This window comes from Eretmochelys imbricata, chromosome 22 (assembly GCF_965152235.1).
Source record: "Eretmochelys imbricata isolate rEreImb1 chromosome 22, rEreImb1.hap1, whole genome shotgun sequence".
Classification (NCBI taxonomy): domain Eukaryota; kingdom Metazoa; phylum Chordata; order Testudines; family Cheloniidae; genus Eretmochelys; species Eretmochelys imbricata.
This window is the reverse complement of record NC_135593.1, coordinates 1,197,226-1,267,222: the sequence shown is the minus strand read 5'-3', so window position 1 is coordinate 1,267,222 and position 69,997 is coordinate 1,197,226. Positions and strand designations below refer to the sequence as shown.

Sequence of the window (69,997 nt, the reverse complement as noted above, 5' to 3'; positions counted from 1 at the left end):
TACCCCGGGATTGAAGGGTCAAAGGGGGACAATGTAGACCTGATAAATGAAATTGTTTGTAATTGTTCAATTTATTCCTATAACTTCATAAGTAAAGTTTTATTAATGAAACTTCATTCATTCATAAAACTGGGTACCCCAATAACTGACTGACAATTAAGCTGCTTGTTAAGAGCCACAGCTGTTCAGGCCACTGCCTTTGTAAATTTCACTTTCAATCCAATTGCTGCTTAAATCCCTGAAATTTACACTGTTTCAACATTGTAACTTCTGCTCACTGTTTGTCATTCATTATACTTGTCAATAATGTAACGTTTGTTCACTGTTTGCCATTCCTTACACTTGTCCATATTGTAACTCAAACTCCATTTTAACTTGTCCCAAACTCCATTTTAAAATGTTCACTCCATTTTGAAAAAGCTTGCTGTGACCTTCATTTTTGCAAAACCGTGCTGCAATCTTATTAGTGTAGTTTAGATGTGTGAATGAGGTATGGATGGATGATGGATCAACCTCCAGCCCCAGCCTGTCCTGATGAAATAAAGTTCAAATACCAAGGGCTGAAGATGCAGGGAACAGCCCTAACAAAGTAAAAAGAGCCCACCCTACAAAGAAAAGAACAAAGGTACAATAGAAGGAAGATCAAAGCCAGGTCCTAGGCTGAAAGTCACATCTGCAATTGACAGGTGATCAATCACACCGAACCCAGAGGCAGCGTGATAAAGCAAGACCTATAGATTCTGGATTCAAACTAAAAAATGATTAAAAGGATGGGTGAGATGGAAGACTTTGGGTAACGTTCTGCTGCCAACATTGAGGGGCATCGGTGCGTGCCCGACAGAGACCCAGCTCTTCCTCGTGCCCGGCTTTCCTGGCTAGTTAGCCACCATGAGCTACGATCCCAAGCTGTGAAATCAAGCCACGAGCTCAAGCTATGTTCAGGACTGGTAACTATCTACCAGCTGCAGAACATTTGATGTGTGTGTGTGTGTGTATACATAGGTATTAGATATTAGTTATTGGTCATAAATCAAATTGTGTTATAATAAACGTGACAACTTGTCTTGTTCCCTGAAACGATCCTGTGTAGTTTTGTCTGTATAACATCAGCACAGGCTAATGTTCTACTGTTCTGCTGCCCTTTACTCGTACAGTAATAACAACAACATTTCATTACCCCCTGCTCCCCTGCATTCAAGTGGTTTGTAACCCAACCCCAGCCAAAATCTATCACTTGGGCAATGCAGCTCTGTTTGCTGGATACCTAGCTAGATTAGGTGTGAATGTAAATACAATCTGGTCCTGAAGCCTTTCCCCACAGCCCCCAGCTCATCACTAGCTGTCTGGGAGAGCTCATTTAGACTTTGCTTACAAATCATCATTTGAAATTATTAGGTTGGCCAACATCACTGACATGAATGCACTGACATGGTCATAAAAAACAACAGCTCTATAAGGAAGCTAGTCTATGTTCATACTTTCCAAATCTATTATACTTTTTCAAATACACCTATTTTATCATACACTTTATATGCCTTTAAAGTGTGTATTAATATTTCAATTTCAATTCAAAAGTCCAAACAATCACTACATTGGCAATACTCTATGTAATGAGTTCACAAACCTGGACAGGGAGGTGGGGTTGGGGAAATTCAGGAGAGGTGTAGGGAAATCCTTGCCTGCACCCCTCTCCAACTGGGGAGCCTGAACCTTGCCATCCTCACCGCTCCCTCGAAGGGAAGCCAAGTGCTGGGTGAGCACCTAACGCTGGCGGGGCAATGCTTTCAGGCTCTCCAGGGAGCTCTCAATATGAAGCAAAACCTCCAAACATTCCCCACCATAGCCAGATCAGCACAGACACATGAAGGCAGAAACAGAGGCAAGGTGACAGAGCTTTCACCTCCACCACGTAAGATGCAGCCAGCCATCTGGGAGGAACCTGCTATATGCCCAGAGGCCTTTATTCCTCCAGCATGCGAGGACAGAAGGGATGTCAGGAAGTTTCCCCTTCAATCTCACACACAAAAGGCTCTTCTTAGGAAAGGCAAAATTCTGAAGAGCAAAAGAGAAAAAAACATCAAGAAGGATGCCAGAGAGAGAGACTTTTCTGATCTTGGGGAATAGCTCAACACCTGACCAGGGACTTGAACCCTCAACCCTCAGATTAAAAGTCTGACGCTTTACCAACTGAGCTCGCCAGGCTTATGAAGAAAAAGAGCAAGTTCATACAGAGGAGAAACTGTCAAGAAAAGAGAGCAGGAAACAATAGAGGAAACCTGCTACTCTCTCTATATCTGCCCAGCCCTAGCCCTGGTCTCCTCCTCCCTCCAGCACCCTGAGGCATTTTGCCAGCACAATGCCCAAGTCAACTCCACCCTCCCCAAACTCTAGAAGGCCCAGCTCATCAACCTGGCCACTCTTACAGCCTCCTCTCCAGCCCTGACCATTAGGGAGGAGGATTGAGTCTCCCTCCCTCAGGCCCACCCTTCAGCATTCCTGGGTAAAGACCAACACCGCCAAAGTGACTTTGGGCCAGCAGGTCAACCAAGAGAGCTGCCTCCTAGGCCTTGCTGCAGCCCAGCTGCAGGACTCAGAGTAAATCCAGCTCACATCCCTCCCTCTCTCTTCTCCTCTCCCCCTCCCCTTGGCTTTCTCAACACCTGGCCCCACAGCAAACCAGAGACTGGTGTTTTCTGGGCCTGCTCCTGCAGATGTGGGCTTCTATCCTGCTTCTCAAGGACTCAGCAGGAGAAAGGGACCTTTCCAGGAAATGGCCACAGCTTCTGGGAATCCCTGTCTGGCTCTGGACACCACAAGGAACCATTTGGCTCCTGGCACACAAGGCAACTTAAAAGCTGAGTGCCTGGACAGGGGCTTGAATCCTGGACCCTCAGATTAAGAGCCTGATGCTCTACCACCTGAGCTATCCAGGCTTGCTGACAGGGTTGATCCCTTTCACCACAAGAAGTAAGCCAGCAGGCAAAAGGGAGGCAAAAAAATGTCCCAGGAACCCCTCCTCTTTTTTTCCACAGCCACTGCCTTTCAGCAGGATTCCTCCTCCTCCTCCCTCCTGTGCCTCAGTGCGACTAAATCTCTGCACCTAGACAGCCAGCCCGCCCATCCGCTGCATCCCAATCCCCCCAGGCCTAAGCCTCCCAACCCAAGTCCTGCACGTGGCTCCATAGAATTAAGTCTCACATCTCGCTGGGAACTTACTGACGGGAGCATTGAAGTATCTGCACATGGCCCGGGTGCCTGTTAAGTACCGAGACCTGTGGTGGCTCATCATTCATGGGAAACTGTCCGTCCATGCCAATGTGCACGGCCGGCATGTGCAGAGCAAAGGTTGCCCCCAGGTGCTGTGTCAGTTTCTGGCACCACTTGAAACTATAGACCACTTTCTGGTGGCTTGTTTTTTTACCCAGGAGGTGTGGGGACTTCTGGCTACGTGATGGCGGATGCCAGACTTGGTTGGACAGGATTATTTGCAGTTCGCCTGAGGCTTGTTCCTGGATCAAGGAGGGCAAGCCACAGGGTGCCAGCAGAACCAGCTGCAGCAAGGACAAGCTCAGCAGGGGCCGCCGTATAGTGGGCGGGTGTCACGGGACACACTGCGCCTGATCGATGCCATAGCAATGTACCACCTTTGGCAGAGCCGCTGTCAGGAGCATCTTCAGCGATGAAGGCAGTTCCCTGCAGCAGTGGCTAACCGGATTTATGTGGCTGTTAACTGGCTGACTGTGGGTGGAAAAAAACATTAGTGACTAGCAGAGTGGAGGCGGGTGTGGAGTGGGCTCTGGGACCAGGACGAGCCTTGATTCCCTCCTGCTGGTCTTTCTCTCTAGGCAGGATGGGGCTTTCCAGCAGCAACTGGGAGCAGTTGAGTTTCATGTTCAGGCCCGGTATCAGTTCCTCCGGGTTTCTGCTAAGCACCCAGGGCCCTTAGTGGGTGCTCAGTGCACAGGACTGGCCTGGAAACCCTGCGTTACTCGCGACTGCATTATTCCTTTTTTGGTATTTCCAATGGCTTTGTGTCGGTGATTTCATTTTGCTTTGTATAACGGGGTTTTCTGCTGGATCCGATATTTTAATTAACAAAAAGACAAAAGACACAGGCTCTCCTGTCACAGGAGTTACAGCCGAGGCAACCTCCTTGCTAACGTATTTGCCTTTTCATCAGCTCCAGGCTGGTGATTTGATTCTTTCCAACTTTCCTCTGAAAAGAAGCCTTTTCCTTATCAAGTAATTTCTTGGATTGCTGACACAGGTCTCTTCCGTTTCCTAGAAAGACATTGCAAACTCTGAGCAGAGGAGACAAAAGATATGCAGTAAGGCACCACTGGGAGTTGAACCCAGGATCTCCTGTTTACTAGACAGGCGCGTTAGCCAGCTTAGCCATGGTGCCTGCCACTGGAAGCAATAGGCAACTGCTCCACTTGATGCTCCAAGGCAACACATCCAAATTCCAAATAGTTTTCTGCAAGGCCTGCCGACATCAAGCTGCCTGGCTCTCTGCGCACAGAAAGCCACATCTGAGGGGAGAGAGGGTTTCTAAGGCACTCTTTTCCTGCTAGCAGCTGTGTTCGTATAGTGCTGCATTGTGGTCATAGCAACCTCGGCTTGACTCTGAGTGACAGTAACCTTTTCATCAGCTCCAGACTTGTCATTTGCCGCATTCCAAGACTTAGCCACAAGGAAGCCTCTCTCTGTCTTGAACAAGCATTTAAAGGAATGCCCAGGAAGGTCTTTACTGGTTAGAAGAAAGAGATACCAAAAAGGCAGCCCGACAGATACAGTCATCTCAGCAAGGAAAGTCTGACAGGTCAAGCCAGGAGCTCCTGGTTCCTAGAAAGGCTCTTCAGTGAGCTCTTCTGAAAGGTCACTCTCTGGAGGCCTTTCAAGAGCCACTGCTGATGCTCACTGAGAAAGAGATGCCAAACCAGAGTTCTCCACTGCCTCCAGACATGCAGCTATTAGGAGCTCTGGGCACAGAGAGGTCCCTGCTAGCGGAAAAAGGCTTTGGCAGAATGTGACGCTCTGGACTTCAAAGTAGCACCCTGGACCCCCATATTCACAGCTGTGCTATGATTATGATATGTTTTGAAGAAAGCATGCTTTGTTAGGTATGGTTTAAAAAGTCTTGGTCCATTGAACATCACTATCCTGTTGGATTGTATGTGCTATTATTGTATGTGATACAATGTATGTAAACACCCATTTTTTCATGGTTTGTATGTACAAAAACATCTTCTGTATTTTCTACAGTATGCATCCGATGAAGTGAGCTGTAGCTCATGAAAGCTTATGCTCAAATAAATTGGTTAGTCTCTAAGGTGCCACAAGTACTCCTTTTTTTTTATTGTATGTGAAGTTATCATGTATTGCTATCTGTTCATTCCTGAAATGTGGGGTAAATGGCAAAGGCCCGCATCTAGCTTTTCAGTATCAACAAAGGAGCTGCCGACATCAGGACCAACAAGACGTGTGTTGGTGGCCCATCAAGAAGAATCCATGCTCCCAGAGACTTCTCAGCGAGGGCACGGTACACAATGGGGGCTACCTAACCTCCATGTCCCAGCAAGGGTCTTTCTAGCATCTGAAGAGAAAATATAAATGAGGGTTGATGATACCACCAAATGGCCTCTTATCTCTGGTAACAATGCTGGTTCTCCTGATCCCAAAGGACCAAGCCCCAGATCCAGGTCAATATACAAATCAGATCATACCCACAAATCACGCTGTTGCCAATCCTTTAGAATCTAAAATCTAAAGGTTTATTCATAAAAGGAAAAAAGATACAGACGAGAGCTAGAAGTGGTTAAATGGAATCAATGACACACAGTCATGGCAGAGTTCTTCCTTCAGACTTACAGCAGTGATAGAACAAATTGCAGGTTCAAATCAAGTCTCTGGAGAACATCCCCAGCTGGGATGTGGAGGGCTCCCGTTTGTAGCAAAGTCCCTCCAGAGGCAGGGAGCAGGATTGAAGACAAGATGGAGATGAGGCATCAGCCTTTTATATTCTTTTCCAGGTGTAAGATCCCCGCTTTGTTCTCACTGTGGAAAATTACAGCAAAATAGAGTTTGGCGTCACATGGGCAAGTCCCTGCATACTTTGCTGAGTCACAAGATGTATTTGCCTTCTCTCAATGGGTCAGTTGTGTAGCTGATGGTCCTTAATAGGCCATCCAGCAGCCTACGCACAGCTGACACCAACTTGTCTGGGGTGTCACTCAGAAGCATAGCACAATAGTTTGAAATACAGACAGTATAGAGCCAATATTGATAACTTCAAATACAAAAATGATACACATATACAGATAGCATAATTATAACCAGCAAACCATAACCTTGTCTTAGACACCTTATTAGACCCCCTTTATACAAGATTTGGTGCCACTACAGGACTTTGGTTGCAACAATGATCTATACAATCCCAGTTCATGTCAATAACGTCACACCTCCCCCATCTCAACACCTGGAAGATCGTCCAGAAGACAAAGACATTGAACTGGGGAGATTGGTCCGAGGCTGAGAGGGAATTCAGCCTGTGTAAGAACTCAAAACTGCCTGGAACATCCAGTGGGGTGACAAAAGTTATTTGATATAATTCTTGCTTAGTCTGTTCAAGTTAGAATTTAGACTTTGATCCCATTTTTATTTGTTATGTAACCAACTTTGACCTCTGCGCCTAAAACCTCTAATCACTTCAAATCTATCTTTCTGTAGTTAATAGACTTACTTTAATGTTTTATATTTACTAGTGAAAAGAAAAGGAGTACTTGTGGCACCTTAGAGACTAACCAATTTATTTGAGCATAAGCTTTCGTGAGCTACAGCTCACTGCATCGGATGCATACTGTGGAAAGTGTAGAAGATCTTTTATACACACAAAGCATGAAAAAATACCTCCCCCCACCCCACTCTCCTGCTGGTAATAGCTTATCTAAAGTGACCACTCTCCTTACAATGTGTATGATAATCAAGGTGGGCCATTTCCAGCACAAATCCAGGGTTTAACAAGAACGTCGGGGGGGGGGGGCGGGAGTTAGGAAAAACAAGGGGAAATAGGTTACCTTGCATAATGACTTAGCCACTCCCAACTTGATTATCATACACATTGTAAGGAGAGTGATCACTTTAGATAAGCTATTGCCAGCAGGAGAGTGGGGTGGGGGGAGGTATTTTTTCATGCTTTGTGTGTATAAAAGATCTTCTACACTTTCCACAGTATGCATCCGATGAAGTGAGCTGTAGCTCACGAAAGCTTATGCTCAAATAAATTGGTTAGTCTCTAAGGTGCCACAAGTCCTCCTTTTCTTTTTGCGAATACAGACTAACACGGCTGTTACTCTGAAACCTGTCATTATGCAATTTACTAGTGAGTGTCCAAAGAGCTTGGGAGAGTTGCTCAGATTATAAAGTCTGGCATATGGCCACTTTCTTTGGAGGAAGTGGTGAACTAATTAATGAGCTTGCACAGTTCAAGAGACTTTCTTGAGCAGTGGAAGACAGTACATTTCTGAGGTGCAAGGCTGAGGGCTGGGGAGATATGCTGGTGTCTCTCTCCATGTAATTCATGAGTGGCTTACAGAACATTCATGCAACTAGGTTGGGTGTATCACTGCATGTTGTTGGCTGAGTGATCGCAGCTCCTGGAGGAGTTTTGCTGCTTGTCACTAGCACAGCATCGTAAGAGACAGCCCAGGCTGGAGAGTTAAAGGGACAATTTTCACTGAATAACAGAACTCCCATAGCGGATCAGACCAATAGTTTGTGTAGTCCAGTATCCTGTCTTCTGGCAGCAGCCAGTGCCAGGTGCTTCTGAGAAAATGAGCAGAACTCAATCAGTGAGTGAACCATCCCATTGTCCACTCCCAGCATCTGGTGGTCAGAGGTTTAGGGACACAGAGAACATGGGGAAGCATCCCTGATTATCTTGCTAATAGCTGATGCACTTATCTGGAGGAACTGATCTAATTCTTTGTTGAACTCATTTATTGCTTTGACCTTCAAAACATAACAAACACATATTTACAACCCCAAGAGGGCTTGACAACCACAAGAATCTAAAAACAGGAATTATACACCCGGAAGTCAAGAAATGTGAATAAAGTCATGATATTTCGTTCTTATGGGCCTCTTTGTTCCTGAGCCTTTAGGGTGCAGTAAGACCACTTCCACAAAAGCTGGAGCCTAAACACCTGAATGGATCTTGGTCTCCCCTCATCCTTTTCCTGTTACCTCACCCAAACATTTCATAGACCTAAGGCCATAGCTACACTACAAGCCTATGTTAACTCTCGTTACGTCAGCATAGACTCGCAACGGTCACTGTGTCACTTGTGTGACTGACTTCCTTGTACTATTGTAATAAATAAAGAGATTGCACCCTCCTTACAGTATGTTGAAGGGAAACCCTAAGGAAATTAAGAGTTTAAATTATCCTCCACGTGTCCCGCGTCCCACTAAACTGAATCCAACCCACAGGTCACTTGGGCAGAAGTATCAGTGTCAGGATGCTCCATTGTTAGCACAGTAAATGAAGCTGCAAAATAAATGATGTTTAAATGACCTCACTCTATATTTTGCAACCCTGTATGAAGAGGTAATAGATACAGACGTACACCAGGCAGGGTCGTTTGGAGGCCGAAGACTTTATGCTTCCATACCATGCCACTGTCAAGTTTTAGCAAATTAGGACAAGTCAGCAAATAAGAACAATGTCAGGTATCAGAAACTGCTACAGGTAGCAAATTCCTATAGGTAGCAGTTTTTGGCACTACTCCTGTGCACCTCTGCTCCCCGGCTCTTCTTGGGCTCCTGCTCCCACCTTAGCTCGGCCCCACTCTCGCCCAGGTAGTTCCAGCTCACATGGAGGATGGGACCCCCTGGCCTGGTGACTCCCTCATTAGACTGCCTGGCCTGTCAGTCTGGCTAACTTGGAGCTTTGGCCTCTCTGCATTGCCTCTGGTGACTGTCAGTCTCAGGGTCCTGATTTCCCATTGACCGTTCCCCCTTCTATTGGTACTGGGAACTAGCCTACCAAAAAAACCTCACTAAGATTTAATATGGGGCCAACAGCCCCCTTATACAAGCCAGCCCCATGAGGGTCACCGACCTCCAGCAAAAGCAGTATAAACTGGTCCCATGGTGTAATGGTCAGCACTCAGGACTCTGAATCCTAAAATCTGAGTTCAAATCTCAGTAGGACCTCGTGTTGGTTTCGGGTAAAGCCCTGGAGCTTGCACTGCTCACCTTCCCTGTCTCCACTTGTACAAGAGCGAGTTGTTTCTCTCCTGCTGGGTGACTCATGCCCACTTGGTCCAGGTCTTTGGTCGGGATGGCTGCAGTTGGTTGGGGATCTTGAACTAGCTGCCAATGCCTGAAGTCCTGCTGTTTGACCTGGTAGTTGGGATTCTTGCTGCTTCACCTAATGCCTACAAGTTTAGCCCTTGTGCTTGCTGCCACACGTTTCCTCTTGCCCACATGGAGCTTGAAGAAAGGAGTGGCAGGGCCAGGCTTCATAGTCAGGGCTACGCAGGAAGGAGGAAAAGTCCCAGGCTGGAGCCCAGCACACCTTTCCTCCTCTGGGCACCTAGAGCAGAGGAGGCTGGTGCTGACAGCTCCAAGGGAAGGCTTAAAAGCCACAGAGGAACCGAAGGTGGGGCAAGAGGAGGGGAGGACCATGCCTATGTGTGGCCAGCAGACAGCCACAAAGACACTTGGCCGGTCTGCTCCCAGCCACCTGGCATGCCAAATACCCACTGAAGGCCACCCACAGACCAGCATGTGGGGCAGCTGCTGTCGCTTGGCAGCCAGTATCAGAAGATGGTAGGAAAGCAGGGCCAGCCCCCATGGTGGGGCCTCTGACTGTTCCCACTCGAGGTGCTCAGTTTTGCAGCGGAGCAGGAGATTTTTCCCCAAGAGGCTTTTCCCCAGCTGGTGGTGTGGAGGAAAAACATGGTAGACCTAAGTAGGCCCAAAACTTTGGTCAAGCTAACTGTGTATATGAAGCCTAAGAAGACAGTAAGAAAAATTCCATTGTGAGACAATTGCAGCAGCACAGCTTAAGAAATGTAATCCTAACAGCTAGAAATCAGGAAAGACCGTTAACCGCAAAAGAACAACCTGTCAATAACAGGAAAAGCTTGTTTTGTTATATTCCAAATATGGCAAAACTACTGTTAAGGCTCGCATTATATGCCAAATAAGGGAAAGCTCCATTGGTGGAAGTGCGCTTGACCAATTGTGGTTTTCAGCTACATAAACTCCTGTATTTTCTGTTTACGCTAGAGCAGCTCCGGCTGACTCTCCCTGTATGCGCATTCTTGAATAAAGCTGGCCTCAGTCTTGTTCTGAACCAAACACAACGAGTGGTTAATTTTCCACCACAGTGAACAGAGAAAGCAGAGAAACACCCAGCTCCCCAGGCGCTATTTAGCCCCCTCAAGCACAGGGACAGCCGCACATTTGGAGGAGGGAAACTGCTCTACACGCTATCCCAGGCTGCAGTCCTTTTTCTTTGGCAAGTCAGGAATGGCAAAGGCTAGACTGGAAGCACCTGGGCTCACACCCTAACCCTTGTGATGCCCAAACCCAACTCCTTCCCGGGGGTCTAGCTGAAGCCAGAGCATTGGCCTGAGCAGCCAAGAAGAGGATCCATCCCTGAAGAAAGCAGGACTTTGAACCAAAGGAAGCACAACCACAAGGAGAGTCAAATCCTGAATCATCTGATCCACAGGGAGATGCCTTATCCATCTGACCACATGATGAGGGAGTCTAAGCACTTCTTTAGAAAAGGCGGACACAGTGTTTCTCGGGTCATCTAGGGAGGGGGCAGAGACTCTCTGGGCACAAGAAATGGAGTTCCCAGCCAGATGTGAGACTTAATTCTATGGAGCCAGGTGCAGGACTTGGGCAGGGAGGCTTAGGCATGGGGGTTGGGATGCAGCAGATGGGCTGGCTGTCTAGGGGCAGAGAGTTAGTTGCATTGAGGCAGAAGAGGGAGGAGGAAGAGGAATCCTGCCGATAGGCAGTGGCTGCGGAGAAAAAGAGGAGGGGTTTCTGGGACATTTTTTGCCTCTCTTTTGCCTGCCCACTTGCTCTTGTGGTGAAAGGGATATAACCTGTCAGCAAGCCAGGCTAGCTCAGTTGGTCAAGCATCAGGCCCTTCATCTAAGCTTTGAGCTCGTATCTGGACACTCAGGTTTTTAAATTGCTTTGTGTGCCAGGAGCCAAATGGTTCCTTGTGGTGTCCAAAGCCATGCATGGACTCCCAGAAGCTGTCGCCATTTCCTGGAAAGGTCCCTTTCTCCTGCTGAGTCCTTAAATAGCAGAATAGAAACCTACATCTGCAGGAGCAGGCCCAGAAAGCACCGGTCTCTCGTTTGCTGTGGGGCCAGGTGTTGAAAAAGCCAAGGGGAGGGGGAGAGGAGAAGAGAGAGGGAGGGATGTGAGCTGGATTTACTCTGAGTCCTGCAGCTGGGATGCAGCAAGGCCTAGGAGGGAGCCCTCTTGTTTGACCTGCTGACCCAAAGTCACTTTGGCGGTGATGGTCTTTACCCAGGAAAGCTGAAGGGTGGGCCTGAGGGAGGGAGACTCAATCCTCCTCCCTATTGGTCAGGGCTGGAGAGGAGGCTGTAAGAGTGGCCAGGTTGATGAGCTGGGCCTTCTAGAGTTTGGGGAGGGTGGAGCTGACTTGGGCATTGTGCTGGCAAAATGCCTCAGGGTGCTGGAGGGAAGAGGAGACCAGGGCAAGGGCTGGGAAGAGATAGAGAGAGAGCAGCAGGTTTCCTCTATTGTTTCCTGCTCTCTTTTTCTTGACTAGATTCTCCTCTGTATGTACTTGCCCTTTTTCTTTCTGAGCCTGGCTTGCTCAGTTGGTAGAGCATAAGACATTTAATCTGAGGGTTGAGGGTTCAAGTCCCTGGTCAGGTGTTGAGCTATTCCCCAAGATAATAAAAATCTATCACTTTGGCATCCTTCTGGGTGTCTTTTTCTCTTCAGGATTTTGCCTTTCCTAAGAAGGGCCTTTTGTGTGAGGGATTGAAGGGGAAACTTCCTGACATCCCCTCTGTCCTCGCATGCTGGAGGAATAAAGGCCTCTGGGCATATAGTAGGTTCCTCCCAGATGGCTGGCTGCATCTTATGTGGTGGAGGTGAAAGCTCTGTCTCCTTGCCTCTGTTTCTTCCTTCACGTGGCTGTACTGATCTGGCTGGCCTGTCTGAGAGCTTTTGCTTCGTATTGAGGGCTCCCTCCTACAGCAGAGTGATGTGGGCTCCCTGGAGAGCCTGAAAGAATTGCCCCATCAGTGTTAAGTGCTCACCCAGCACTTGGCTTCCCTTCGAGGGTGCAGTGAGGAGGGCAGCGCTCAGGCCCCCCAGTTGGAAAGCGGTGAGTAGGGCGGGGTTCAGGCCCCCCATTTGGAGCGCAGGCAGGGATTTCCTACACCCCCTGAATTTCCCCAACCCTCCCATCCCCAAGGTTTGTGAATTAGTTACATGCTGTGTTGCCAATATAATGATTGTTTGGACATTTGAATTGAAATTGAAATATTAATACACACTTTAAAAGCATATAATGTGTATAATAAAATACATGTATCTGAAAAACTATAATAGATTTGGAAAGTATGAACATAGATTAGCTTCCTTATACAGCTGTTGTTTTTTATGACTGTCATAAATATAAAGGGAAGGGTAAACCCCTTTAAAATCCCTCCTGGCCAGAGGAAAAATCCTCTCACCTGTAAAGGGTTAAGAAGCTAAAGGTAACCTCGCTGGCACCTGACTTAAATGACCAATGAGGAGACAAGAGACTTTCTAAAGCTGGGAGGAGGGAGAAAAACAAAGGGTCTGTGTCTGTCTGTGTGATGCTTTTGCCAGAGACAGAACAGGAATGGAGTCTTAGAACTTAGTAAGTAATCGAGCTAGCTATGCGTTAGATTATGATTTCTTTAAATGGCTGAGAAAATAAGCTGTGCTGAATAGAATGAATATTCCGGTCTGTGTGTCTTTTTTGTAACTTAAGGTTTTGCCTAGAGGGATTCTCTATGTTTGAATCTAATTACCCTGTAAGGTATCTACCATCCTGATTTTACAGAGGTGATTTCTTTTTACTTTTATTAAAAGTCTTCTTGTAAGAAAACTGAATGCTTTTTCATTGTTCTAAGATCCAAGGGTTTGGGTCTATGGTCACCTATGCAAATTGGTGAGGATTTTTACCAAACCTTCCCCGGGAAGTGGGTGCAAGGGTTGGGAGGATTTTGGGGGGAAAGACGTGTCCAAACCATGTTTCCTAGTAAACCCAGATAAAGTTTGGTGGTGGCAGAGGAAATCCAAGGGTAAAATAATTTTGTACCTTGGGGAAGTTTAACCTAAGCTGGTAAAAGTAAGCTTAGGAGGTTTTCATGCAGGTCCCCACATCTGTACCCTAGAGTCCTGAGTTGGGAGGGAACCTTGACGATGACCATGTCAGTGCATTCTTAGCGGTGATGTTGGGCAACCTAATCATTTCAAATGATGATTTGTAAGCAAAGTCTAAATGAGCTCTCCCTGACAGCTAGTGATGAGCTGGGGGAAAGGCTTCAGGACCAGACTGTATTTACATTCACACCTAATCTACCGAGGTATCCAGAAAACAGAGCTGCGTTGCCCAAGTGATAGATTTTGGCTGGGGTTGGGTTACAAATCACTTGAATGCGGGGGGCAGGGGATAATGAAGTGTTGTTGTTCTTATTGTGTGAGTAAAGGGCAGTAGAACTGTACTTAGCCTGTGCTGATGGAGGGCATGGAGAGAGAGGATGGGGACAGGTGTTTTGCTTCATGGTCTGCCTGAGTCACAAGTACTGTTTGACCTGCCCCTCTCCACTGTTTAAAGACAGAGCTGATTAGGCTCCATAGATAGTCTTTGTTCTGTTAAGTGACCACTACAGCTGAAATCACTGAGAATCAGGTCTAAGTGCTTAGACCTGCAGTGGGACAGTGTTTCTGTGGAAGAGACGGCCCAGTCTGCACTAGCAGCGAGGTTCCCGCACTGAGAGCTCGGCTGAAATCACTGAGAGCTGGTGGAACCTCAAGAGACCAACTCGCAGAGGTCACAGTGGCAGGTGGCAGCAGAAGGTGACGGCGCAGGGCTATTGGTTACAGAGCGATGGAGTGAACGGTGGCACAACGAACAACAGTGGCCAGAGCAAACAGTGAGCAGCTGGAGGAACAAGCAAGGTGCCTTTTTGCCCCTCACCTGGGAGGTGAACTCATGTGAAAGCACCTCTGAACTCTGAGTCTCCACTAATCAAGGACAACACCGGTGAGTGTTAATGAGGCTGTTAAGAATGCTGGAGACACAACACAGTTCATGCAAACAAACATGTCTGTGGCATTCTACTTTCTATTTAAGAAGAGATACCACACACTACAAACTGGAGGCCAATGTTAAGTGCATTGTCACTTGTTCATCCTGAAGTTGAACACTGGTTCCGAACAAGACCAGCAAATGCTCACTATCTTTCTGCAAGAAACTCCACTGACTGGCTCGAAGCATGTGGTGCAACAATGAAAGACTCAGCAGTTAAAAAAGTGAAGAACTCTCTTACCACATTCAAAAAAATTGCATACATGGCTGATGAATCCGCAGATGCAAATGGGCATCAAGCATTACGTCATTTTGTACATTATCTTGATGTCAGTGGTAGGCCAGTAGATGCATTTCTAGATGTTCAAGTTACAGAAGACACATCGGCTGCATCTGTGACAACCTACGTCTTAGAAGAGTTAAATGCTTGTCAACTGGAGCCCAAACAGATGGCTGCTTGTGCATTTGATGGAGCTGCAAACTTCTCTGGTGGAGTACAAGCTTTGCTCAGAGAAAGGAGTAACCCTAATCTCTCCTGAAAGAAAAAGAGTACTAGTGGCACCTTAGAGACTAACCAATTTATTTTGAGCATAAGCTTTCGTGAGCTACAGCTCACTTCATCGGATGCATTCAGTGGAAAATACAGTGAGGAGATTTTCCTTTTCTTTTTGCGGCTGCAGACTAACACAGCTGCTACTCTGAAACCTAATCTCTCCTGTACACACTGCAGAGGCCATCTGTTCCAACTAGCGCTAGTACGAGCTGCCAACTCTTCAAAAGACATTCAAAAAGCTGTACATTTAACGTCTTCATTATATTCTTTTTTCAGCAAGAGTCCAAAAAGACTGAATATCTTGGAAAATACAGAAGATACACTAGGACTGAAGTTCAGATTAGTCCAACCCGGGAAAACCCTCTGGCTTTCTCATGAGCAATCCTTGGCTGTTGTCTTAGAATTACTCCAGCCATTATTACTGGCTTTGGAAAGTATCTGCCAAGATGGGATGGATCTAAGTAGTGAGGCTGGTGGATTACTTTTCCTACTACATTTAGAGAAGACTATTGCCATTCTCTCCCTTGTAAGTCTACTGTTGAAACCACTTGGGCCATTAAACAATGCCGTCCAGGCATCTGCTACAACAGTAGTAGATCTTTGTCCAGCAATAGAAGCAAAATTTGGATCAATCAGAGAGCTATCCCTTGAAAAAGTACTGGAAGAAGCAAAGACTTCAGTCCAGAAGTTGACTAATGAAGGCATTTATAGTGAATACTTAAGTGAAGAGGACAAGAAGTGTTTGTTAAGACAACTGAAAAAGTACACAGCCTTGATTCTTAAAGATCTACAACAGCGACTTCTAGATTCTACTCAACCTCTACGTAGCTTTTACAGATGCCTGTCCTATAAAACACTGACAGCTGAGTGGAGCGAGGTACTACCAGCAAGGGGGCTGCCACGTGCTCAGTCCAGAAGAGAGAATTTGAACATAGAGTGAAATATCATACGACGAATGAATGAAGATTTGACTTCAACTTCTTTTTTATCATCGCTAGTGGCTCTACCCGACCTTTGTGTTCTGTTTCCTGGGATCAAAGGAGTAAGAATTCATCTCTTGCTACTCCCACTCACAACAGCTACATTTGAGTGTTCTTTTTCTTCATTGAATAGAATTTTGTGTTCTGAAAGAAGTCGCCTTCTGCCTGATCATGTGAATGAACTAATGAGCATATCAATTGACGGAATGGAAGTACCGGACACACGATAAGCCACCAAAGATGAACGCACTGCATTCAAGAAGTTCATTAATAGAGTTGTGCAAAGTTATAACAAGAAACCAAGAAGGATGTAGACGTAGTGCTCCATAGAAGGTTTCTGTAGCCAACATTAATTTGTGTGATGATTTTAAAACATGAGTTAAGTCTAATAAAATGGTCATGAAACATTTTTCAGTTTTTACTATGGTGCCATACAGCCTCCCTTCACCCTCACTGTCTCACCCCTCATCGGCCGTGACCCTCACCCCCTGTACATTTGAACCCCTGCCCCATTGCAATTCCTGCAGAAAACACTGCCTGGCTCCCAGTCCCCCTGCTCTAACCTCTAGACCCTGCTCTGCTCCCAGAGCCCAGGATAGAACACAGGGGTCCTGGTATCCAGCCCCGCTCTGACCACTAGACCCTACTGCACTTTTAGATTTTAGACTCGCTGCCTCTTCTATCTCCCCCTCCACCTGTCCATCCCTTCGCTGCAGGTTTTTGGGTTGTCACCCAGCTCTTCACTCCCCCAAGTGCAGCCCGAGGCCTTCCATTCCCACAACCACTTATCCTCTCCCCCCTCGTGCTGGATCATCTGCTTGGTCCTCTCCCCCTCTCAGGGCACCCTGTGCTGCGTGGCTGGGGCTTGTGCAACAGCCCAGCAACAGGCAACACAGAATGGAAACCACAGGCCCTGCCCCGCCTCACCCAAGCTGCCCTCCAGGTGCATCAGAGCCCAGCAACCCACACCTGCACCCTCCTGCCCCACAGGGGGCGAGCGGCAGCCCCCGCCATATTCTGCAGAGGGGTGAGGGTCAAGCCAGCCAACCCATTTAGGATGAGGGAATCGCCACCCTTTTTTCTCCACGTCCACTGCCTATCAGTGGGATTCCTCCTTCTCCTCCCTCCTGTGCCTCAGTGTGAATAAATCTCTGCACCTAGACAGCCAGCCCGCCCGCTGCACCCCAATCCTCCAGGCCTAAGCCTCCCTGCCCAAGTCCTGCACCTGGCTGCATAGACTTAAGTCCCACGTCTCGCTGGGAACTCGACTTCTTGTGCCCAGAGAGCCTCTGCCCCCCTCAGTAGCTGACCTGAGAAACACAGTGTCCACCTTTTCCAAAGAAGTGTTTGGAGAGGCTTTTCTTGTGTGACTGCGTGACCTAATGGATCAGGCATCTGACTTCAGTTCAGGCAATTGAGGGTTCGAGTCCCTTCGTGGTTGGACTTGTGTAGTTTTCCCTTTGTGCTGAAAGTCCTGCTTTCTTCAGGGCTGGATCCTCTTCTTGGCTGCTCAGGCCAATGCTCTGGCTTCAGCTAGACCCCCGGGAAGGAGTTGGGTTTGGGCGTCACAAAGGCTAGGGCGTGAGCCCCAGGTGCGTCCAGTCTAGCCTTTGCCATTCCTGACTTGCCAAAGTAAATGGGAAGATGCCCGGGCTAGCGTGTAGAGCAGTTTCCCCCCTCCAAATGTGCACCTGTCCCTGTGCCTGAGGGGGCTAAACAGCGCCTAGGGGGCTGGGTGTTTCTCTGCTTCTCGCCAGCTGGGGAAAAGCCTCTTGGGGTAAAATCTCCTGCCCCGCTGCAACAGTGAGTACCTGGAGTGGGAACGGTCAGAGGCCTCACTAGGGGGTGGCCCTACTTTCCTACCATCTTCTGATGCTGGCCTCTGAGCATCAGCAGCCGTCCCATATGCTGGTTGACTGGTGGCCTTCAGTGGGTGTTTGGCATGGCAGGGAGCAGGCTGGCCACGCGCAGACATGGTCCTCCCTCCTCTGAACAGCCAGAAATGCAGAGACAGTCTGAGCTTAGAAAGCAGAGACCCAGGAGAGTTAATGAGGGCGAAAAGACACGAGAGGGTGAGAAAGATGGAGAAAGGACCTATGAAGACACCTCAAACTACAGGGACACGATCTGGTTAAGGGAGGTGGAAGCAATTGAAATGTGCTTGGGAGGATGGTGATGATAGATTGAAAAAATGTTGGATTCAGTGAAAGAGGAGACCAAATAAGGGAAGCTGAATGGCAGCTCCACATCAGGTCATTGGGATCAAACATCCCACCCGTAGGCACCTTGAACTGTGCTAGACACAGAGAAAAGGCAAAGAGGGATCCAGCTCCCAAATGATCCTCTTCTGGGAGAAGACCGCCTGGATCATTAGGACGTGGGTTGGGAATGGAGTGGAAGATCCCTCAGGACGAGGAGAGAGAAAGTCCTCAGGGCTAGGGACACTTGGCAACACAAGTGAAAGGGCTTCACACCCTGCACAGCTGCGGCTGAAGGGCAGCATCAACAGCTAGGGGCTGCAGGCTTCGCCTGAGCTGCGTTGGCAGCAGGACTGGAGGCAGGTTAGGATTGAGATACCAAGGGAATGTCCCCATCCTCAGCTGGTGTTGGTTTAGATTTAAACAATGATGCAGCCTCTGCTCCTGAGCAAAAGCACCGGAACCTTGGAAGAAGTAGGGGAGCCACGAGGCCCTGCCCTTCTCCATGGCCCCACCTCTCTTCTTCCCCTGGAGGCCCTGCCCCCGAGCCAGGACAGAAGCTGTGGTAAAAACCAAGCCAGGCTGTGGAAAAAACCACCTAGGGAGCCCAAGCCACTATGGGGAGCTCCGAACCCTCCACATGCCCTGGGTTAGGGGCTGGGGTTCCCAATAGCCTGTGGCCATCAGCTGAGACAGCCTGGAATGCAGCTATAAGTCAACCCAAAGGATGGAAGGCATCTCTAGCTGGACTCGCAAGTTCAATAGCATGGGGGCATCTGGAACAAAGATCTCCCTTGAGCAGACATGAGTAGCCAAGCAGGAGGGAAAAGAGAGACTCTTGTGCAATTGGGATGCTGAGCAGCAGCGCCTCCAGGGCTTCACAGCAATCTGACGCAGCTCCAGAAGATCCTACCAAGCTCTGAACTGGGATTCAGAGTCCTGAGGGCTGACCATTACACCACGGGACCAGCTGGCTCTGGTTTTTCTGCAGAACATCTATGACCACTAGTATTCAGACAGCAGACTTGTCCACTGCACTCCTTGGTTCTCTCCAGCTGCTCCCTCCCTTGAGACCCTTTCTCCTCCCCCATCTCTAGTTCTCATCTCTGGTCTTCCCCCCACTTTGTTTTCTCAGGGACCTAGCCCCACATTGCTGTGTTGTTCACTATCCTATTTAACCTTCCAAATCAGCTGGGTCTGGAGAACATCCCCAGCTGGTTCTCCCCTACGTAGATAGCAGTGACGTCTGGTGTGTCCTCACAGGGAACCAGCTCACTAAAAGAGAGCCAGGAGCTGGTCCCAGCGCATCCCCCATCTGCTCTGTGGAGAGAAAATCGCCTCCAGCCCAAGGCCCAGTTGCAAACCCCTGGCTGAATTACAGGCTGCCTTGGAAGCACACTGCACAATGCTGTGCCCACAAATTCATATTCCCATCCACAGGTGTACTTCAATATAATCTAAATAAGAGCCATGGGGAAGGAAGCCGACAGGGTTAAAACCTGTGGTGCTTATGGCCCACCATATGCATTGGCCTCCCCTCAGGCGGGGGACTTATAGGCCCTATATCACCTGAACACTAGAGCCTGGATCTCTGGTGCCCCCAGACCCAACTGGGTAGCCGCTGTCGCAGTCCCTCTACGGAAGAAGTGGGAGCCATACTCTCGAGTGGCAATATTTCAGAGGTGGATACAGACTGTATGACTCAGAAAGACTGGGGCTTGTCTCTGCATCTCCCCTATCAGGGAGAACAGAGGCTGAGGGAGGTACAAGAAGGGCAAAAGGTGACAACCAGGAACAGGGGAGATTTTCTTCTTGTTACAATTAATCAAAATCTCATCCCTGAAAAGCTCCAGCGGGGGGAAGCTCAGCCCACCAACCACTCAGGGAGCTACATGGATCATTCTGCCCCAGGGACTGACGGCTGTTAGAATAGAGATCTTTAGACTGCCTGTACAGGCCTTGACTTGAAGAACTTAGGTGTATTTCTATCACTTAGTGAGTTACAGGGGTATAAAACAAAGAATCAAAATCACAGTCTGCCTGTGTATGGGCCTTCTCTCCTCGGGAGAGTCTGAGGCCTTGTTCTTAGGCTAAGGCCTTTGGCTAAGCAGCAGGGGCAGCCATAAGCTGGGAAGAGTAAGGTCACATCCTCCAATCCCAAACCAGTCACATTAAAATACAGAAGTATTGGGCTGCTAGGAAGATGATCCTGTCCTGATAGTGCCCATCACCACCAGATAAAGAAACAGATCTTAAGAGAGCCTCCTGTCTGGCAAGAATTCCCTTCTCAATGGTTGTGAAACTCTCATTTCTGTATATTTTATCTTTACGGCCTCCACTTTTCTATTGTCAATCTGTCTGGTTCTCTAATTGTTTCTGTCTGTTGTATAATTAATGTTGCTAGGTGTAAGTAGTGGGATATAATTGGTTAGAGAATTATGTTACAAGATGATTGGTTAAGGTATAGCTGAGAATATTACTATATAAACTGGGGTCAAACAGGAAGTGGAAGGAGAAATTGGAATCATGTTTGCTAAGGTGGGGGAATGGGAACACAAGCAAGGCTCTGCAGTATCACAGCTGGGAAGGGGAACGCGGGGCAAATGCTCTGTGGCGTCGGAGCTGGGAAGGGAACCCTGGGGAACAGATTCTACTGGCGGATAGAGATTAAGCCCGACTGGTGTGAAGGGCTTTGGAATACGCTTGCATGGAAACTAACCCCAGTAAACATTGCATTGTCTGCACTTCGGAATTCTGGTCTTCTGCTGCTTCCTGTCTCTGTGACAAGAACCAGGGAAGGGGGCAGGGGAAGGGAAAGCCCTTTAAAAATGGCTCCTCTTCCTCCCCAGGCTCAGGGATCAGCAGGACTCTAGGCTCTGGAGAGGAGGTAATAACTGAAAGGGGCATTTTTGAGTCCTCCCCTCCTCAGTGTCCCCTGGGGTGGAATTCTACATTCCACAGGGTCAAGTGAGTGAAGCCATTTGGCTAATGAAAACCAGTGCTCCAGGTGAGGCTTAAACTCACAACCTCAGCATAGCTCCTCTCAGCACTGCCCTATAAGTACTGTGTGCTAACCAACTGGGCCACTGGAGCACCTGTCCATCGCTTTTCTCCCAGGGCCCTAGGTTGATAAAGGCGAGGCGTGACCCCCCAAAAATTCTCAGTAGAGTTGAGCGAGGGTAGAGACAAGTGTTGGTCCTTGGTGGGGTGGGTTCTTCTGAAGGGTTCCAGGCACCATTTGACCCTCTTGTTCTTCTCTGTGCGATACCAGAGCTGATTAAGACTCAATGGAGAGTCTTGCTGCAGATCAACAGATCTGAAATCCCCGAGAACCAGGTCTAAGCATTAGTCCTGCTTTGGGACAGAGTCTCTCAGACAGGAAACTGCCGAGTCTGTGCAAGCAGTGAGGCTCCTCACTAACAGCTGAGATCAGTGAGAGCTGTGAGAAGTGCTGGGACCCAGGGGTGCGTGAACAGGGGGGCACGACGCCCCAGGACTTTTAGAAATGGGAGGGCTCTGCCTTACCACTTTGTAATGACCATAAGAGCAAGTGAGGGTGGGGAGGGGGAGGAGAGCAGTGATCGGGAGGCGGAGTCTTGGGGGGAAGAGTCAGTGCAGGAGCGGGACCTTGGGGAGAAGGGATGGTGCAGGGACATGGCCTTAAGGGGAAGGGACGGGGCTACTGTTTGTGCTCTGGTGGTCTGCTACTTTTAGGGAGCCTGCGATGCTCCTGGTGGGACCACAAGACATCCCAGAGAGGTGAGGTTAGCCAGCAGAGCGGTGAAAGGGTGGAGTGGCAAGAGACTGGTGATGTGGTCAGTGGAGGGGGAAAGGGGCTTTCCCCCTAGGAGGTGAGGGGTGAACTCCACAGATCCAACTCTGGGTTTTCATTGACCAGGACAGCAGCTGGGAATGAGGTGCTGTGAAGGGAAGGGGCACATCCAAAGAGCTTTTGGTGTCTGGATTTAACAATCCTGCTCCCCGGTCGGAATGCCGCGACCTTCGGTACTCACACCGCGAATGTGAAGAACAAGACTCCAACCCCATCATTCTTCCCTGGCCCGGAGGACCAGAGAGACGGGCCCTTCCTCCAATCACCCTCTGCCCATCAAGCTACCCTTCCTTCCCTTCCCCGGCCAGTTCTGCTTGGTCCAACACTGCAAAACGGTGGCTCTGGAGAAGTGCCATACCGCCTACTGCAGCCGGAGCTGGCAACGTGCATTCATATGACCCCCGCAGAGCCAGTGGGACATTAACAACTCCAGAAGGCTTTCTTCCCTGCCTCTTCCTTCAGGAAACCCTCACAAAAGTCTCCCCAGTGACTCAGCCTCCTCCCACCTGCTCATGGTGGGGTCAGGCATCTCACGACCCAGCTGGGTCCCGTCACCCTGTTTCTGGTCACATAGAGATTGTCTGGGCCCTGTTACCCCGGCCAGCACTTTGCCAAGGGCCTTGCCTGACTGTACTCCCATGCCTGCCCCACTGCTTCCCTCCCTCTTCTGCACTAGCTCCTCCAGGCTCGGTCTGCTACCCCTGGGTCCACTGCTTTCCCCATCTCTGGGGCACGAACCCTCCACTCCTTTCACTTCCGAGGCCGGTGTCTGCCTGGCCACTCCCGTTCCCTTTTCCCTTGTTTCCTAAGCACTCTCCATCTGCATGCATGCTCTACACAGTCGCCAGTGTGTCTCCTCTTGGATATGCCATGCCTCTGGACAACTGCGGTACACTGGTCCCTCCCTCCCACACAAAATGCAACAGATCCCCAGCCGGCAGCCCTCTGTCCTGTGCTCCGGGGACTCACCGCGCAGACAGCGCTAGCTAGAGCACCCATAATTGAAGTGCCCAGATGAGCTGGAGCTGAAGCAGGCCTTAGGCTGTCCCACATACTGGCTATAACCCCACTCCAACCCAATCGAAAACATATTTGGAACATGTCTTAACTGGTCATCATCAACCCTTAAAAGCTCAACTGTCCCCCAGAATTCACCCGCCCACACCCCGGATTTGTCATGTACCCTGGCCAGGGCCCGGCTCACCCGAGCATGACACTCCATCCTCCTCCCGTACCACATCTGTGCGGAAAAATACGGTCACTGTCTTCACGGCAGGCTTGAAAAGGGGGATAGTGACAAATCCCACTCACACCTGCTCCACGAGGGCTTTCTCCCCAATCTTCTCCCAGAACTGCTCGGACTCCTTGACTGAATAGAAACAAACATCAAATTCCTTGCTGTCGGGCAGGTGAATCACTGACCTCAACTGCCGAGGGAGAAAGACCAAGGAGCAGAGCAGCAACATGCCCACTACAAAGTCAAGTGTGGGGCACCCACTCAAAACCCCCGTGTGCCGCAGCCTAAGCACATGACGCTGCTGCTGCAAGGAGGCTGATGGCTGCAGTCCCTCAATCACCGCTGAATACGCTGTGGTCGCTGAAAGAGAGGCTTCTGCTGCTGTGTTGGATTTCCTCTTCGCTGGCGAGGGGCCCTCTGGTCTCAGGTCAGACCCAAGGACACTGTGGGACTCACCAACAGGTCCAGTGCTCACCGCTGGGTCAGTTCTCCCCCCATATGGGTGTTTCCTTGCCTGGGTGAATGAGCCCCCAGACTGCTGCTCTCCATTCTCTGGGGTCCCACCACTACCCCGACCCAAAGACAGCTCAGTCCCCACAAGTGCTCCCAAGGTGGGGTGAGAGACTCCTGGTGCTCCACGCCCCAGCTCCACCAATTCCGCACTCTCCTTCACCTGGTCTCCTGACAATTCAGGCCCCAACACTGGCCTGGACCCAAGCCTCCCAGGGACTGGCACACACAAAAACCTTCTTCCTGGGGGAGGCACAGGCCCACCCCAGGCACTGCAGACACATGCTCTTCCTCCCACTCCACTCCTCTCGCAGATGTTTCATAGAATCATAGAATCATAGAATCATAGAATATCAGGGTTGGAAGGGACCCCTGAAGGTCATCTAGTCCAACCCCCTGCTCGAAGCAGGACCAATTCCCAGTTAAATCATCCCAGCCAGGGCTTTGTCAAGCCTGACCTTAAAAACTTCCAAGGAAGGAGATTCCACCACCTCCCTAGGCAACGCATTCCAGTGTTTCACCACCCTCTTAGTGAAAAAGTTTTTCCTACTATCCAATCTAAACCTCCCCCACTGCAACTTGAGACCATTACTCCTCGTTCTGTCATCTGCTACCATTGAGAACAGTCTAGAGCCATCCTCTTTGGAACCCCCTTTCAGGTAGTTGAAAGCAGCTATCAAATCCCCCCTCATTCTTCTCTTCTGCAGGCTAAACAATCCCAGCTCCCTCAGCCTCTCCTCATAAGTCATGTGTTCTAGACGCCTAATAATTTTTGTTGCCCTTCGCTGGACTCTCTCCAATTTATCCACATCCTTCTTGTAGTGTGGGGCCCAAAACTGGACACAGTACTCCAGATGAGGCCTCACCAATGTCGAATAGAGGGGGACGATCACGTCCCTCGATCTGCTCGCTGTGCCCCTACTTATACATCCCAAAATGCCATTGGCCTTCTTGGCAACAAGGGCACACTGCTGACTCATATCCAGCTTCTCATCCACTGTAACCCCTAGGTCCTTTTCCGCAGAACTGCTGCCTAGCCATTCGGTCCCTAGTCTGTAGCGGCGCATTGGATTCTTCCATCCTAAGTGCAGGACCCTGCACTTATCCTTATTGAACCTCATCAGATTTCTTTTGGCCCAATCCTCCAATTTGTCTAGGTCCTTCTGTATCCTATCCCTCCCCTCCAGCATATCTACCACTCCTCCCAGTTTAGTATCGTCCGCAAATTTGCTGAGAGTGCAATCCACACCATCCTCCAGATCATTTATGAAGATATTGAACAAAACCGGCCCCAGGACCGACCCCTGGGGCACTCCACTTGACACCGGCTGCCAACTAGACATGGAGCCATTGATCACTACCCGTTGAGCCCGACAATCTAGCCAGCTTTCTACCCACCCTATAGTGCATTCATCCAGCCCACACTTTCTTAACTTGCTGACAAGAATACTGTGGGAGACCGTGTCAAAAGCTTTGCTAAAGTCAAGAAACAATACATCCACTGCTTTCCCTTCATCCACAGAACCAGTAATCTCATCATAAAAGGCGATTAGATTAGTCAGGCATGACCTTCCCTTGGTGAATCCATGCTGGCTGTTCCTGATCACTTTCCTCTCATGCAAGTACTTCAAGATTGATTCTTTGAGGAACTGCTCCATGATTTTTCCAGGGACTGAGGTGAGGCTGACTGGCCTGTAGTTCCCAGGATCCTCCTTCTTCCCTTTTTTAAAGATTGGCACTACATTAGCCTTTTTCCAGTCATCCGGGACTTCCCCGGTTCGCCACGAGTTTTCAAAGATAATGGCCAATGGCTCTGCAATCACAGCCGCCAATTCCTTCAGCACTCTCGGATGCTGTTTCACGCTCCTCCAAGTCCCAACCAGCAGCCCCGCCACCTGCACCCCTCTCCAACTGGGAGGGCTGAGTCCCGCCCTCCTCCCCATTCCCACGAAGGGAAGCTGAGTGCTGGGTGAAACCTAACGCTGATGGGGCAATTCTTTCAGACTCTCCACGGAGCCCACATCACTCTGCTGTAGGAGGGAGCCCTCAATACGAAGCAAAAGCTCCAAACATTCCCCACACCCTGTCTCAGACAGGCCAGCCAGATCAGCACAGCCACGTGAAGGCAGAAAAAGAGGCAAGGAGACAGAGCTTCCACCTCCACCCTGTGAGATGCAGCTATCTGGGAGAAACCTGCTATATGCCCAGAGGCCTTTATTCCTCCAGCCTGTGAGGACAGAGGGGATGTCAGGAAGTTTCCCCTTCAATCCCACACACTAGAGGCCCTTCTTAGGAAAGAAAAAATCCTGAAGAGAAAAGGACACCCAGAAGGATGCCAAAGTGATAGACTTTTATAATCTTGGGAAATAGCTCATTGCCTGACCAGGGACTTGAACCCTGGACCCTCAGATTAAAAGTCTGATGCTCTACCAACTGAGCTAGCCAGGCTCACAAAGAAAAGGAACAAGTTCATGCAGAGGAGAAACTAATCAAGAAAAAGAGAGCAGGAAACAATAGAGGAAACCTGCTGCTCTCTCTCTATCTCTTCCCAGCCCTAGCCCTGGTCTCCTCCTCCCTCCAGCACCCTGAGGCATTTTGCCAGCACAATGCCCAAGTCAACTCCACCCTCCCCAAACTCTAGAAGGCCCAGCTCATCAACCTGGCCACTCTTACAGCCTCCTCTCCAGCCCTGACCAATAGGGAGGAGGATTGAGTCTCCCTCCCTCAGGCCCACCCTTCAGCATTCCTGGGTAAAGACCAACACCGCCAAAGTGACTTTGGGCCAGCAGGTCAACCAAGCGGGCTGCCTCCTAGGCCTTGCTGCAGCCCAGCTGCAGGACTCAGAGTAAATCCAGCTCACATCCCTCCCTATAGGGCTCCAGGCAAGGCCAGCCTTCTGGATCCAACGTCTCCTCTGGCGTTCAAGTCACAACTGCAAGCAGGCAAAAGACTGGCTCCCACATTTGAAAGAACAAGACAAAGCCTTGAAACTCCCCCTATGCTTAGGTTTGAAGCAACAAGTCCAAAAGTCCCACTGAGATCTGAGCTCAGCTTGCAGTAGTCAGCACTCTGACAGCTGACGTTTACGCCATGGGACCCGATGATGTCACAGTCTCTAGACACTTGTGGCCCTCAGCTGGAAGGCTTGAACTCTGCACTTACAGCTCTCCAGCTGCTCCCCCTCTCTCTGCTGCTCTCGCCCTTCCCTTGGTTTATCATAGTACCTGGCCCCACTTTCTGCCAACCAGAGACTCTGCTTTCTGGGCCCGCTCCTGTGGAGGTGGGCTTCTATCCTGCTTCCTAGGACTAAGCAGCAGAAAGAGGCCTTTCCAGGAAATGGTCATGGCTTCTGGGAATCCCTGTGTGGCTCTGGACACCACCAGGAATCATTTGGCTCCTGGCACACAAGGCAACTTAAAAGCTGAGTGCCCAGCCAGGGGCTTCAACCTTGGACCCCCAAAGTAAGAGCTCGATGCTCTACTGACTGAGCTAACTAGGCTTCCCGATAGAATCTACCCCTTTGACCACAAGAGTGAGCAGGCAGGCAAAAGAGAGGCAAAAAAGTGCCAGAAACCCCTCCTCTTTTTCTCCGCACCCACTGCCTTTCAGCAGGATTCCTCCTCCTCCTCCCTCCTGTGCCTCAGTGTGACTAAATCTCTGCACCTAGACAGCCAGTCCATCTGCTGCATCCCAATCTCCCATGCCTAAGCCTCCCTTCCCAAGTCCTGCACCTGGCTGCATAGAATTAAATCTCACATCTTGCTGGGAACTCGACTTCTTGTGCCCAGAGAGTTTCTGCCCCCCTCAGTAAATGACCCGAGAAACACAGTGTCTGCCTTTTCTGAAGAAGTGCTTAGACTCCCTCATCATGTGGTCGGATGGATAAGGCATCTCCCTGTGAATCAGATGATTCAGGATTGGAGTTCCTCCATGGTTGTGCTTGCTTTGGTTAAAAGTCCTGCTTTCTTCAGGGCTGGATCCTCTTCTTGGCTGCTCAGGCCAATGCTCTGGCTTCAGCTAGACCCCCGGGAAGGAGTTGGGTTTGGGCATCACAAAGGCTAGGGCGTGAGCCCCAGGTGCGTCCAGTCTAACCTTTGCCATTCCTGACTTGCCAAAGTAAATGGGCAGCTGCCCAGGCTAGCGTGTAGAGCAGTTTCCCTCCTCCAAATGTGCACCTGTCCCTGTGCTTGAGGGGGCTAAACAGCGCCTAGGGGGCTGGGTGTTTCTCTGCTTCTCGCCAGCGGAGGAAAGCCTCTTGGGGTAAAATCTCCTGCCCCACTGCAAAAGTGAGTACCTGGAGTGGGAATGGTCAGAGGCCCCACTGGCGGGGCTGGCCCTGTTTTCCTACCATCTTCTGTTGCTGGCCACAGAGCAACAGCAGCTGCCTCACATGCTGGTCTGTGGGTGGCCTTCAGTGAGTGTTTGGCATGCCAGGGAACAGGTTGCCCGGGTGTCATTGTGGCTGTCTGCTGGCCACGTGCAGGCACGGTCCTCCCCTCCTCTTGCCCCACCCTCGGTTGCTCTCTGGCTTTTTAGCCTTCCCTTGGAGCTGTCAGCACCAGCCACCTCTGCTCTAGGTGCCCAGAGGAGGAGAGGTGTGCTGTGCACTAGTCTGGGACTCTTCCTCCCTCCTGCCTAGCTCTGACTATGAAGCCTGGCCCTGCACTCCTTTCTTCAAGTGCCATGTGGGAAAGAGGAAAGACATGGGCAGCAAGCACAAGTGCCAAACTTGTGGGCTGTCAAGATTCCTTCCCCACTCTGAACTCTAGGGTACAGATGTGGGGACCTGCATGAAAAACCCCCAAAGCTTATTCTTACCAGCTTAGGTTAAAACTTCCCCAAGGTACAAACTTTTACCTTTTCTCCTTGAACCTTTATGCTGCCACCACCAAAGTGTCTAACAAAAATAATAGGGGAAGTGCCCACTTGGAAACGTCTCCCCCCCAAAAAAAATATCCCCCCAAGCACTACACCCCCTTTCCTGGGGAAGGCTTGATAAAAAATCCTCACCAATTTGCATAGGAGAACACAGACCCAAACCCTTGGATCTTAAGAACAATGAAAAATCAATCAGGTTCTTAAAAGAGAATTTTAATTAAAGAAAAAGTAAAAGAAAAACCTCTGTAAAATCAGGATGGTAAATACCTTACAGGGTAATCAGATTCAAAAACATAGAGAATCCCTCTAGGCAAAACCTTAAGTTACAAAAAGACACAAAAACAGGAATATACATTCCATTCAGCACAACTTATTTTATCAGCCATTTAAACAAAACAGAATCAAACGCAGATCTAGCTAGATTGCTTACTAACTCTTTCCAAGAGTTCTGACCTGCATGCCTGCTCTGGTCCTGGCAAAAGCATCACACAGACAGAGAGGAACCTTTGTTCCCCCCCCCTTCCAGCTTTGGAAGTCTCTTGTCTCCTCATTGGTCATTTTGGTCAAGTGCCAGCGAGGTTATCCTAGCTTCTTAACCCTTTACAGGTAAAAGGACTTTGCCTCTGGCCAGGAGGGATTTTATAGTACTGTATGCAGAAAGGTGGTTACCCTTCCCTTTATATTTATGACATGGGCATCAGGTGAAACAGCGAGAATCCCAACCATCAGGTCAGACAGCAGGCATCACTAGCCAGGGTGGCAAATTCTAGGGCCCCAACCCATTGCAGCCATCCTGACCAAAGACCTGGCTCCAGTGGGCATGAGTCACCCAGCAGGACAGAAATGACTCACTCTTTCACACTTGGAGACAGGGAAGTTGAGCACTTTGAGCTCTAGGGCTTTACTACAAACCAATACAAGGTCCCAAAGAGATTTGAACTCAGATTGCAAGATTTAGAGGCCTGAGTGCTGACCATTACACCATGGGACCAGCTGATGCTGCTTTCTCTGGATATCAGTGACCCCCACGGGGCTGGCTTGTGTAAGGGGGCTGTTGGCCCTTTACTAAAACTTTGTGGGTTTGTTTGATTGGTTAGTTCCCAGTACCAAGAGAAGCGGGAAGGGCCAATGGGGAATCAGGACCCAGAGACTGACAGTCCCCAGGGGCAATGGGGAGACGCCAAAGCTCCAAGTTAGCCAGACTGACAGAGCAAGCAGTCTAATGAGGGAGTCATTATGTTGTACCATGGGTACTGTGCTATATAATTGGTTATGTTCTGGCTACATACAGTGTATGTTTTATAGTAAGAATTAAGGTATTAGAATAAATGAATAGGATAGTGGATACTAGTATTAGCCATTTTCTTTTTATTCATGCCTTGTAAGTAACAGACAGGATCTTGTCTGTGTCTATGTTAATTAGATCAGAGGAATTTTGAAGGCCTAGGCCCCAATGTAGGAAAAGATTGTTGCAAGATTTAGTAAGGCCTAATTTACGATGCCTTACTTGTTCAACATAAAACACTGCCATTTGTTACCTTTTGACGGTCTCCGCAAAGACCTGTTGTGTGACTGAGGAATGTATGCATCAGGGAAAGATAAGGTGTGAAGGCCATTTTTGAAGCCAGATGGCTAAGGGAGGAGAAGTGAAGAGACTGAAGAGACTCAAAGACACCAGAGAACCATCAACGCACATCCATGGTTGAGGAGGGGCAGACTGATGAACCTCAGGTGAAGACTGGCACCCTTAAAACACAAGATAATAGATTAAATGGAAACCTGAGAGGCTGACCCTCCCGGAGGTCTTTTGGCCATCAAAACATAACACCCACAGAGGAGTAACTGGTCATAAACTGACACAGCAAAACCCATAGACTTCAACAAGAAAAAGGACTACAAGAACAGGGTGCTTTGCCATGGGGCTTTGGGTTCGTCTTGCCAACAACTTCAGGAGCATCGGTTCGTGACCAAAAGAGCCCGGCTCCCCTCTGCGACCTATCTGGCTGGCCACTAGGTTGATCCAGACTCTGGACTGGTAACTATAAATACGACTGGCTGGACTGCGCGCATGGTGTATGGGGGTGTGACTGAAAAGCATATGCTAACTGCCCAAGAAGAGCCGGGGAGCAGAGCTGTGCTGGTGTAGTGCCAGAAACTGCTATCTGTAGGAATTTGCTACATGTAGCAGTTACTGATACCTGAGGTTGTTCTTACTGGATGACTTGTCCTAATTTGCTAAAACTTGACAGTGGCATGGGATGGAAGCATCAAGTCTTTGGCTTCCAAACGACCCTGCCTGGTGTACGTCTGTATCCATTACCTCTTTATTTATTACGATAGCACAAGGAAGTCAGTCACACAAGTGACACAGTGACCGTTGCGAGTCTATGCTGACGTAACGAGAGTTAACATAGGCTTGTAGTGTAGCTATGGCCTTAGGTCTATGAAATGTTTGGGTGAGGTAACAGGAAAAGGATGAGGGGAGACCAAGATCCATTCAGGTGTTTAGGCTCCAGCTTTTGTGGAAGTGGCCTTACTGCACCCTAAAGGCTCAGGAACAAAGAGGCCCATAAGAACGAAATATCATGACTTTATTCACATTTCTTGACTTCCGGGTGTATGATTCCTGGTTTTAGAATTCTTGGGATTCTCAAACCCCCTTGGGGTTGTAGACGTGTGTTCATTATGTTTTGAAAGCCAAAGCCATAAATGGGTTCAACAAAGAATTAGATCAGTTCCTCAGGATAAGTGCATCAGCTATTAACTGAGATAATCAGGGATGTCTCTGCATGCTCTATGTGTCCCTAAACCTCTGACTGCCAGATGCTGGGAGTAGATGATGGGATGGTTCACTCAGTGATTGCCTGTTCTGTTCATTCCCTCCGAAGCCCCTGGCACTGGCTGCTGTCAGAAGATGATGTTCTGGCTGAAGATGTGTTATCATTAGGTTTTATCTGCCATAGGGCTGGATTAATCACATAAAAGTGGGACCTGATTATGTTTTTACTGTTCTTTTGCACACCAAGTCAATGCCATTATGTCTCAGTTGAGCATGTCTGTGGAAGGAATCGCATTCCAGAGCTTCTCGGGCTGAGATCACTATAATCTACAGGCGGGGAAAAAGAGTGTGTGGAGGCAAATTAAATTAAGTGTGTGGAGGGCACACTTTGGTGAGAGCAGCACATTAGCCAGGATTTGTTTCTACCCAGATATGTTCTGTCTCCCTGCTCCATAGTAGGTAGCACAGCCTGTGGTGCAGGGAAGATGGCTAATGAAGTGAGCAGGTTGGAGGAGGCAGGTTAGCCAACGAGGAGAGCCGCACGGATGGAAGGTGGGGTGGGGCAGGGAGGGATGAGACAGACGCCCAAGTCCTCACCCCCCCCCGCACCCCAACCCTCTGCCCCAACCCTGAGCCCCCTCCGCACCCTGAACCCCTCATCTCAACCTCCAAGAGCCTGCACCCCCAGCCAGACCCCTCACCCCAACCCTCTGCCCTAGCCCTGAGACCCTTCCTGCACTCCAAACCCCTCATCCAAATGCCACCCCAGAGTCTTCACCCCCAGCCAGTGCCCTTGTCCTCCTGCACCCCAACTCTCTGCTCCAGCTCTGAGTCCCCTCCTGTACCCCGAACCCCTCATCCCAACCCCCCCGAGCCTACACCTTCAGCCAGAGCCCTCACCCCCCGAACCCAACCCTCTTCCCCAGTCCTGAGCCCCCTCCCACAGTCTGAACTCTTGGCCACACCCCCACCACACATCATCTCCATATTGGTGCACATAACAAAATTCATTCTGTACATGGATGTAAAAAATTAAAGGGAACATTCCCCAGGGCCCATTAGTAAATGTTTATGGCCTGTCACAACTCAGTAAATTGTCTGGGGGTGGAGGCATTTGGGGGGTTTTGGGTGGATCCTGCCTCCTCTGGAAGTTTGGGTCCTGTCCTTCACTCACCCCACGGTGGCGGCTCCTGCACCTCTGGTGCCATGGGGCTGGCTGGACTTGGCTCTCCGCTCCGGGCAGCAGGGCAGAATTAACTTTTTGTGGGCCTGGGGCCAAACATATCTGTGGGCCCCCCTGGGGAAGGATTGTAACAGACAGGAGAGTGACACGGGAGTTGTCTTTGACACAGCACACAGCTGCATGGGTTTTATGGACAATATTTACATGTTTAACTTGCAGATGGAGGTGGCTGCAACCAGGGGCCCAGCAATGGGAGCCCCAGGGCAAAAAGATCCACACAAGTGTCCAGCAAATACATTCTAAAAGACCAACTACAAAATCAACCCTGTGGGGACAACCAGCAAACAAAAGCCAAAGCTGGGCAATCCACCAGCCCTGTGCTGCTCCCATGGAACGGGAACCTTCCAGCTATCTTCTCCCGCACAATTCCCACCCGAACCACCAGGGCTTGAATCTCATTTTCCTTTCCAATTGGGGTGGATTTAGAACATTGCAAAAATAAAAAATATGAAAAATACATTTTATTTCCAGCATCATTATTCACACTCGTTTTGCTAGCCCCCGAATGGGACCAGAACCACATCCCTCCACAGAACGATCCCCCTAAAAACCAGCACAGCCTCAGCAATTACAGTACAGCCTCCGGGTGACAAATACCCCAGGATGGCGGTGGTTCAGAACTCTGAACAGAAAGCTCTGGTTGTTCCTTCAAAAGTCTGCAACTGAACAGAGATTGAATACAGCTTTAAATCTTTACTATGCTGGAGAGAAATGTTGCTTTTAACCATCTTAATTTAAATGAAACCAGACAGAAACAATTTCCTTACCTTGTCAAATCTTTTTTAAAATTTGCCCTTTAATTATTTTAGTTTACCTTTAATACACTACTGTGCTTTTTTTTTTTTTTTTTTGGTTCTCTTTCCTGTTGCCTGATTACGTATTTCCAGTTCCAAATGAGGTGTGTTTTTGACGTGTCAGTAGGTAACTGGTGTTTGCAACGCTAGAGGTTCTACTGTAGCCACAACACAAAACTCACTTGAAGTCCAGTATTCATTAAGCTATTTTTGTCTACTAGGGACCAGGCTGCTGCAATGGAGATGGATGGGAGGAGCCTAGCTTGGCTTCCAGGGAAAAAATCTTTCGGCCTGACTGGACTTTGTAAAACCAAAATTACCAAAAAATCCCCAAACCCTGCTACTGATCAATCACTGAGCAGACATCCAGCTGCACCAAGCAGTGCCCAGGTCACCAAGATCTCAAAACACAGGCCTCAGGAGATTACAACTCCCATGAGGTATGAGGACCTGGTCAGGGAGCTGCACTAGAAGTACACATTAGACGATGCCAAGGAAGATTAGCAGCTCTCAAGATGAAGGAATTCTCCACCTGCCCGCAGAGCTAGTTGGGAACCTTTAATTGGAAATTAGCCCCAGCCCAAGGGAAGTCTCTCTGCAGTCATCAGGGCTGTCACCACAGCCTGGAGGAGACAAACACTTACCTTAGTGACAACAGCAGCTGCTTTGCTCCCGCTGGTCTTGCCCAGAATCACTGGGTGAATGCTCTGGAACTACTCCATAGGACTCTGGGGTAGCCTACTCTCTCTGAGCATATTGTTCTTTCTGGATCTGATCTTGGAATCCCCACAGGCTCATGTCACTGCACATAGACCCCACAGCTCCCAGATGCTGCAAGCAGACCCCAGAGCTCCAGGCACCCCATGGGGCAGGGGACCCTGGAGTTCCCAGCCACCACAGGCAACAGAGGGAGCCCCCAGCTCCCAGACACTGCAGGCAGAGCCTGGAGTTCCCAGTCACCATGGGTGATGGGGAGAAGCCGCAGTCCCATGCCATTGCAGATGGCCCCATAGCTCCCAGCTTCTGCAGACGGACGCCAGAGCTCCCAGCTGCCACACGGGGTGGAGGAATGTTATGAAGGCCAAGACTAGAACAGGGCTCAAAAAAGAACCAGATAAATTCATGGAGGATAGGTCCATGTGGCTGTTCCTTCCCCAGAGAGGCAGCAACGAGCCGGTTAAACTTTTACCCCCAATCGGGGAGATTGCAGATTATGTATTCCTTACGCCACCAGCTCCTAAGCCGAATTTCGCACCCCTTGATAATCTGTACCTTATTCCCTGATAAACAGAAACTTCTATGCTTAAACTCTGTACCATTTTCTTTTTACTTCAACATCATCTTAATAAAATTATTAAATCTGTTCTTAACAGTTTAATCTCTGATATGTTCTCTAGCTGAGAACTCAATTGAAGGGATTTTTGGAACAGGGATCTGGAATAGAGGCTTGCTCCATCCACTCCACGCATCAGACTGGTATTGCAGTCCTGCTGGGTATGGTGCACCTCCCCCTGGGGAGAGCATGATGGTTCAAAAAAAGAAAAAATGTGTCCCATATTGCTCTTTTATTTGTAACCTTGAGCTGTGTTTTCTGTCAGTTTCTCTATTTTCTCTTTCTGAGGTGGGTGCTTTTCTTATTTCTGCTCTAGTGCTGTTTCATAAAGTACTTAAGAGGCTGGTTCTCACACATAGTGCTTTCCAGAAGTGTGGGCTTTGGGTCTGTGTCTCTCAGCAGTGTCCCCACAGGAGAGAATAGTTTCATTCCTTTCCCCCTGTGAAAATGTCCCTGTTGGCACAGAGGGAGCAGTTTAGAGGATCAGAAGAGGAGAAAGGTTTGAGTCTGATTTGTAGACCCAGAGGCTGAATGGGAGGGGGGACCCAACTCCCTAACAATCCCCCGTCCCCAAAGAAACTGTTCCGTACTGTCCCACCCACACCCAACTACCCTCCAGGTTCACCCCCAGGCTCCTTCCGTCTCCCTCAGCTCCTCCGTTCTCCCCTAGACTGGAGCGCCCTGGCAGTGTAGCCCTAGCGGTTTAGGGGCAGCCGTGCCCTCAGACAGGCCTTCCAGCTTTGTTCTGCCCTAGTGCTGGCCCCCAAACTGACACAGGGTGGTGCTGTTGCAGCCCAGAAGCCTCTGGCCAGAGGCGGAGGAGCCTGAGAGCTGACAGGGAGAGCAGGGGTAGGCGCCAGCCAGTGCTGGGCTTCCCCAGGGTCTGCCCTCCGCAGGGGCTGCTCCCCTTGAGAGCATCAGCCTCAGAGCCGCCCCCTGTTGCTGGCACGGGAGGAAGGATCGGGTGACGGGGCAGTTCTGGGACTGCTGCCCTGAGGTGCTGGAGCCTGGAACTAGGGGAAGTCGCGCGGGCTGCTACACTCCCTGGCAGGAAGGAGTTTCCATCCTATCCAAGGTTTGCAGGTTCGTTCAGTGGCTCTCTGCTCCCCCACTGTACACGCCCCAGTGCCCCGGCCGCTGCCCCACTTCCAAAGAGCTGCCCAAGAGCAGGCCCATCCCAGCCCCTTGCTCCCAGTGCCAGGAATTAGGATGGGACTTTGAACAACCCGCTGGCTCGTTAAGTGCATGGGGCCGGATGGGTGTTCCTGAGCCGTCGCTGGGGATGCACTGAAGCCTTCGCATCCATCGGCAAGGAAAAGGAGGGCACCCACCCGCAGAGAGGAAGTCTGGGAAGGCGGGGAGCTGGGTGGAGAAGGGAGTGGAAGGCCGAGTGGGGAGGGGAAGACGGGGGAGGTAGCTGCAGACGGAAGCAGGGTCAAGGAAGGGGAGGTGGGGTGTATTGGGGCTGGAGAGATGGGTGGAGTGGGGCAGACGGTAGGGTGGGGCCAATGAGGTAGAAAGAGAAGGGATGGTGACTGAGGCAGATGGAGAAGGTGGTGTGGGGCACAGGGCAGGGGACCCCCTCACCCATGCCTCCTGCCCAGCCCCTCACCCCAGAGTGCTGCGGCTGTGGTTCCAGTCTCAAGATGCCAGCGTCTCCTGCCCTCTGCCTCCCCCCATGACAGTGCATGTGCTTTATAAAAATAGGTTTATAAGTGTGACTATGATGTAACTGGAATATGCTTTATGCGAAAGGTCTCATTACACAGCTTATGATCTACTGAGTGTGTCCATCCTATTTGTATGAATGTATCATTATTGTCTCTGAAGCTAGAAATAAGAAGTATTACTCTAAAGTCCTATTGAAATTATGCAAAGTGGGGGCCATTCATGGTGGCTTGGAATCTTGGTGGCTCTCATTAACTAAAACAATTGGTTGTTGTGACATTCCCTTAACCAGACCAGTGATCTGCTCAGTCACTCCAATCTTTGACTCTGGGAGCCAGCCTTACCCTGCTCTGCTGTGAGCCCCCCACTCCTGGGCCGCTCATGCACAGCGTCTGGCTTGTAAGCTGATCCCAGCTACTTGCAAGCCAATGACACTAGCCAATATCTCCGCTCCCAGACACAAGCTTGGGAACCTCCGTCTTGCAGTATCCAGTTATGCCCACCGGACGCTGCAAGCTTATAGGAATTCTTCAATTTAAGAAAGAAATTGACATGGACCAGGCTTGTTATCCCAAGCGGAGCCTCTGACCACTGCAAACCAAATGCACGGCTTCAGGTAGAACAAACAAATAGATTTATTAGCTATAAAGATATGCTTTGACTTATAATCACTTAAAACCTAACAAGTCAGATTTGGTCAAATGAAATAAAAGCAAAACGCATTCTAAGCTGATCTTAACACTTTCAGTGCCCTTACAAATTTTTGAGCCTTCTCACCACAGGCTGGCTGGTTACTTTTCAGTCAGGCTCTCCCTTTTGATCAGCGTTTCAGTCTCTTTGTGCTGGTGGTGTCTGTAGATGTAGGCAGAAGAGAGACAGACTGGCAAAATGTCTCTCCCTTTTATCATGTCCTTTCTTTTCTCTTGGCTTTGCCCCCGCCCCTCCTTCAGAGTCAGGTGAGCATTACCTCATCAGTCCCCAACTGCCCAAATGAAGGAGGTGATTCCCTCCAGGGTTTAACAGATTCTTTTGTTGCTGCCTAAGCCAGTGTCCATTGTTCCTGTGAGGCTGGGCTGGGTTTGTCCCATCCATCCCCTGACGCGGTGTGAACTGCCTCTCTGTTCTTGGAGAGCTTTTGCATGGGCTTGCTTTAAGCCATGAGGATACATTTTCAGCCTCAGAACTATATACATAAAATTATATCCTATAACTTTACTGTAACAATTACTATAACGACAGGTTTCAGAGTAACAGCCGTGTTAGTCTGTATTCGCAAAAAGAAAAGGAGTACTTGTGGCACCTTAGAGACTAACCAATTTATTTGAGCATGAGCTTTCGTGAGCTACAGCTCACTTCATCAGATGCATACCGTGGAAACTGCAGCAGACTTTATATATACACAGAGAATATGAAACAATACCTCCTCCCACCCCACTGTCCTGCTGGTAATAGCTTATCTAAAGTAATCTTCAGGTTAGGCCATTTCCAGCACAAATCCAGGTTTTCTCACCCTCCACCCCCTCACACAAATTCACTCTCCTGCTGGTGATAGCCCATCCAAAGTGACAACTCTTTACACAATGTGCATGATAATGAAGTTAGGCCATTTCCTGCACAAATCCAGGTTCTCTCACTCCCTCACCCCCCTCCAAAAACCCACCCCCATACACTCACAAACTCACTCTCCTGCTGGTAATAGCTCATCCAAACTGACCACTCTCCAAGTTTAAATCCAAGTTAAACCAGAACATCTGGGGGGGGCGGTAGGAAAAAACAAGAGGAAATAGGCTACCTTGCATAATGACTTAGCCACTCCCAGTCTCTATTTAAGCCTAAATTAATAGTATCCAATTTGGAAATGAATTCCAATTCAGCAGTTTCTCGCTGGAGTCTGGATTTGAAGTTTTTTTGTTTTAAGATAGCGACCTTCATGTCTGTGATTGCGTGACCAGAGAGATTGAAGTGTTCTCCGACTGGTTTATGAATGTTATAATTCTTGACATCTGATTTGTGTCCATTTATTCTTTTACGTAGAGACTGTCCAGTTTGACCAATGTACATGGCAGAGGGGCATTGCTGGCACATGATGGCATAAATCACATTGGTGGATGTGCAGGTGAACGAGCCTCTGATAGTGTGGCTGATGTTATTAGGCCCTGTGATGGTGTCCCCTGAATAGATATGTGGGCACAATTGGCAACGGGCTTTGTTCCAAGGATAAGTTCCTGGGTTAGTGGTTCTGTTGTGTGGTATGTGGTTGTTGGTGAGTATTTGCTTCAGGTTGCGGGGCTGTCTGTAGGCAAGGACTGGCCTGTCTCCCAAGATTTGTGAGAGTGTTGGGTCATCCTTTAGGATAGGTTGTAGATCCTTAATAATGCATTGGAGGGGTTTTAGTTGGGGGCTGAAGGTGACGGCTAGTGGCGTTCTGTTATTTTCTTTGTTAGGCCTGTCCTGTAGTAGGTAACTTCTGGGAACTCTTCTGGCTCTATCAATCTGTTTCTTTACTTCTGCAGGTGGGTATTGTAGTTGTAAGAAAGCTTGACAGAGATCTTGTAGGTGTTTGTCTCTGTCTGAGGGGTTGGAGCAAATGCGGTTGTATCGCAGAGCTTGGCTGTAGACGATGGATCGTGTGGTGTGGTCAGGGTGAAAGCTGGAGGCATGCAGGTAGGAATAGCGGTCAGTAGGTTTCCGGTATAGGGTGGTGTTTATGTGACCATTGTTTATTAGCACTGTAGTGTCCAGGAAGTGGATCTCTTGTGTGGACTGGACCAGGCTGAGGTTGGTGGTGGGATGGAAATTGTTGAAATCATGGTGGAATTCCTCAAGGGCTTCTTTTCCATGGGTCCAGATGATGAAGATGTCATCAATATAGCGCAAGTAGAGTAGGGGCTTTAGGGGACAAGAGCTGAGGAAGCGTTGTTCTAAATCAGCCATAAAAATGTTGGCATACTGTGGGGCCATGCGGGTACCCATAGCAGTGCCGCTGATCTGAAGGTATACATTGTCCCCAAATGTGAAATAGTTATGGGTAAGGACAAAGTCACAAAGTTCAGCCACCAGGTTAGCCGTGACATTATCGGGGATAGTGTTCCTGACGGCTTGTAGTCCATCTTTGTGTGGAATGTTGGTGTAGAGGGCTTCTACATCCATAGTGGCCAGGATGGTGTTTTCAGGAAGATCACCGATGGATTGAAGTTTCCTCAGGAAGTCAGTGGTGTCTCGAAGGTAGCTGGGAGTGCTGGTAGCGTAGGGCCTGAGGAGGGAGTCTACATAGCCAGACAATCCTGCTGTCAGGGTGCCAATGCCTGAAATGATGGGGCGCCCAGGAGTTCCAGGTTTATGGATCTTGGGTAGTAGATAGAATATCCCAGGTCGGGGTTCCAGGGGTGTGTCTGTGCGGATTTGATCTTGTGCTTTTTCAGGAAGTTTCTTGAGCAAATGCTGTAGTTGCTTTTGGTAACTCTCAGTGGGATCATAGGGTAATGGCTTGTAGAAACTCGTGTTGGAGAGCTGCCGAGCAGCCTCTTGTTCATATTCTGACCTATTCATGATGACAACAGCACCTCCTTTGTCAGCCTTTTTGATTATGATGTCAGAGTTGTTTCTGAGGCTGTGGATGGCATTGCGTTCCGCATGGCTGAGGTTATGGGGCAAGTGATGCTGCTTTTCCACAATTTCAGCCCGTGCACGTCGGCGGAAGCACTCTATGTAGAAGTCCAGTCTGCTGTTTCGACCTTCAGGAGGAGTCCACCTAGAATCCTTCTTTCTGTAGTGTTGGTAGGGAGACCTCTGTGGATTAGTATGTTGTTCAGAGGTATTTTGGAAATATTCCTTGAGTGGGAGACGTCGAAAATAGGATTCTAGGTCACCACAGAACTGTATCATGTTCGTGGGGGTGGAGGGGCAGAAGGAGAGGCCCCGGGATAGAACAGCTGCTTCTGCTGGGCTGAGAGTATAGTTGGATAGGTTAACAATATTGCTAGGTGGGTTGAGGGAACCATTGCTGTGGCCCCTTGTAGCATGTAGTAGTTTAGAAAGTTTAGTGTCCTTTTTCTTTTGTAGAGAAGCAAAGTGTGCGTTGTAAATGGCTTGTCTAGTTTTAGTAAAATCCAGCCACGAGGAAGTTTGTGTGGAAGGTTGGTTTTTTATGAGAGTATCCATTTTTGAGAGCTCATTCTTAATCTTTCCCTGTTTGCTGTAGTGGATGTTGATCAGGTGATTCCGCAGTTTCTTTGAGAGCGTGTGGCACAAGCTATCAGCGTAGTCTGTGTGGTATGTAGATTGTAATGGATTTTTTACCTTCAGTCCTTTTGGTACGATGTCCATCTGTTTGCATTTGGAAAGGAAGATGATGTCTGTCTGTATCTGTGCAAGTTTTTTCATGGAGGGGGTTTTTGGAGGGGGGTGAGGGAGTGAGAGAACCTGGATTTGTGCAGGAAATGGCCTAACTTCATTATCATGCACATTGTGTAAAGAGTTGTCACTTTGGATGGGCTATCACCAGCAGGAGAGTGAATTTGTGTGGGGGGGTGGAGGGTGAGAAAACCAGGATTTGTGCTGGAAATGGCCTAACCTGAAGATTACTTTAGATAAGCTATTACCAGCAGGACAGTGGGGTGGGAGGAGGTATTGTTTCATATTCTCTGTGTATATATAAAGTCTGCTGCAGTTTCCACGGTATGCATCTGATGAAGTGAGCTGTAGCTCACGAAAGCTCATGCTCAAATAGATTGGTTAGTCTCTAAGGTGCCACAAGTACTCCTTTTCTAATTACTATAACATCACTATACCAACCATGCTCAGTGCATCATGAGCCTTCCGAAGATATCCAACATGACAAGCTTTGCATTGGATGCCACACAATCATTTTATAAAGATGAACATAGGGTTGTAGGGTGTTCCCTCAAGGTACAGAGCATCAGACCTCCCCTCTTAGTTTACTGAAGGAGGGTTAGTCACTGACTATCTTGAAGGCAGTTTCTGGGTATAGTTCTCTTGGCATCCAGCCATAAAGGCCATGAGGCAGCGTGCCTCAGTTTCCCCATTCACACACAGCAAACCAGGTTTTTTTATGGTTTCTCTGCTGTGATAAACTTTAAACCGGTTTACAGGTATTAATGGAAAAGTAGCATCATCATAAGGTGTAACATCCGTGTCGAAATTCTTAGCCTCAAAACTTAACATTAATACCAACATTTATCACCACAGATGGGTGTTTACAAGTATCTTTAGGATACCACGCTCTCCGTTCCGATAGTGTAGTTTGAGGTTAGTTTGTTCGTTACCCATGGTGTCCTTTGATTCTCTCCCATGTAATCAGTCACTGGTTTTTCTTTCCCTCCAGTGTTCCCCTCTGTGTGCGCTCTTAATTTACGTATGTTTCTGGTATTTTGATATCTCAGGATCTGGCAAGATAAGGGCCCAGGGGGGTCCTGAACATTGGCTGGCCCTGTGGGGAGCAGTTTCCCAACCCCAGGACTTGTATGTGTATGTAGGAAATGCTGCTCCCCTTTAGGGGTTACCCTGTGTTTCCCCCTCCCAGCACTGAGTCCTCCCCTGCGCCCTAGAGGGCTGTGATCCGTGCTCTCTGGGCTAGGGGTGTTCAACCTTTGATTGGATTCACCCTTTCCCAGCAGCTTTCCCATAACTGCTCTCTGTGTCTCACCAGCCTGGGGGAAAGCCCCCTGCCCCCATGAGTTGGGTCATTTGTATTCTGGCAGACGACCACCTAGCAATTTCCTGGTCTCAACTCCTCTGCTGTGACAGGTGTTGGAGCTGCATCTTGATGTAAAGAGACACATTTACTTTCCAAAAACGTATCAGACATAGCGTCCTGAAAAAATTGGGACCTGGATTGGGGTACCCTCTGTCACCCCTTTCTCTGTCCCTGAGAAGCCAGCTGTGTGACTGCTCCCCTCCAGGAAGTCAGTTACACAGTTTCTTCTCAAAACCTGAGTCACAGGCTGCATGCCTGGGTGCACAGATGCTGACCCAGCCATCCTCCTAGTGTTCTGGCCCAGATGACTCATGAGGAGACATTCCTGTACCCCCACTATTCCTTCCCCAGTTTCCTCCTCTGGGCCCCCTCCTTCAGCTGCAGAACTCTGCCAGCCAACAACTGGGACCATTTCCTTAATCACTGACAACACCTCCCCTGCACTGAGGGCATGTTGCCTTCTGCTGTAAGGAGCTAGTCTGAGCCCCTCCCATACTTGGAAGCACCCCGCTTCCCTGTGTTACTGAGTCACAGGAATCCTCACCCACCTCAGTGGTTTCTGAGATTCTCTGCCCCTTCTCTGGGCTCTCCTCTGGGCTACATTGTGCTCTGCTCCCTAGAGCCGCTTTTGTCTCTGGTTCAGCTGTAACCTGCTGCAGCTAACAACCTGGACCATTCTCTCCCTGGCAGGCATTTCACCCCCATCCCTTCCTGATGTGGTGTTGCCACGAGCTGCAGCGTAGGAGTTGGTCTCAACCACTCTCCCACCTGGAAACACACAGCTTCCCCCAGCTGCAGAAGAATCAAGGAGACTCTCTCCCATTCTCTCAGCACTTCCTGAGACCTTACCCTTTCCCTTGGGGGTCCCAGCAGAACACTCTCTCCTGCTGCAGGCAAATACTTTAACCTGAGCTTCGCAGAAAAACATCAATACCAAGGAGCAGGTCGAACCGGAGGTGTTCCATTATCCCCACAGTCAAAACAGCTGTGCAGATCTCACTATCAGTGTTATGGAGGGTGGACAATTTAGAAGTTTACCCTGTATAAGCTTTATGCAGAGTAAAACAGATTTATTTGGAGGTTGAATCCCATTGGGAGCTGGGTGTCTGGGAGCTGGAGATAGGTGACCTGCTGAGCAGGTTTTGGTTAAAGTCTGCAGCTTTGGGGGTGTGGACCAGACCTGGATCTGCGTTGCAGCAGGCTGGCATATCTGGCTCAACAAGGCAGGGTTCTGGGAGCCCCTAACTGGCAGGGAAAATGGGCTCAGAGGTAATTCCAGCACGTCAGGTGACATTCCCAAGGGGGTCTCTGTGACCAAACCGGTCATCGCCCATTCCTCCTACGATCTGCCCTAGCACCACCCCTTCCTCTGAGGCCCTGCTCCTGCACCGCCCCTTTCCATAAGGCTCCGCCCTTGCCACAGCCCTACTCCCGAGTTCCCGCCCTTGTGTTTGCCTTCTCCTAGAGGAGTATGTGCATGTAATTGCCTATTCATTTCTTTAAGTAGAACCTTGCTTCTTTGGGAGTGCTGGCAGGGGGAGAGGTTTCTGCTTCTTTTTGTTTTTAATTTCCCACCAGAGAGAGTGGAACAATGCTGGTTCTGGTGGGACCCAACTAAGAGTGCCAATTCAGGACAAATTGCTTAAAGCAGGGCAGTTACAGACCAAGGCTGGGGTTTACCCACCTCTAAGGCAAACCAGACCAGCCAGACAGAGAGGACTTTGGTTTTACCCCACTGGCTAACCACAAGTCACACAAGCAACTCACTTAGACACTCCAGTTTCCCAGTATCACCACCAGAGCCACTCGTTATGGGGATGAATGGTTATGAAAACCAAATACCCCAGTAAAAGAAAAAAGGTTCTCCTGATCCCAAAGGACCAAGCCCCAGACCCAGGTCAATATATAAATCAGATCTTACCCACAAATCATGCTGTTGCTAATCCTTTAGAATCTAAAATGTAAAGGTTTATTCATAAAAGGAAAAAGATAGAGATGAGAGCTAGAATTGGTTAAATGGAAGCCTTCATAATGGCAAAGTTCTTGGTTCATGCTTGTAGAAGTGATAGAATAAACTGCAGGTTCAAATCAAGTTTCTGGAGTGTATCCACAGCTGGGATGGGTTATTCAGTCCTTTTGTTCAGAACTTCCATTTGTAGCAAAGTCCCTCAAGAGGTATGAAGCAGGATTGAAGACAAGATAGAAGTAAGGCAGCTGCCTTTTATAGTCTCTTCCAGGTTTAAGGACACCTCTTTGTGCTTACTGTGGAAAATTACAGCAAAATGGAGTCTGGAGTCACATGGGCAAGTCATATGTCCATGCATGACTTAGTTCTTTACAGGTGGCAGCCATGGCCCACATGCTACCTTGCATGTTCCCAGGAAGACTTCTTATGTGGATTGGAGTTTTCCAAGATCCATTGTCAGTTAAGTGTTTCTTGATTGGGCACTTAATTTGCACATTCCTTTCTCAAGAAGCTGACCAAATGCTTTACTAAGGCTACTTCAGAATCAAAACACATTGATTTACAAGTACATAGCCAATATGTATAACTTCAACTACAAAAATGATGCATGCAGACAGATAGCATAATCATAATCAGCTAATCATAACCTCTCCATAGACCCCTTACACAACAACCTTTATACAATATTTGCTGCAAATATATAACAGGTTTCAGAGTAGCAGCCATGTTAGTCTGTATTCACAAAAAGAAAAGGAGGACTTGTGGCACCTTAGAGACTAACCCATTTATTTGAGCATAAGCTTTCATGAGCTACAGCTCACTTCATCAGATGCATTCAGTGGAAAATACAGTGGGGAGATTTGTATACATAGAGAACATGAAACAATGGGTGTTACCATACACACTGTAATGAGAGTGATCACTTAAGGTGAGCTATTACCAGCAGGGGGAGCGGGGAACCTTTTGTAGTGAGAATCAAGGTGGGCCATTTCCAGCAGTTGACAAGAGCATCTGAGGAACAGTGGAGGGTGGGGGGGAATAAACATGGGGGAATAGGTTTACTTTGTGTAATGACCCATCCACTCCCAGTCTCTAGTCAAGCCTAAATTAATTGTATCCAGTTTGCAAATCCCCCCCACCCCCGCTCTCCTGCTAGTAATAGCTCACCTTAAGTGATCACTCTGGTTACAGTGTGTATGGTAACACCCATTGTTTCATGTTCTCTATGTATATAAATCTCCCCACTGTATTTTCCACTGAATGCATCCGAGGATGAGAGCTGTAGCTCACGAAAGCTTATGCTCAAATAAATGGGTTAGTCTCTAAGGTGCCACAAGTCCTCCTTTTCTTTTTGTGAATACAGACTAACACGGCTGCTACTCTGAAACCTGTTGTTAAGTGGACACCCTTTTTGAGCTGTGTGTGGCTGTGTTACTTGTAGATTTATATACTCTGTATTTTGTTACCAGAATGGAGTATTTTGTAGCTGGCTGTTACAATTTGTTTAATTGAATATGCTCCCTCAGACTTCACCACCTGCCTTTCCCAGTAGCTCCCTGCCCCTCGCTCTCTGTGGTGGGAACAAGCCTCCAGAATGAGAGTCAACTGGATTTTTTTATTTAATTACTTCTCTTTGTTAAATTATTTATTAGTGTCTTTTTAAAATTCATTGCACTGCATTTTTTTCCTGCCACTGTCACCTGGCAGCTCAGGGACATGAGATTCTCATCCATTGCGTTTCTGCCCTCAAAAAACCCCAAACAGATCACACTTCAGTACCTTTGTAAATAACAGCAACTTGTAAACAAACCAGCCGTCTCCTCAGTGTGCAGTTTGTGTCTCTTTGGTTTCAGTCGATGTGTGCGCAGCACGCATGGTGTGTGTGTGTGTGTGTGTGTGTGTGTGTGTGCAATGGGTGGTGGACAGTGGCACTGTGTGTGTGGGTGCAGTGTGTGTGCTCACGTGGGAATTCATGGGGAACTCGCCAGCCTTGGTGTAGCATTTGAGGTGTACTCGGAGTGAATGTAGCACTGGGAAGTGTCAGGCCCAGCCTGCATGGCCATGTCCTCCATTTATCCTTGGCACAGATACAGGCAACACTAGTGCAAGCTTTCCCCACGCTGCCCTCCACCATCATTTGTAGTGAGTAGGGGCACGCTGCAGCACACACCACACTTGATGGGTCAGCCTTGTGCACGCTGGGGTGGCCACCTCCCCATTGATGAGACCTGGTACCACCTTCTTCCTGGAGCTGCAGCCTGCCCTGCTGCCATCCCTGCCTGTGTTGCTGTTGTCTTCTCTAGCAGTTGGCTGGGAGGTGCGCATTGGCCCCATGCCATGTAGCCATGTTGTCTCGAAGGGTGAAAGCAGGAAGAATGGTGCCTTCATAGCCCGCCCCGATATTCCATAACATCATTAAGGAAATATTTCTCAATGAACAGTAAAAGATCAGAAACAGCCAGTGTCTGCATCATGCTAAGGGTATTGGGATTTTCTTTAAATTTTCCAGACCAACCCCTAACACATGTTTGAAAATAAGACCAAGGTTTCTTTACTCTCTAGAGAAAGGAGACCCCAGAGGGGACTTGAACCCACAGTCTCTGACTTTGGAAGCCAATGCCATATCCATTAGGCCACTGGAGTGCTATGGCTTAACTGCTGGCAGGTCGGAAATTCCCTCTCATAAATGCACATGCCTCACATTAGCTTGGAAGCCAAACACCCCCTTTATGTGCCTTACAGAAATGTCTGCATCCCCTGGCAATTGGGCAGGTCGCTGACAGAGCTGAGCACCACCTTTCTGCAGCCACCTTTAGAGAAGACCCCCACCCTAGAGTCACACCTCCCTCCTCCAGCACCTCCACATCTGTGGCTCTGAGTGCCAGTAGGATGATTAGGGAGGAATCTGGGGTGGGAAGGGGGGTCAGATCAGCCTGTAAGGAGTAACCAGGTGGGGCAGACCCAGCGGGAGGCTGTGGGCTGCTGATCGGTTGTTGGGATCCGAGCTCGAGATCAAAGCTGCACAGCGACCCGACACCCAGGGTTACAGGGCCGACATAGTGACCCCCTCACTGACCTCAATGAACTCCAAACCCTTGTTACTCAGGGCATTTAGGAGTCTCTGTCCCTTAATAGCTTCTGGGAGCTCCCCAGCGGGCTGCGGGCATCAGCCACCTCCTGCCCCACAGGGTAGACTCTTGGCGCTGTGCCAGCCGCCCCCTCGCTTGAAGGCCCAGTGGAAGAAGAAGGAGGCCGGTGCTGGCAGAAGAGGGTTTTGATTCATCGACCTCTGTGCTATGGGCGCAGCACGGTTCCTCTGTGTCACTCTGCTGGCTTTTCTTCAGCAGCCCCAAGTGGCCATGACTCCAAGCTAGTGCCTTGCAAGCTCTGGCATGGGGAGGGAGTGGTGCAGGGTGCTGGGCAGCGGCCCTGGCAAACCAGCTGCTGGTAGGTGTCTCTGTGGTGTCATGGGTCAGTGAGTTCAGCTGTTAATGGAAAGGAGGGGGGGTTATGCTCCCCCAGGGATGCCACTGAAGGCTCCTTGCGGGCTCCTCAAGTTCTGCTGGGAGCCTTGAAGTCCCCCTTTTGCCACCTTGAAGGTGTCCCTCTTGGACACAGTGGGTTCACCTGCTGGCTGGAAGAGTGTGGGGGCCGCGCCGCAAAAGCCCGTCTCCGAGCAGCCACGCCAGGGACTCAGGTTTAATCCAAGTGCAAAACCTTCAGCCGGGTACGTTTCGCTCCCTTCCCACCTCCGCCCAAGCGGCAAGGGAGAAACAGATGCGACGCGCCAGCTGAAGATGCCTCCCTCCCACTTCCCTGTTGGCTGCGCAAAGCCCTTGGCATGTCTCATGCCTCCTCAGGGAAGCACGGCCATGCTGCCCCAGCCTGAGTCCCGGCCGCAGCCTGGCCTGCCCCGGCTGACGGAGCACAGAGCCCCGCGAGTCAATGGCAGGTTGAGTCAGGAGCTGCGGCTCTTTCCCCCGACAGCCACACAGAGCTGCTCAGAGCTGCCCAGCGTCCCGAGAGCCTCCCTCGTGTTCTCCTGCAGCAGCAGCGTGGGAAAAGGGGACGAGGAAGCACGGCTGCCTCAGGCTGGGACAGGGGCCCTCACCACACGCAGGCCTCTTGCCTTCAGCCCAGGCAGCCAGAGGTGCCGGGGAGCTCCCTGGCAGGCCCCCGCCTCAGCCACCTCTGGCCTCATGGCCTAGGCTCTTGGCGCTCTGCTGGTCGCTGCCTCGCGTGAAGGCCCAGAGCAAAAAGAAACAAGCCTAGCAGAGGATGGTTTAGATCCATCAACCTCTGGGTTATGGGCCCAGCATGCTGCCACTACACCACTCTGCTGGGTCTGCACCCACAGCCCCCAGCCTCCAGACTAGCGCCTTGCAAGCTCCACCACTGGCAGGCAGATGTGCAGCAGCCTTCTATCTCTGTGGTGCACTGCATCAGTGTGTTCTGCTGTTAATGCAAAGGATGGTGGTTTGAGCCTGGGACGGTGGCTGAATTTCTCCCTTCTTCTGGCTGGATTCCCCTCCCTCCCAGGACCGTCAGCCATGTTCACACTCACTGCTTACTGAGCCAACACTTATTCTCACAGCTCTGCCAAAGCACCTCAGTCCTGTCCCTCCATGACCCTTCCAGCCAGGAGAGGACCAAAAGGATTCCCCTCTTGGGGCTAATTCCATCCCCTTGCCACAGGGCTGTTTCATCCTCCCATGAGAAGGGAATGAGGGTGCTTGTATGAGCAAGTGTCTTAACTCCTTCTCCCAGTTTTCAATCAAACTCTGCATATTGGGTCAGATCCTCGGCTGCTCTAAACTTGTGTCAGTGAAGTCAGTGGAGATACACCAATTTACACCAGCTGAGGATATGGCCCAGACCCTTTAAAGCTGTATCCCCACACCGAACCCCTAGGCAGCTGAGCACAGGTAGTGTTGTCTAGTGGCCAGAACAGAGGCCAGGGAGCCAGGAGCCCTGTGTGCTATTCACTGTGTGACCTCAGACAACTCCCTGCTGCTCTCTGCGTCTCAGGTTTTCTTCCTTTGCAGTGTTACCTACCCCTGGAGTCAGAGGTGAAAGGAAGCCGGTAGGGGCCGGGACGGCGTACCGGTAAGAAAAGGTGCAGCAGCATACCGGCAAGGAAGTGGAGCATTCAGTACCGGCTTCCTTTCTGCCCAGTTACTGAATGTAAATCTGCTTCGCTTACAAGGGCTGAAAATATCAGGTTGTACGGTCACTGTCATAGATATACAGGGAAGGGTAACCACCTGTCTGTATACAGTGCTAGAAAATCCCTCTGGCCAGAGGCAACATCCTGTTACCTGTCAAGGGTTAAGAAGCTCAGTTAACCTGGCTGGCACCTGACTCAAAGGACCAATAAGGGAACAAGATACTTTCAAATCCTGGGGCGGGGGAAGACTTTTGTTTTGTGCTCTTTGTTTAGGTGTTGTTCTCTCTTGGGACTGAGAGAGGCCAGACAGAAATCCATCTTCTCCAACCCATCCTAATCCAAGTCTCCAATATTGCAACCAGTATAGGTAAGCCAGGCAAGGCGGATTGCTTTATCTTTTGTTTTATGTGACTCTTCCCTATTTTAAGCGGGAGGTTTATTCCTGTTTTCTGTAACTTTAAGGTTTTGCCCAGAGGGGGATCCTCTGTGTTTTGAATCTGAATACCCTGTAAAGTATTTTCCATCCTGATTTTACAGAGATGATTTTTACCTTTCTTTCTCTTAAGAAAATCCTTCTTTTAAGAACCTGAGTGATTTTTCCATTGTTCCAAGATCCAGGGGTTTGGGTCTTTGATGATTTTGTAACCAATTGGTGAGGATATTATTCTCAAGCCTCCCCAGGAAAGGGGGTGTGTAGGGCTTTGGGTGATATTTTGGGGGAAGACGTCTCCAAGTGGGCTGTGGTAAAAATAAAGGGAAGGGTAACCACCTTTCTGTATACAGTGCTATAAAAATCCCTCCTGACCAGAGGCAAAGTCCTTTTACGTGTAAAGGGTTAAGAAGCTAAGATAACCTCGCTGGCACCTGAACCAAAATGACCAAGGAGGAGACAAGAGACTTTCAAGGCTGGAGCGGGGGAACAAAGGGTCTGTGTGTGTCTGTGATGCTTTTGCCGGGAACAGATCAGGAATGCAGCCTTACAACCGTTAGTTACTAAGTAATCGAGCTAGAACTGCGTTAGATTTCCTTTTGTTTAATGGCTGGTGAAATAAGATGTGCTGAATGGAATGTATATTCCTGTTTTGTGTCTTTTTGTAACTTAAGGTTTTGCCTAGAGGGATTCCCTATGTTTTGAATCTGATTACCCTGTAAGGCATTTACCATCCTGATTTTACAGAGGTGATTCTTTTACCTTTTCTTTCATTAAAATTCTTCTTTTAAGAACCTTACAAGGGCTGAAAATATCAGGTAGTATGGTCACAAAAGCAAGGCCCTTCTGAATTCAGGAGGAATTTTGGATGTGCACAGAACACAGACGGGACTGGTCCCTGCACGGTTACAGAACTGCGGTAAAGTGGAACCATTTTCAGCTTGTGTGATTGGAGGATATCTGGATCCATATCGTAAGACTGTCCTACATAAATGAGGGAAAGGGAGGTGCTTTTCTTATTCTTTTGTTCCACTCTTTGTTTCTGTGGGGAATTTGCCAGGGCAATATTACTGTCTTCCCTTTCAACAATCAACACTAAAAGAAATGACAATGGCTGTTGAAAATAGCAATTCCAGTCCGAGTTAGCACTGGGGAGATGCCAGCATTTGTTGCTCAATTTTATTCTACTTTTTCCACAGCACGTTTCAGTGGATCAGCATATTTGATTGGGGAGAAATGAAGTAACAAGCAGCCCAAATTGAGCTTGAGAACTCCTGAGTTTTGAGAACGTTCAAATGTGGAAGGCAGGTGCTCGATTCCCTTTCGGAATATTGGATAAATCAAGAAAGGAAAAGCCAATTTCTGCTTCCCTGGCTCAGAATGGAAATCCTCCTACGGGCCTGGTAATGTATCTACAGCTGCCCAGGTCCTCGAGTAGAGCCTCCCCTCCCTTACTTTTCGTTTTAACTTCTTGTGGGATCCACAGACCTCCCTTGCTAGGCTTCAGACAGAGAGGGGCACTGTCCATTCAGTCCACCCAGTTCCTCCTTTGGGGGCTGCCAGGCGAGGTCACACCAGCATCCCTCCTCCAGCCTGGGGAAGTCTGTGAGGGTGATATTCGGACCAAAGCCTTCTACTCCTTGGGCACACTTGTTCTCCATTCACAGCACCACCCCCTTCGAGCAGCCAGCTCCCCATTCACAGCAAGCTGCAGCGCATGGGGTCTCAGCTTCCCCACTCCCCCCGCTCCCTTTCCTGTGGATAGTGGCCAAGGGAATGCTGGGAAATGTAGTTCCTTCCCTGCTCCAGGGCTGGCTCTCTCGGCAGGGAGCTGGCCAAGGAACTACAGCTCCCAGGGCCCCGTGGGCTCTCAGCTCCCAGGCTGGATCCCTGCTGCTCCGAGGCTCCACTTCGGCAGCGCTGCGAGAGGGGAGGAAGCGAGCGTTATGGGCCCGTCTGAGCTTGGGCCTGGCACGGTGGAGCCATTGGTGCCACGGTGAATCCGGTCCTGTCCGGACTAGCGCCTTGCAAGCTCTAGCGTGGGCAGGAGATCTGCAGGCTGCACAGCCTTGGTAACAGCAGCCAGGTCTCCAGGTGTCTCTGTGGCGCAATGGGTCAGCGCGTTCGGCTGTTAACCGAGAGGATGGTGGTTCGAGCCCACCCAGGGACGCTGGTAACCTCCTGCTATTTCCTCGCTCCTCAAGGTGTGCTGGGAGCCTCAAAGGCCCCTTTTTTCACCTCAAACCCGACTCTCTTGGCCTCGGGGTTCAGCTGGTGGCCCGCAGAGTGCGCTGGATGCGAGTCAGAAACCCATCTCCCAGCAGCCATGCCGGGGGCTCGGGCTTAATCCTCAAGGCCAAGTGCAAAACCTTCAGCCGGGCACGTTTCGCTCCCTTCCCGCTTCTGCCAAGCAGCAAGGGAGAAACGGACGAGACGCGCCAGCTCGAAGACACCTCCCTCCCACTTCCCGGTTGCCTGCACACAGCCCTTGGCGTGTCTCATGGCTCACCAGGGAAGCGCGGCCATGCTGCCCCAGCCTGAGTCCCGGCTGCAGCCTGGCGCTTTCCCCAGGTCAGCTCCAAAAGTTCTTCTAGAGACGCGCTCGGTTCCCTCATGCCTCGCTGGGAACTAAAGGGAACCTCACCTCCCCCACCAGTGCTGCCAAATTAGCTCCAGGCTGATTTTTCCGGGGAGGGGACATAGAATTGACTCGTTTGCTGCTGAGAAGTGAGTCAGGCCAGTTCTTTGGAAGGCAGATGCAGAGCAGTTACACTGGAGGGGCCCAGACCTGCAGTGGGGGCACAGTATAAATTAATAATGGGAAGATCATTTGTTAAATTAGTCATCACTGACAAATTTTATCTCTGTTTCTATTTCAAGTAATGGTGTTATTTGGAGGAATCAGTACCTATTTTTACTGTAGTAATTAAACCCTTAACTTTATTTAATCAAGCCAAAAATTTAGTGTCACTTATTTTTTTCTCTGTCCTAGCAGGAATGAATTCAATTCTGTGACTTTCTCAAAAGTGCAGAGAGATTAACTGTGGGGAATTCAGTCTCCGTGTTTGTGAGCTGATGTTTTCCTCTCACAGTTCAGTGAATGCACTGCAATACTCAGAGGGATCTAAGGGCTGGTGTACGCTGGTCACTTAACTGGCAGAGCTACGTGTCTCAGGGTGTGAAAAATCCACACCCCCAAACCAATAGAGTTAAGCGGACCTGAGCCCTGGTTAGATAGAGCTAAATAGAAGGAAAAATTGTTCTGTCAATGTAGCTGTTACAGGGATGGGAAAACCCCTCCAGTCGGTGTAGTGACTGTCTACCCAAGGCGCTAGAGAAGTGTCACAGCAACATTTTAAGTGTAGACAGCCAAAGAGACCAGATCTGGCTCCAGTTCACACTGTGGATGCTCAGGCACTAAGACTACAGTAATAATAACAGCCCAGTGCTTCCGTAGTTGGCAGGATTTGAACCTGCGCGGGGCGACCCCAATGGATTTCTAGTCCATCGCCTTAACCACTCGGCCACAACTACTGGACGTGCAGCTGCTCCACTACACTATGATTCAGTTCTCCCAGAATTGTCACTTCAAACTGTTTGCTCAGACCAGCTTCCCCAGCACACTCAAGGCTGTGCATTAGTGTAAGCGTGTCCATGGCTGAACAGCGAGAATTCCTGCCCATTCCCCTTCCGGCTGGAGCACGATGAGAGTGTGCTTGTGTTAACGACATTGCTGTAGATCATTGTTCATTCCCCACGTTGACAAGCAGACAGTCCCTTTCCTATTCAAATCTCCAGCACATCATTCCAATAGCAGGGGTCGGGTTTTCTCTGGGGCATGGAAACTTTTCAGGGGGTTGGTGCGTGAACTCAGCCTTGCATTCCATCCTTGATGTTTCATGGACTAACAAGAGCAGCATAAAGAAAGAGCCGAGCCAATGTCTCCCCGACAGGGACGCAGGTGGCCACTTCCCTCTCTCTGACCATTGCCATTGCAGGAGAGAAGGGTTCACTGGTATTGAGTGCCCTGGCTCAGACAAGAGACACAGGGAGGTTTTGCTGTTCATGGATCTGTGCAAAGGAAATTGTGTCTCTGTGTGAAATTGAGGTGGGAAATGAAACATCCACGTGGTGGCCCAATGCCCTATGGACTGTAGGTGAAGGGCTCGGGCTGAGAAATTATTTAACAGGGGTTTGTTTCAATTTATTACTCTGAGGAAAAACTATGGCTAAAAGGGAGCCATTGCTGTTAATACTGGTACCTGTGTAGGACACCCCAATGGGTGTCAAGTCCATGGCCTTAACTAGGGATAGTTGATTCTTTGTATCAAGGTCCAAATTTCTCGGAGAAGGGACAGTCAAGGTCTAGACTCCAGAGAAAACAATACACTGAGGTAATAAGAAATATATAAAAAGATTTTGCAGTCACTGTGGGCATAGCTATGATGTGTCGTGTTTCACTCTTTATATCTGGGCCCACTGCCAGCTCTGGCGGGATAAGGAACACTTCAGGCTGTCACTGAACTGAAGGTGGGAGATCATTTTTTGACCGGGAGAGGGACCTCGTCTTAAAGGTGTTTGTCTGACTGGCAGCCCTGGTTCCCAGGTCTCTCCTGAGGGAAGTAAGTTTCTGTGCAAAATACCAAAACTTTTAAGGGAGAGGAGGGAAAGGTGATGGCCACACGATGGGGCTAGCTTGAACCCACAACATGGTGCTTTCACGTGGGACGACTCTGAACATTGACTGATTTCCACTCCCTTGGATTTGAAGAGATGTTTACTTTTGGACGTTGTGAACTACAAGGCCGAAGCAATTATATCCGGGGTCTCAAACTCCCAGCCTCCGGGCCATTTGCGGCTCGCGAGCCTCCCAATGTGGCCCGCAGGGCTCCAGCAGTTTTGGGGCCAGTTCTCTCCCTCGGCCCCACCTGCTGCCCCAAGATGCTCCCCCCTGCCAGTTCAGGGGCCCTGAAAGCACAGCGGAGCTGAGCAGTGTCTTCCTGCTCGCTCCAGTGGCTGCCGGCCCCTCCCTGCGTGTGCTGCCCCTACCCCAAGCACCCATGCGGCCAATGGTACGCTGTGGGGGTGGTGCCTGGGGGCAGCAGGGCACGGAGGTCCCCCCCACCTTGGAGCCCCAGGTAAACACCGGACCTCCGACCCCCTCCCAGAGCCTGCATCCCCGCCCCACATAAACCCCTCCCACCGCCAAACTCCCTCCCAGAGCCTGCACCCCCATCCCCTTCTCCTGCACCCCCTCCCCCTGCCCCAGTCCAGAGCCTCCACCCAGGACCCAAACTCCATCCCAGAGCCTGCACCATAGACCCCCTCCCCCTCCTAAACTCCCTCCCAGAGCCCAGCCTCTCACCCCTTCTGCACCCAAACTCCCTCCCAGAGCCTGCACCCCAAACCCCTTCCCCAGACCTCTTCTCCCACACAAACTCCCTCCCAGAGCTTAGGCAGGTGGAAGGCAGAGTTCTTGGAGGGTGGAGTTTTGGGGAGCAGGTTCTGGGTGGCATGAGTGACATTATTGGCCCACTGGGAGAATTTGAGGATTGACACTGGCCCTAAGGTAAAGTGAATTTGAGACCCTGCTTTAAGGGATTGGAGCAATGCTGGGGAGATGGAAGGGCACAGAGCTGGGGAGTAGTGTGTGCTCCAAGGAAAGTTGTTGTTGTGCTCTGGTGACACAGAGCGGGTGTGGTGATTTTGTCAGCTGTGGTGTTTGTGTAGAGATAAAATTCACTAACAAAACTGTTCTTGCTCAAGGAGTCCTTTGTTGAGAGTGTAGCTCACTGGTTGAATATTTGCTAGGGTCATAACACTCAGACCCGGGGCTTCACTGTCACTACCCCTGTGTTTGCCCTCATTTATATCCTAAGAAACACACCCTTCCCCCTCCCACACACTCTGTCACACCCACCTTTTCCCCTGGAGCCCACCCCAACCCTGCCCTACCCCTCTCCCACACACACGCCATGGGACACAGCCTCTCCGTGACTCACCCAGGTCGGGACTTGCCTCTGCATCGCCCCAACAGGGGACCAATGAGACTACAGATACAAAAGACTTCCCTTCCCTTCTTCAGAGTCTCGTTAACCTCACCCAGGAGAAGTTCCAGCACTGGGTGGCTCAAAGCACCAACCTTCCCCTCAGCAGCGGAAGGTGGGAACCAGCTCGATCACATGGGAAGGAGGCTCCCCACCTCTGTTGCTACTGTCCTGCAGCATTTAATATGGATTTGTTTTAGCTAATGCAACCCCGTCATCCATACATACATCCATGGAACAAGGAGACAAGCCCCTAACTAGGGGTCCCACTGGTGCAATGGGTTAGCACATAGCGCTTATAGAGCAGTCCTGTCTGGAATAGTGCTGAGGTTGTGAATTCAAACCTCACCTGGAGCACTGGTTTTCTTTAAGCAAATGGCTTCTGCCAATCATTTTGCCCTGTGGAAAATACATCCCAGCTCAGAAGACACTGAGGTCCCTCCTTTTACCCAGTTCAGGGTGGATTTCACACATCTACAAGGCTCTGCTCTTCATCAGCCACCTGTGTTGGAAGGGTTCAAGCCGAGCCCAGAGCTCTGCCCATCCTGTGATTCTTCACCCCCTGACTCCTGCTCAATCTTTGCTCCCCAAACCACCTTTGGGAACACCCTCTTGGCTATGAGACTCAAACACTGCCTGTGTGTGTGGTTTTTGTTTATACCTGTGTGGGCCTGTGCAGTGTGTGATTTTCTCTTTCTCTCTGTGTGTTTGTCTCTCTGTTTGTATCTTCATGTGTAAATTCACTGTAACTTTTCAAAATATCCACAGCTTTGCCAATTTTCACCAGGAATTTTTCTCCAGCAACCAATTCTCACTTGTTCCCTGCCACTTGGTGACCATTTCCCCAGGGCACTGTCACTCTCAGGGTCCTGATTTCCCATTGACCCTTCCCCCTTCTATTGGGACTGGGAACTAGCCAACCAAAAAACCCCACAAAGTTTTAATGAAGGGCCAACAGTCCCCTTACACAAGCCAGCCCCGAGAGGGTCACTGATGGCCAGAGAAGGCAACAGAAACTGGTCCCATGGTGTAATGGTCAGCACTCAGGACTCTGAATCCTGCAATCTGAGTTCAAATCTCAGTGGGACCTCGTGGTAAATATCTGGAGCTCAAAGTACTCCTGTCTCTGACTGTACGAGAGCAAGTTTGTACTTGCTGCCACATTTTTCCTCTTTCCCACATGGCACCTGAAGAAAGGAGTGCCAGGGCCAGGCTGTAGGCATATTTTATATATTTGTAATTCTGTTTATAATATTTGTAATTCCCCTATTTGAAATAATTGCAATTCTGCAATATTGATTTGCAGCTCTCCTTAGCTGCTGACAGTGTCCGTGTTAAAGCTTGCAAACCATCAATTGACTCTAAGTACCTTGTAAGCCATTAATTAACTCTAAGCGGTGCTTTGTAATTGACATGGACACCTTACAACACAAACCGCTCAATTGACACTACTCTCTCTGAAAAAAGAAAAGGAGGACCTGTGGCACCTTAAAGACTAACAAATTTATTTGAGCATAAGCTTTCATGAGCTACAGCTCACTTCATCCGATTCAGTGAGCTGTAGCTCACGAAAGCTTATGCTCAAATAAATTGGTTAGTCTCTAAGGTGCCACAAGTCCTCCTGATCTTTTTGCGGATACAGACTAACACAGCTGCTACTCTGGATACTCTCTCTGAGTTGACACTTTCGCTTGCTTTTAATTGAGATTGACGCTTGTCAAGGTTCCTTCCCCACTCTGAATGCTAGGGTACAGATGTGGGGACCTGCATGAAAACCTCCTAAGCTTACTTTTACCAGCTTAGGTTAAAACTTCCCCAAGGTATAAACTATTTTGCCTTTTGCCCTTGGACTTTCGCTGCCACCACCAAACGTCTAACACCGGTTATTGGGAAAGAGTTCGTTTGGAAACGTCTTTCTCCCCAAAATCCTCCCAAATCTTAACTGCCCTTTCCTGGGGAAGGTTTGATAAAAATCCTCACCAATTTGCATAGGTGACCACAGGCTCAAACCCTTGAATCTTAAGAATAATGAAAAAGCATTCAGTTTCTTAAAAGAAGAATTTTAATAGAAGAAAAAGTAAAAAAGGATCACCTCTGTAAAATCAGGATGGCAAATTCCTTACAGGGTAATTAGATTCAAAACCCTCTTGGCAAAACCTTAAGTTACAAAAAACACAAAACCAGGAATATCCATTCCATTCAGCACAACTTATTTTCTCAGCCATTTAGAGAAATCGGAATCTAACGCATATCTAGCTAGATTACTTACTAAGTTCTAAGACTCCATTCCTGTTCTGTCCCTGGCAAAAGCATCACACAGACAGACCCAGACCCTTTGTTTCCCCCGCCCCTCCAGCTTTGAAAGTATCTTGTCTCCTCATTGGTCATTCTGGTCAGGTGCCAGCGAGGTTATCCTAGCTTCTTAACCCTTTACAAGTGAAAGGGTTTTTCCTCTGGCCAGGAGGGATTTTAAAGGTGTTTACCCTTCCCTTTATATTTATGACCCTGCTGAATTGGAATTAATTTGCAAACTGGATACAGCTAACTTAGGCTTGAATAAAGACTGGGAGTGGATGTGTCATTACACAATTAAAACTATTTCTCCTTGTTTATTTCCCCTCCTACTGTTCTTGTAAAGTGCTGGAAATGGCCCACCTTGATTATCACCACAAAAGGTACCCCGCGCCCCCCCCCCCCGCTCTCCTGCTGGTAATAGCTCACCTTTCCTGATCACTCTCCTTACAGTGTGTATGGTATCACCCATTGTTTCATGTTCTCTGTGTATGTAAATCTCCCTACTATTGTTTCCACTGCATGCATCCGATGAAGTGAGCTGTAGCTCACAAAAGCTTATGTTCTAATAAATTTGTTAGTCCCTAAGGTGCCACAAGTCCTCCTTTTCTTTTCAAGCCTGGGCACTGTGATTATTTAGCAGTTTCTGTGGCATTGAAGCACTAGTGTGCTCGCAGCTGCGATGGCCGAGTGGTGAAGGCATTGGAGTCAAAATCCAAAAGGGTTCCCCTGTGCAGGTTTGAATCTTGCTCACAGCGAGGCCTGTCTTTTAGCCAGTCTCTCACCCGGGCAATACTCTCTACAACCCCTGAGACCCTCTCAATTCTGTCCCCACTCCAAGAAAATCCTGTTCTGCTCCTTTCATAGAGATCCCTGGACACCACCTTACACTGTGTCCCTGAGGCGTCAGACAAACTCTCAGCACCTGAAGCCTCTGCCACTCACCTAACGCCCCCTGCCCCATAGATCAGCCATAACCCTGGTTCTGTTCCTCTCTCTAGAGTGTCCAGGGAGCCGTCAGTGCAGCCAGAGGCGCCGACTCCATGGGTGCTATGGGGCTGCAGCACCAATGGAAACAAATCAAGAGCTGCTCAGCGCCCACTGGCAGCCAGCTCCCCACAGCACCTCCCACCTGTGAGCAGCCTGGCCCACAAGCTCCTCCTCTTCAGCACCTCCCACCTGCCAGTGATCCAGTGTGCAGGAGGAAGAAATAGGACAGGGTGGGGGTTTGGGGCAGAGGTCAAGCAAGCCCCAGGAAGTCTCAATGTCAGCACCTCTGAGTACAGAAGACTTCCCGGAGCCTGAGCTACCAGGATCCCTGCCACAGAGCAGGGTGCACAAGTCTCAGCCTCCCTTTCCCACACATGGCTCTGGACACTACCAGGAATGATTTGGCTCCTAGCACAGAAGAGCTGAGTGCCTGGACAGGGCCTTGAACCCTGGCCCCTCCCATTAAGAGCCTGATGCTCTATGGACTGAGCTGGCCAGGCTTCCTGAGAGCCTCTCCCCGACCTCTTTTTCTCCACGCCCACTGCCGATTCCGCCTCCTCTTCCTCCCTCCTGCACCTCAGGGTCAATAAATTTCCACCTAGACAGCCGGCCCACCTGCTGCACCCCAATCCCCCATGCCTAAGCCTCCCTGCCAAAGTCCTGCACCTGGCTCCATAGAATTAAGTCTCACGTCTCACTGGGAACTTGACTTCTTGTGCCCAGAGTCTCTGCCCGCCTCAGTAGCTGACCTGAGAAACACTGTGTCCACCTTTTCCAAAGAAGTGCTTGGAGAGGCTTTTCTTGTGTGAACACGTGGCCTAATGGATAAGGCATCTGACTTCAGATCAGGTGATTGAGGGGTCGAGTCCCTTTGTGGTTTGGTTTGTGCAGTTTTCCCTTTGTGCTGAAAGTCCTGCTTTCTTCAGGGCTGGATCCTCTTCTTGGCTGCTCAGGCCAATGCTCTGGCTTCAGCTTGACCCCCGGGAAGGAGTTGGGTTTGGGAGCTACAAAGGCTAGGGCATGGGCCCCAGGTGCATCCAGTCTAGCCTTTGCCATTCCTGACTTGCCAAAGTAAACGGGCAGCTACCCAGGCTAGCGTGTAGAGCAGTTTCCCTCCTCCAAATGGGCGGCTGTCCCTGTGCCTGAGGGGGCTAAATAGCGCCTTTGGAGCTGGGTGTTTCTCTGCTTCTTGCCAGCTAGGGAAAAGCCTCTTGGGGTAAAATCTCCTGCCCCACTGCAAAAGTGAGCACCTGGAGTGGGAACTGTCAGAGGCACCACCAGGGGGTGGCTCTGCTTTCCTATCATCTTCTGATGCGGGCCGCTGAGAATCAGCAGCCGCCCCACATGCTGGTCTCTGGGTGGCCTTCAGTGGGTGTTTGGCACAGCAGGGAGCAGGCTGGCGGCCAGGTGTCATATGCCTGTCTGCTGGCCATGCATAGGATTGGTCCTCCCCTCCTCTTGCCCTGCCCTCAGTTGCTCTATGGCTTATAAACCTTCCCTTGGAGCTGTCAGCACCAGGCACCTCTGCTCTAGGTGCCCAGAGGAGGAGAGGTGTGCTGGGCTCCATCCTGGGACTCTTACTCCCTCCTTTCTGGCCCTGACTATGAAGCCTGGCCCTGGCACTCCTTTCTTCAAGCGCCATGTGGGAAAGTTGAAAAGCGTGACAGCAAGCACAAGGGCCAAATTTGTGGGCATCAGGTGAAGCAGCGAGAATCCCAACCACCAGGTCAAACCACAGGACTGCAGGCATCAGTAGCCAGTTCTAGGGCCCCTACCAATTGCAGCCATCCCACCCAAAGACCTGGCTCCAGTGGCCACGAGTCACCCAGTAGAAGGTAAACAACTTGCTCTTGTACAGTCAGAGACAGGAGTACTTTGAGCTCCAGGGATTTACCACGAGGTCCCACTGAGATTTGAACTCAGATTGCAGGATTCAGAGTCCTGAGTGCTGACCATTACACCATGGGACCGGTTTCTGCTGCTTTCTATGTCCTTCAGTGACCCTCACAGGGCTGGCTTGTGTAAGGGGACTGTTGGCCCTTTACTAAAACTCTGTGGGGTTTTTTGGTTGGCTGGTTCCCAGTCCCAATAGAAGGGGGAAGGGTCAATGGGAAATCAGGACCCTGAGAGTGACAGTGCCCTGGGGCAATGGTCACCAAGTGGTAGGGAACAAGTGAGAATTGGTTGCTGGAGAAAAATTCCTGGTGAAAATTGGCAAAGCTGTGGATATTTTGAAAAGTTACAGTGAATTTACACATGAAGATACAAACAGAGAGACAAATACACAGAGAGAAAGAGAAAATCACACACTGCACAGGCCCACACAGACATAAACAAAAACCACACACACACACACACAGAGCCATACACACATAAGGGAAAGCCACTCAAAACATACAAAGAACAAATCCACACCAAAAAAACAGAACACAAAAACCACACACGAAAAGAATATTAAGCAAAAACCAATATGCATTGAAAAATCATACACACACGCACACAAAACTGGGCAAGGCATCCACAAAAACCACCCAGGACCCACATGCACATCAACACGACAGACACAAAACAGACCAACATACAGAAGTCAGGCAGGGTTTGAGGCTCACAGCCAGGAGGGTGTGCACACAAGTGATTTGAGGAGCAAAGATCGAAGGGGAGTCAGGGAGTGAAGAATCACAGGATGGGCAGCGCTCTGGGTTCTGCTTGACCCCCTCCTGACACAGGCGGCTGGTGGAGAGCGAAGCCTTGTAGATGTGTGAATCTGCCCTGCGCTCAGTGAAGGAAGGGACCTCGGTGTCTGCAGGGCTGGAATTGTATTTTCCGCAGAGCAAAATGATTGGCAGAAGCCATCTGCTTACAGAAAACCAGAGCTTCAGCTGGGGTTTGAACTCACAACCGCAGCATTGCTTTATAAGTCCTGTGCACTAACCCACTGAACCACTGGAGCCCACGTGTAGGGGCTTGTCTCTTTAGTCCTTGGATGGATGGGTTGGCGGGGGTTGCATTAGTCAAACAAATCCATAGGAAAGGCTGCAGGACGGCAGCAACATAAGTGGGGAGCCTCCTTCTATCTGATCGAGCTGGTTCCCACCTTCTGCTGCTGAGGGGAAGGTTGGTGCTCTGAGCCCACCTGATGCTGGAACTTCTCCTGGGTGAGGTTAATGAGACCCTGAAAAAGCAAATTGAAGTCTTTTCTATTCCGGCCGATCTCTATCTGTCTCCTGTGGCCCTTCAGGCTCTCTGCTTCCCTGTTGGGGCGATGCAGAGGTAAGTCCTGACCTGGGTGAGTAACGGAGAGGCTGTGTCCCATAGCGTGTGTGTGTGGGAGAGGGGTAGGGCCGGGTTGGGGTGGGCTCCAGGGGAAAAGGTTGGGTATGACAGTGTGTGGGGGAGGGGGAAGGGTGTGTTTCTTAGGATATAAATGAGGGCAAACACAGGGGTAGCGACAGTGAAGCCCCGGGTCTGAGTGTTATGACCCTGTGCGGTGCTGCCATTCACCTTCCCCTCCTGTGGTCTCAGCTATCATTGAATCCAGCATTTTTTCACCTGTCATCGTCCCAGAGGCGTCGCACATGCCCCAAATACAGAGTGTCCCTCTTGGAGACATGAGGACTGGAGCGGATTTCAGCTGCTGGACAGCTCTGCTGGGTTTTCTACATTCGCCAGGCAAATGCTGAGTGTTTACATTCATTTCAAGCATCCCCATTCAGCGGACTCCTGAACACACTGGAGATGGGTCTGGAAATCAATTTTCATTCGAAAATGTTTTTAAAGGGTAGCACTTGGATTTGAACTAGGAACCCATTGCCCTGCAGGCAACTATTCAACCAGTGAGCTACACTCTCAGCAAAGACTGCCCTGTATAGCCCAGAGCAGGAACAGTATTGAACCCGGGGGTTAGTAAACTTTATCTGTGTACAAACACCACAGCTTACAAAATCTCCACACCAGCCCCGTGTCACCAGAGCACAACAACAACTTTCCTTGGAGCACACACTGCTCCCCAGCTCTGTGCCCTTCCATTTCCCCAGCATTTCTCCAACCCCTTAAAGCAGGGTCTCAAACTCAATGTACCTTAGGGCCAGTGTCAATCATCAAAGTCTCCCAGTTGGCCAATAATGTCACTCGTGCCGCCCATAACCCACTCCCTAAAACCCCACCCCCCCAAAAAATCTGCCCCCTAGCTGCCTAAGGCTCTGGTATAGAGTTTTGGTGGGAGCACAGGTCTGGGGAAGGGGATTGGGGTGCAGGCTCTGGGAGGGAGTTTGGGTGTAGAAGGGGTGAGAGGCTGGGCTCTGGGAGGGAGTTTGGGTGGGGGAGGGGGTCGGGGTGAAGGCTCTGGGATGGAGTTTGGGTCCTGGGTGCAGGCTCTGGACTGGGGCAGAGCGTGGGGGTTCAGGAGGAGGGAGTGGGGGTGCAGGCTCTGGGAGGGAGTTTGGGGTCAGGGGGGTGCGTGGGAATGGGGAGAGGGTGCAGGCTCTGGCAGGGAGTTTGGAGGCTTGGGGGTGTGTGGAGGAAGGGGGTGCAGGCCCTGGGAGAGAGTTGGGGCAGGAGGGGGGTATATGGGATGGGGATGCAAGCTCTGGGAGGGGGTCAGAGGTGCAGTGCTTACCTGGGGCTCCAAGGTGGGGGAGGGACCAACACAGCGTACCATTGGCCATGGGCACACTCGGGGAGGGACAGCACATGGAGGCACAACCCCCCCATCCCAGTGCCACAGGGAGGGGCCAGCAGCCTCTGGAGTGAGCAGAAAGATGCCACTCAGCTCCGCTGTGCTGCCAGGGCCCTTGGAGTCGGGGATGGGAGTGTCTGGGGGCAGCAGGTGGGGCCAAGGGAGAGAACCGGCCCCATAACTGCTGGAGCCCTGCGGGCCACATTGGGAAGCTCGCGAGCTGCAAATGGCCCAGAGGCTGGGAGTTTGAGACCCTGGATATAATTGCTTAAGCCTTGTAGTTTCCCAAGTCCAAAAGTAAACATCTCTTCAAATCCAAGGGAGTGGAGATCCGTCAATGTTCAGAGTCGTCCCACGTGAAAGCACCACGTTGTGGTTCATGCTGGCCCCATCGTGCGGCCATCACCTTTCCCTCCTCTCCCTTAAAAGTTTTGGGATTTTTCATAGAAACTTTCTTCCCTCAGGAGAGACCTGGGAATCAGGGCTGCCAGCCAGACAAACACCTTTAAGAGTAGGTGTCCCTCTCCCGGTCAAAAAATGATCTCCCACCTTCAGTTCAGTGACAGCCTGAATTGTTCCTTATCCCACCAGTGTCGGTTTGAGTAAATAAAGTTTCAGAGATAGTTATTAAGCTCGCAAAAATAAGCCAAAGATCCCTCTGCATAACACCGGAAGGTGAAACAGGAACAGAGACAAACCTTGTCAGCAAAGGCTAATTTCCCAAACGATCCTCAAATTGTTTCTAATTCTCATCTGTCCTCCACAGGAGCTCTGTGCAGTTTCACTGTTCTGCAGCCAGCTGTCCATTAGAAATTCTTCTGTGGGACATTCCCAGACCTGGACATTTAGGAACGACAGAATTTGAAGAGCAAATCCAGCTCCCTGCACCAGGCGGGATTGGAGTGTTTTGTCCCTGGCACTTGGTCTTTTTCAATAGTACAGACCCTCCCGTGCCCAGCCAGCCAATGAAATTGGGGAAAAGGTTGCAGGAAGCAGAGACCTTAGAAACAAGGAAATAAGAGGCCATTCATTGGGCAAGGTGGCCTAGTAGTTAAAGCAATAGTCTGCTCATCTGATGCCATTCTTGAGCTGCCTGTTATAAACAGCCCAAGCCCACTCCTGGAGCCCTGGCAAGCTGGAGCCCAAAGTCTTCCCCCAGAGCCTCTCAGCCCCCTGGTAGGTGAGTTGGGAACTCACCAGCTGACTGCGGAGTTGAAGTTTCCTACCCTGTCAAGAACACCCCCAGCCCCACATGCCTGCAGATGCGCTGCCTGGAGCCCCAAGGGGCTGGGAGGTACATGATGCCGATCCCCTGCTGGTAGCGCCAGCAAACACCAAGGCAGTGCATCCAGGAGCAACAGCTGGACGTTGCAGGGAGAGGCTGCTGCTTTCCCCCCACCTGCATCTCTGCCCAGGAGGCTCTCCTGGCTGTAGAAAAATCCCCGAATTTGCCTGCTCTAGATTCAAAATGCAGGGCCTCAATGGGGCAGTGGCTGGGGCAGGGCATCAGCCTGGGTTGGACTGGGAAGATGCTGGAAGTTCTGGTGCCCAGAGAACTGGCCTGACTCACTTCTCAGCAGCAAATGAGTCAATTCCATTTCCCCTCCCCAGAAAAATCAGCCTGCAGCTAAGGGCAGCACTGGCGGCAGTCGGGGGGGAGGAGGAGGGCGGGTTCCCTTTAGTTCCCAGTGAGGCATGAGGGAACCCAGGGCATCTCTAGAAGAACTTTTGGAGCTGACCTGGGGAAAACGCCTTTAATAACAGCCAGCTCACGTTTAAACTGACTTTTTTAAAACCATTTTTATCACACTAACTAACCCTTGAATCCTACTGTCACCTGCAATGACATTCTGCATCTGTGTCCAGGCTGAAAAGCGAGAATTCCTGCCCATTTCCCGTCTGGCTGGAGCACGATGAGAGTGTGTTTGTGTTAATGCCATTGCTATAGAATAGCAATTCAGAATTAGAATTAGAATTCAGAATATAGAATTAGCATTGCTGAATCCTTGTATTTTACCCAGGGTAAAACTAAACATCCCTTCAAATACAATGGAGTGGAGATCAATCCCTTTTCAGAGTTAATGCACATGAAAGAACCATGTTATGTTTCATCCCTTATGTCCTGGTCCTATCGCCTTTCCCTCCTCTCCGTTACAAGTTGTGGTATTTTGCACAGAAACTTTATTTCCTCAGAAAGACCTGGGAACAAGGCCTGCCTGCTACATGGTACCAGATAAACACCTTTAATAGGAGACAGCCGTCCCTGTCAGGAAATTATCTCCCACCTTCAGTTCAGTGCCACCTGAATTGTTCCTTCTCCCGGCGGAGCCCAAGGATTGAAAGCAGCAAAATCAAACTCCTCTGTATGGAGCAGGAATGCTCAGCTCTTTCTTCCTGCTGCTGCTGTTTGTCCGTGAAACAATAAGGCTGGAACGCAAGGCTGAGTTCACGCATCAGCGCCCTGAGACATTTCAGTGCCCCAGAGAAACCTTAACCCCTGCTATTGGAATCCCTGAGTGGCTGGAGATTTGAACGGGAAAGGGACTGTGTGAATGGTCAAAGTTGGAAATGAACAGTCTATAGCAATGGCATTAACACAAACACACTCTCATCGTGCTCCAGCCAGACGGGAAATGGGCAGGAATTCTCGCTTTTCAGCCTGGACACAGATGCAGAATGACACAGTAGTGAGTGTGCTGGGGGAGCTGGTCTGGGCAAACAAGGGGAAGTGAGAACTCGCAGAGTACAGAACTATAACGTAGTGAGAAAAACTGAAAAGTCAGATGGACTAGAAATCCACTCGGGTCTCCCTGCGCAGGTTCGAATCCTGCCGACTATGGAAGCGTTAGCGTGATCTCATTGTTGCAGGGTCAGTGTCTGAGCATTCACAGTGCCAATGGGACCCACAGCTGGTCTCACTCTTAGGGCTTGTCTCTATGTGCCGGTGGATCGATGCGCGACGATCAATCCACCAGGGCGGGGGGTGGGGGGGCAGTCGATTTAGTGGGTCTAGCGAAGTCCTGTTAAATAGACCCCTGATCGCTCTCCCATTGACTCCTGTACTCCACCGGAAGGAGAAGCATAAGGTAAGTCGTAAGAGAAACTTTCCCATCGACCTAGCACGGAGCAGACACCGCAATAAGTCGATCTAAGCTACATCAACTCCAGCTACATTATTCACGTAGCTGGAGTTACGTAACTTAGGTCGACTGAGCCCCGTAGTGTAGACTTGCCCGTAGGCTGTCTGCACTTAAAACATGGCTGTAGGACGTTGGAGTAGACAGTTGCTACGGTGATCGGAGGCGTTTTCCCATCGCTGTAGTAGCCAGGTTGAGAGAAGAATTCTTCCATCCACCTAGCGCTATCCACGCCAGGGCTTCGGTCAGCTGAACAACATCGGTTAGGAGGGTGGATTTCTCACACCCAGAAAGACGTAGCTCTGCCCGTTAAGTGTCCAGAGCACATCAGCCCTTAGATCTCTCTGAGCATTTCAGTGCGTGCAATGAACCGTGAGAGGAAAACATCAACTCACAAACACAGAGATTGAATTCCCCACATTTAATCTCACTGCATTTTCCAGAAAGTCACAAAATCCAGTTCATTCTTGCTAGGACAGAGAAACATTAAGTGACACTAATTCTTAGGCTTGAGTAAATAAAGTTATGGGTTTAATTAATATAGTAAAAATGAGGGCTGTCGATTAATTATAGTTAAATCTACAATCACAAATTCAAATCTACATCATAAGCAAAACTCCCACCCCAGAGTACGCTGGGCAGTGTCCTTTGCCTCAGTTTCTCCCCGAGCGGTGTGACAGTCCCATCCAATGTTCCTTTAACAGACCCCCCCTACTCCGTGCTCCTTCCCCCAACCCCCACTCCCCGTGGTCAGCAAACCCCAGTGGTGGGGGAGGGAGGGGAAGGCATCGAGCGACACCTCAGCTTCTGCTGCTGCCACTCCCTCAACTGGCTCTCAGTTTGCCCTGTTCCCTCTGCGTCACTGCCACTCCACGGCATTGTCATTCCCCTGCTGCTGGGAGCTCCCATGTCGCCCCTTCCCCTGCCATCACCCGCCTGTCTCCTGCGTCGCCCCTTCCCCTACCATCACCCTCCCATCTCCCACGTCGCCCCTTCCCCTGCTGTCTCCTGCATCGCCCCTTCCCCTCCCGTCGCCCGCCTGTCTCCTGCATTGCCACTCCCCCTGCCATCACCCGCCCGTCTCCCGCATCGCCCCATCCCCTGCCATCGCCCGCCTGTCTCCTGCATCGCCCCATCCCCTGCTGTCGCCTTCCTGTCTCCTGTGTCGCCCCTTCCCCTGCCATCACTCTCCCATCTCCCACGTCGCCCCTTCCCCTGCTGTCTCCTGCATCGCCCCTTCCCCTCCCGTCGCCCGCCTGTCTCCTGCATTGCCACTCCCCCTGCCATCACCCGCCTGTCTCCCGCATCGCCCCATCCCCCGCCGTCGCCTGCCCGTCTCCCGCATCACCCCATCCCCCGCCGTCGCCTGCCCGTCTCCCGCATCACCCCATCCCCCGCCGTCGCCCGCCGTCGCCTGCCTGTCTCCCGCTTCGCCCCTTCCCCTGCCGTTGCCCGCCTGTCTCCTGCGTCGCCCCTTCCCCTGCCATCACCCGCCTGTCTCCTGCGTCGCCCCTTCCCCTGCTGTCTCCTGCATCGCCCCTTCCCCTCCCGTCGCCCGCCTGTCTCCTGCATTGCCACTCCCCCTGCCATCACCCGCCCGTCTCCCGCATCGCCCCATCCCCCGCCGTCGCCTGCCTGTCTCCCGCTTCGCCCCTTCCCCTGCCGTTGCCCGCCTGCCTCCCAAGTCACCCCTCCCCCTGCCATCACCCGCCTGTCTCCTGCGTCGCCCCTTCCCCTGCTGTCACCCGCCTGTCTCCTGCGTCGCCTCTTCCCCTGCTGTCACCCGCCTGTCTCCTGCAGCCACGTAGTCTTCTGCACGACCACGTAGTGGGGGAACCTCGCTACAAGTGCAGAGTGGGCAGCCTCTTCCATTGCAACACCATGGGCGGGACGTGAAACACCATCTGGGGGAGACTGACCCCGTACCCCACCCCTTCTGCATGAGGCCCCGCCCTTTCTGCAAATCCCAAAGCCCAGAGCCACCCCCCCACACCACAGCTGCCAGCTCCCGCCCCAGGCTAGTGCCCCCAGGCTTCCTCCCAAGCCCAGAGTGGGCTGCATATCCCCAGCCTCCGAAGCCCCGGGGCACCGGGAGGGTGGGTGACACGGCCCCGACTCAACCTGCCATTGAGTCGCGGGGCTCTGCGCTCCATCAGCCGGGGCGGGCCAGGCTGCGGTCGGGCCTCAGGCTGGGGCAGCATGGCCACGCTTCCCTGAGGAGGCATGAGGCAGGCCAAGAGCTTTGCGCAGCCAACGGGAAGTGGGAGGGAGGCAGTCTTCGAACTGGCACGTCGTCCGTTTCTCTCTTGCCGCTTGGGGGGAGGCGGGAAGGGAGCGAAACGTTCCCATCTGAAGGTTTTGTGCTCGGCTGTGAGGATTAAGCCCGAGCCCCCGGCATGGATGCTGGGAGATGGGCTTCTGACTCGCATCCAGGGCACACTGCGGGCCACCAGCTGAAACCACTGAGGCCAAGAGGCATGGTTCTGAGATGGCAAAAAGGGGGCCTTTGAGGCTCCTAACAGGTCTTGAGGAGCAAGGAAATAGCACGGGATTACCGCCGTCCCTGGGTGGGCTCGAACCACCATCCTCTCGGTTAACAGCCGAACGCGCTGACCCATTGCACCACAGAGTCACATATAGTGAGGGCAAATGTCCCCAGCACAAAAGTCTCCCAGCTCCAGCACTCACCTGCGGTGGGAAGCAGAGCGCCGGGGCTGGGAGCTGGTGGAGGAGATCGGGCTGGGGCCGGGCTGCTCAGCTTCCCACCATGGCCGGTGAGTGCGGGCTGGGGCGGTTTTCCCTTTCCCCAACCCCACCTCCCGAGCGACACGGCTGGGTCCAGGGCAAGGGAAGCAGAGTGGGCTGCTCTCTGCCCCCCACTAATGCCTGTGGGGTCCCCAAAAGTGCCCCCACAGCTCCTGCCTCCCAGACCCTGGGGGGAGGGGGAGGCCTGGGGCCCCACACAGCCCCCCAGAGGGTGGGCTGTGTAGGGCACTCAAATGGCTCGGGACAGCCCTGAATGTGGTCATGTAGTTTTCCCAAACACAGGCTTGATTCTCTTTCCCTGTTACTAGAAGGTCTCATTGGCTGTCCGCCCACGCACAGCTGGGGAGTGGGGACGTGTGGCCTTTTCTCCCAGCAGAACGGTGACGCCTGCCTAGCGAGTGAGGGTCGGTTTGGGGGACCCCGCACTCCGGGCAGGCTAAGTGCAGATCT

The 69,997-nt window shown here is 50.3% G+C and overlaps 11 non-coding genes across 11 annotated transcripts; 5 read left to right on the top strand and 6 right to left on the bottom strand.

Annotated features, from left to right (window-relative positions):
• Window positions 1–2,129: 2,129 nt before the first annotated feature.
• TRNAK-UUU (transfer RNA lysine (anticodon UUU)) lies at window positions 2,130–2,202 on the bottom strand. The gene has a single exon. It is a non-coding gene; the product is annotated as a tRNA-Lys (tRNA).
• Window positions 2,203–2,860: 658 nt separating this feature from the next.
• Window positions 2,861–2,933, bottom strand: TRNAK-CUU (transfer RNA lysine (anticodon CUU)). The gene has a single exon. It is a non-coding gene; the product is annotated as a tRNA-Lys (tRNA).
• Window positions 2,934–4,331: 1,398 nt separating this feature from the next.
• On the bottom strand, window positions 4,332–4,405 carry TRNAT-AGU (transfer RNA threonine (anticodon AGU)). The gene has a single exon. It is a non-coding gene; the product is annotated as a tRNA-Thr (tRNA).
• Window positions 4,406–9,144: 4,739 nt separating this feature from the next.
• Window positions 9,145–9,216, top strand: TRNAQ-CUG (transfer RNA glutamine (anticodon CUG)). Its single transcript has one exon. It is a non-coding gene; the product is annotated as a tRNA-Gln (tRNA).
• Window positions 9,217–26,041: 16,825 nt separating this feature from the next.
• TRNAK-UUU (transfer RNA lysine (anticodon UUU)) lies at window positions 26,042–26,114 on the bottom strand. Its single transcript has one exon. It is a non-coding gene; the product is annotated as a tRNA-Lys (tRNA).
• Window positions 26,115–34,678: 8,564 nt separating this feature from the next.
• LOC144278618 (U2 spliceosomal RNA) lies at window positions 34,679–34,870 on the top strand. Its single transcript, XR_013348619.1, has one exon. It is a non-coding gene; the product is annotated as a U2 spliceosomal RNA (small nuclear RNA).
• Window positions 34,871–51,736: 16,866 nt separating this feature from the next.
• On the top strand, window positions 51,737–51,810 carry TRNAN-GUU (transfer RNA asparagine (anticodon GUU)). The gene has a single exon. It is a non-coding gene; the product is annotated as a tRNA-Asn (tRNA).
• Window positions 51,811–53,092: 1,282 nt separating this feature from the next.
• TRNAS-AGA (transfer RNA serine (anticodon AGA)) lies at window positions 53,093–53,174 on the bottom strand. Its single transcript has one exon. It is a non-coding gene; the product is annotated as a tRNA-Ser (tRNA).
• Window positions 53,175–56,705: 3,531 nt separating this feature from the next.
• On the top strand, window positions 56,706–56,777 carry TRNAQ-CUG (transfer RNA glutamine (anticodon CUG)). Its single transcript has one exon. It is a non-coding gene; the product is annotated as a tRNA-Gln (tRNA).
• A 1,878-nt stretch (window positions 56,778–58,655) lies between these two features.
• On the top strand, window positions 58,656–58,737 carry TRNAL-CAA (transfer RNA leucine (anticodon CAA)). Its single transcript has one exon. It is a non-coding gene; the product is annotated as a tRNA-Leu (tRNA).
• A 2,130-nt stretch (window positions 58,738–60,867) lies between these two features.
• TRNAQ-CUG (transfer RNA glutamine (anticodon CUG)) lies at window positions 60,868–60,939 on the bottom strand. Its single transcript has one exon. It is a non-coding gene; the product is annotated as a tRNA-Gln (tRNA).
• Window positions 60,940–69,997: the final 9,058 nt, after the last annotated feature.